Source organism: Aphelocoma coerulescens, chromosome 4 (genome assembly GCF_041296385.1).
Source record: "Aphelocoma coerulescens isolate FSJ_1873_10779 chromosome 4, UR_Acoe_1.0, whole genome shotgun sequence".
Taxonomy (NCBI): domain Eukaryota; kingdom Metazoa; phylum Chordata; class Aves; order Passeriformes; family Corvidae; genus Aphelocoma; species Aphelocoma coerulescens.
Genome location: NC_091017.1, coordinates 48089560 through 48161648, shown reverse-complemented (window position 1 = coordinate 48161648; position 72089 = coordinate 48089560).

The following is a 72089-nucleotide window of genomic DNA, read 5'->3' as shown; positions in this document are numbered from 1 at the left end:
TACAGCCAGTGTCACCAGCCTGAAATATCATTTCATCTTTGATATTCAGTGAAGGATTGTCATTTATAGTCCATGACTAATTTTTTTCTGTCCCTTCAGGTTTTTGGTTTGTTTTGTTGTTGTTTTTTTTTTTTTGTTGTTGTTGTTGTTGTTGTTTTTTGGCTTCAGAAGCAAGTCTTTGTTTTAAGGGAGGTTGAGAAAACATCTTAAGTGTACTAGAATGTGTGCAGCCATCTATAAGACTTCTGATATTTCCCCATCTCAACTGAGAAGGGCTCACATGAAGTATTATGAGAGGCACCTGCACTCTTCAGAGTCTTGATGTGTTACAGTCTCATAATCCCTTGTTGGTTAATATACAGAAAATTCCTCCTTCTCTCCTAGTCAGTGAACTCAAAGTCAATACTAAGCTGGAGTTGCTAATAGAGACGAGCTCATCTATTACTGTCAGCTCAGACCTTGAATTTGATATGATTATTTTAATCTTATTTCTATTTCCTTACTCCTTAGTTACCCTCATCTTCCTGTCAAGTATTCTAACTCTTCAGTTCTAATGACATCTTCCAACTTTGTGTCAACGGTAAAATTAGTTAACATATTTTTCCTGCTTTTATGAACTTTGCTAATGAATTTGTTCAATAGCAATCAACCTACACCAGATCATTAAGAAAATGGTATGTTAATTTCTCTTGACACCTTATCAGCTTTCAATACAACCAGCTGACTTGTCTCCTCTTTTCAAAGTCTCAGCTGAACCTCATTATCGCCAACCTAATTTCCAAACTTCCCAGTATGCAGTACTTGAGATTCAGATAAAATACAGTTTTAGACAAAAAAAATGCAACAAATTAGATTTTTCCAGAAAAAGAAATTATCAGGATGCTAGTCTACTATGAAATATCCATGGTGAATGCTTTATATTTCTATCATGTGTCTTGTGTATCTCCAAAATAAAATCAGTTTTTGCATGACACCACTATCATTTGAATAGCAGTATTTAAAATATTCACTAGTGAAACCATGACTTTATTGTCAGTTCATTAAGTAGTGTGGCATAGTAAACAGCTGTCTCAGACCCATTCCTTCTCCTCCTCTTCCAGTTTAAGCCAAAAGAAATCACTTGACAAACTCTGAAAAAACTTTAACAAGGATTTACCACACTGACTTTTGTGCAGATATGCTAGAAACCAATAACGACTTTTAATCTTTTTATCTGTCTTCCTTTCATCCAGTCCTGGACATTGACTTCCAATATCTTCTATCTTCCTTTCAATGAATTTGTTTCCTCACTTTCTTCCTTCTGCATGTTTTTTTAAATTCTCATTTATTCTACTCTTGCACTATCAAATAGTCTGAAGTGACAACTGAAAAAGAATCACAGCACTCTTTATAAGTGCAAGTAGAGACACTGAAAGCAAAATTTTCTCTTTTCAGATTTGAAATATAATTCCAAAAAACTTATTAGTATACTTGAAAATTCCTAAGGACAAGGAAAATGTGTTCCTGTTCAGATACAGCTTAAATTTGACTATACTTTTTCAGTCTATATTTTTCCACTATCTGGTTATTTGCCATCTGTAGGGATTTTTTTTTCTTTAAAAAGAAAAATAAATTAAAAGGTATCTTTTCTGCTTTCTCTTTTTTTTTTTGCCTCCCATCTTTTCCACATAATCTCATGCTCTTATTCATCTTAAATATTCCAGTTTGAAAGGCTTCCTTATATAAATAATGAAGAATGTTAAAGATCCTATGTGCATATTGCATATTGATTTGTTTTCCCAGGTTCCCATTAGAAAGTCTTGTCATAAGAAACATTGTAACAATGTAGGACTCCAAAGTTTGAACCCATTTAACACAGCTGAATGCAATGATTGGAATAAGACAAACACATGACAAGTCTGATGGATATATTTTTCTCCAAATATAAGGGAATGCAATCTGCTGAGGAAAGGTTAGTGGCAATATCACCATCACTTTTAACTAGAGAATTAAGAAGAATTCATTTACCAAAATGTACCTGAGAATTTATTCAGAAAAGTCAGAAAAAAGTATTTAAAGTAGCAGCTAAAATTGCTTGCACCAGTACACTGTTTCTAATCATATTCCCTTATCTGGAATTACTGAGATAGTAAGATAATTTAGAACCACATGTAAAAATAAGATACTCTGCTCTAGACCAATATAGTGAGAAGGGTCTATCTCATCTCCTATTGATCTAGGAAGATAATTCAGTCCTATCTCATATATCCCCACTGAATACATATTAATCTACTGATTTATCACCTCTGAAATAATCTTCATATCATCCAGTGAATTAATCAGGAGATGAGTTAAATATTTTAATAGCATATGTCTAGTACAGGTAGAATGATTTCCCCTTCTAATTATAATATTTAATTTTCTTCTTACTATTCTTCAGCAGCTGTAGTGTTGGTCATGTTGAGTATTTTAAATTTAATTTTCTTTCTTATATGTAACCTCTTCACCTTAAAATGATCTTTTATCTCTCATAAAAACAGATGACAAGACTATTTTTCAGTTCAGAACTTTTTCATAATTACATTTTTGGCCTCAAGGGAAAAACTGTATACATTATCAAATCCCTTGACTTTGCAACTGAGTAGGTTTAACAGCCTTGCACACTGCCAGCAGCTATTCTAATTTATTTTGAATATTAGAAAATCCTCAAATTATAAGTTCTAACAAGGTATAGTCCTGTTCAAATTGAAACTCATTATGCTTCTTAGTGCCTTGTAAACTGGTCCTGTTGATTCCTTACAATTGTTTATTTCTCTTACAGTCCTTGCAGTAACCACTAACCATTAACGCTGCAGTGGATCTAACAGCTTTTATTTATCAATATAAAATCCACTGGCCATTTACCACTTACGTCTACAGAAGCATTGCAGTGCAGTTCAGGAATGTTCCTGAGCAGTGCAGCATTGATTGTGGAAGTGTGAAATGCTTCCTAAAACTAAGCTCAACCTCTGTAAAAGAACCATAGAATTGGTAATACTGGAAGGGATCACAGTGGGTCATCTGGTCCAATCTTCCTGCTCAAGCAGGGTGATCCTAGAGCACAGGGCACAGGATTGTGTCCAGACAGTTCCTGAGTATCTCCAGTGACGGAGACTCCACAACCTCTCTGGGCAATCAGTGCTCAGTCACCCACACAGTGAAGAACTTCCTCATATTCACCTGGAACTTCCTGGTCATCAGTTTCTGCCCATTGCTTCTTGTCCTATTGCTCAGCACCACCAAGAGCCTGGTTCCATCCTCTGGTACCTTCCATTCAAATACTTATAGACATTAATGAGATCCCCTCTCGGTTTTCTTGAGGCTGAACAGACCCAGCTTCCTCAGCCTGTCCTTGTAAGAGAGATACTCCAGCCGCCTAACCATATTTGTTGAGCTCCACATCTCTTTAGTCCTGAGGAACTCAGAGCTGGACACAGTATTCCAGATGTGCCTCACCAGAGTTGAGTAGAGGGGCAGGATCACCTCCCTCAGCCTGCTGGCAGTGCCCTTCCTAATGCACCCCAGGATACCATTGGCCTTCTGGGCCACAAGGGCACTGCTGGCTCATGGACAGCTTTTTGTCCACCAGGACCCTCAGGTCTTTCTGTATAGAGCTGCTTTCCAGCAGGTCAATCCCCAGCCTGTGCTGCTTCATGAGGTTATTCCTCCCCAGGTGCAGGACCCTACATTCACCTTTGTCGAATTTCAGACAGTTTTTCTCTACCCTACTAGAAAATACTTGTGAAGTAGAAACATACCAGTTGGTTATAGATTTTTTTGGAGTTAAGCACCAAGTAGAATTATAAAGCCTGACGAGTCATCGTATAATTTATCCATTTGTTAAGAATTTTAGGTCAACCAGAACATAGCCCATCCTCTTCTGGTTAAGTGACCACAGCCATGAGGGAGTCCAGGGCTCCCTCAAAGCCTCTGGGTTTTAACGGGCTTCACAGAAACTTGTCTGAACATCAGAGTTCTAGAAAAAGGAAAGGAGCTCTGGATCTATAGTCAGGATATGACTGAAAATATGGTCTTCCCAAATACCTTATTTACAGTTCCCAAATAGAGATACAAAGTATAACTCCTGTAAATTGAAAACAATGCACTAATCAGCAGAGAAATTTCTGCTTAGATCTTTGTAGAAGTTAGTTCAGTACTTACAAAATTCATATTTAAATTGTTCTTTATAATGGCTAAGGTGACAAGATCAGCTGTTTACATACCAGATTCTGTATCTTCCTGTTTCAAAGTTATACTATTAATAATTAGCACTTAGCTTTCAACTAACATCCTTAGGAATACAGATTTTTTTTTCTAGTAAAAGAAAAATTAGTTTTCCCCTGAGGTCTCTTAGGACACCCATTCATACCTAGAGGACTAAAAGTATTTTTGAATGCTTCAGGTTTAACTTGACTGTACAGGTCCATCTCTATCACGTGCCCAGACAGAAGGTAATTATGCACTATAGTAATTGAAATAAAAATCTCAGTAACAGTTGCCTAATTTTTATAATTCTACCTTCACATCTTTTTTCTGACATGGAAAGGAGACCCTGGTTCTTGTTTCAAGTCAGCCTCTTTTATAAGCGTTACCAATGAATGCAGAGAAATAAACCTCTGTCAGCCCTCACAACCATTATGAGATCTTTACCCACATATGTGCTCACTTATTTCATCAAGTCCTCCTTCCTTGATAAAGGGGCTCCTAAATCTGCATCTGGCATTATAATTCTGGAAGTTTCTTACTGAGGTCCTTCCCTGATTGGCTTGATCTGCTTGAAAGGCTTTGATTAGTTAATTAGCACCTGGTATCTAAATAGCAGTGAATTGTGTATTAGCTCTGAGAACTTGTAAATTTTTTCTATGGATTTTTAGGTATTAGGATAGTCACTCACATATGCAAATGTTTCATTCTGATTTTTCTTTCTTTTTTAATTCTAATTAAAATAAACTCAGAAATTAGATTGAGATCGCAGTTGCAATCCTAAAGTTTTAGTCTGGGTGCTTGATTTGAGAATGGCTGTACATCACAATAAGGTCTGTCCTTGCCAGGCTGTGCTAGCTTAGAGCTTTTCTATTTTTTTTTTTTTAATTTTATATCTTGCTGCAATATTAAGAAACAGTTAATGGAACTGAGAGCTATGAACTGAGCTCTTTTTGAATTTGAAGGCATTGAAGGAACCCTGTTTGGGTTGTCCTATCAGTTGCAGTTACACTGGAGACTGGAAGATTGATTACATTGAGTCTAACATTTTCTAACTGCTTATGTTGATCCATCTGTGCTTTCTCTATGACACATGGAGCAGAATTTTTCACTAAAGTTCTTTGAAAATATTAGAAAGAAACGCATATAAACTGAGACAGGATAGTGAAACTATTGAGATAAATGTATGAATAACAATTTATTTTTTGAGATGCTTTCTTTCTGCTTGTGGAAGTCCAAAAAACATGTTAGAGTAGATAAAGTAGCCTATTTTTGCACATATACCAAAAAACCCTGGAATACTTACCCCATGTATTATTATTATAAGCAGTATTTCTTTGACTTTGTCCGAGCCGTGGGTTATTTCTACTTCATACAAAATAGCTTTCTTTGGGTAGTTTTAAGTTTGATTGGTACTTCGTGCAATTTTAAATACATCTACAAAAAACTATTACAGTAAAACTGAGTAAGGTTTATTGAGGTTTTGCTATACCCTTGCTTCATAAATAAGAAGTACATCATAAACCCTTGAAACGGAGTAGAATCCTACTTACTAGTAAAATACAGTGTTTATTTCGGTATAATGTGGAGTGGTTCACATTCTAACTGTGTATCTTTTCCTTGGCAGCCCAGGGAAATCACTGTATATGTTTCCAAGAAATATAGAAAACAGGCCTACATTTTCCAGTGTCTCATCTGTCCCAGGGACTTCTGTCATGTGGTAAGAAGACGAGATTGTAAATCTCTTACATTTTCTTTCATTTCTCATCAATTCATTGCTGTGGAACTGAAAACTAAACACATTTTATGCTTCTTTTGCTGCCCAATATTTTGACTAAATATTTTGGTGATACTGGCCAGAGAAGAGTCCCGAACAGAAGACTAAAAGTTCAGAATATACATATCCACTAGCAATCTATGTATTGGGAGGATGATATATTGCAAATCCAGCATGCTCCTGAATACCATTCCAAAGATAAATGAAGAGTTTTAAAGTAAATAAATGTGAAAGAGTCTCACAGAAGCAAGTTGAAAAAGGAAATATAGTGGCTAAAAGACACAAAAGAAAATAAACTTCTGTTGAAATGATTTTATATAATGGTAGGGTTTCTTTATGGTTTTCATAATAACAAAAAATAATTTAGGAAAGTCTACACTTGCTTCCCAATCTAAACATGTACCTGTGACAGTAATGACAGCCACAAGCCACTGCATCTGTGGTTCTTGCTGAGCAAAAGTTCTGCATGAAAATAACTGCATTTAAATGGAAGTGGCTAGAAAACTTTCTTTATTCTTTGATAGAAGCAATAAACTGAAGCTGGAGTACAGAACTAAGAGTGAGAAAGGTGCTCAAGTGTGTAAATTTCCTTATTCTCCAGGGAGTTAGAAAAATGAAAGCAAAAAGGGAAAGAAGGCATGGGGATTTACTCAATGTGAAAGTACACAAGAGGGAAAAGTGTGACTCGGGGGAATTTTCACATGCTGGTATATAGATAAGAAGGTAGATGTTTCAAAGCTTTCTGGAGAAACACACATAAATGCAGACATTCATTTTTGCACCTAGCCAGCTGCTTTCAGTGAAATCAATGAGGTCTGAGTTATGGTGTTTGAAACTCTAATGAGTTCACAAAAGTTACGATTTTCTCTCTGTAGAGTGCCAAAATAATAGCTAAATGTTATATGGGGCTCAGTTTAGTCCTGATTTGAGCCTTTTCAAGTGTTATTTGAGCTTTTTTAGATCTTCCCATTAGATTCACTTCATGCTTCATCTCTGAGTGTAAATGAAACAAGTCTGGTTTTGTAGCTATCCTAGGATTTTACAGTGACAATATTTTCTTAAATGTTTGGTCTTGTTAGTTCCTGAATGTTTTGAAGAAATAAATGCATTTCTGTGAAAAGATTTTTAAGTACCAACATATGTTCAAAAAAGACTGAGCACATTAGGTGTTCTAACTAAAATTTATGAAAAATAATAGCGAAAATGGCTCTTACTGCCTTTTAGAAGCAAATATATTCTAATCCACCTGGTTTTCAAAAAGGTATTTTTGTGCACAGTTGCTGTTCTTCAGTCGGCAGGCTGTACTACTATAACAAGCTCCTATTGCATGTGAGCACTGTTTTAAGTTGTTTCACACAGAGAAATATTCCTGCCTTGTTTCTTAAATGTAGTCTAAAAGTAGAGGTATTAATATTGTAGCACTTCTAATATTTGTTTTTCATTTCAGTGCAAAACACATACTTGAAGCCTCCTAATAATCATGGCAGTAAATGAATAAATAGAATTTCATTTAAGACTATTATAGATTTCTGTAGTTTTAGGGGTTATCTGTATTTTATTACCTTTATTTTAGGAAAGAAGCAGCTTCACCCAGGATTTCTGAGGTAAAATTCTGAGGCATTATATAAAAATATATTTCTCTCTCAAAATAATATAAGGTTTCACTGAAACAAAAGAGTGATTTCTTAAAAAATATATTAAGAAGATTCCACTTGGTCCTTCCCCCATCCTGCAGAGCCTAGCAGTACTGCAGCAATCTGAGATTTCTGGAAGAGCAGTCAATAATCCCTGCACTCCAGAGATTACATGTAATTATTTCAGGGGAACTTGTCTTCCAAAACAAGTTTTCAATTCCTTCCACTGCATCCACTTTTAAATGCATTTAAATTACCTATTTCTTACCATTTTATGCGCATTAGATACTAGGTACGTAAAAGAAGCATTGACTTGTACAGTGACAATTTGACAGAAGTATCACAGAAATGCAGTAGGGGATTGAAAGAACAAAAGTCAAATCTAATTCCCTGTTATGCTTACCAGTACCCACAGCACTTTCTACAGTAACATGACTTAAATCTGGACATTCTACCTGCTGGAGGCAAACATGGCCAGTGTAATGATGCACAGAGCCAGAATAACCCAGTATTGCTTTCAGAAATAATTAGACCTTGATTTCTAATTCCTTCAGAGAATGGATATTGCAATTAGAGAAAGAATTCAGCAGAGTTTGGAAAACAGAGGCATGATGGAACACAAAAACCTCTTTTCATCTTTGACCTGATTGCATCTCTGAATTCCTGTGACGAAAAATCCGGTAGCCAGATTTATCTTCATGGATGTATGAAAGAAGTAATCTGCAACAGGGTTTTCAGAGTTAGATGCAAAAACCTCTTAGTGAAATTACACCTACTGAATATTATAGGACTCCTATAGATGAGTCATGTAATTAATTCATACATAAATGCTTACCACTGTGCGATCTCAATTAACCTAATGATTTTTCTCCCTACTGTTTTAAACTGTGGATTCGTAATAATGGGGACTTTAGTCCTATGTTGCAGTATTCTACATTAGGTGTCTTACTTATCTGAAATTTCCCATTCTAGGCTTTATCTATGTAGTACAAATGTAAAATTAAAACATTGCACTTAAAGAAAAATGTTCAAAACCATTTTCATGTTAATCCTATATAACTATATTATCATGTAGCTTAAAATATCCTCTCTAAAATTAACTGACACATTGCAGAAAATTGTCCTCTGTGTTGGCAGAAATGAATTCTATTAAAGCTAATGAAAATTGCACATCTGTGGCATAAGACCATATGTCCAGAAGAGAAGCAGTGTGTGGAATAACTTTCTGTCAAATTTAAACCCAATCACTAAAGTTTTTCCATCAGGGAGTCGAGCTCACCAGACTTATAAGAGCTCTGAAAAAGTCTGTATTCTGAAAAATTTCGAATCAGTAGTCTACATAAAGTAGTGATCAAATCAAATTAGCTAAAGTACTAGATTATTTTAACATATATGGAGTCTGCCACGTCCTTCACACATATATATTTAATTTAAAATAATCTGAAAAAATATAACACATACACATGAAATTATAACGTGTAATTGTAAAAAGGGATAAGGAACCCTTTAGTACTATTAAGATCTGTGCTTTGATTAAGAAAGTGTAGTATTGGTACAACAGAATATTGATTTACGAGTGGAGCTGAGCCAAACATCTGCATTTCACTGCATTACTTGGTTTTGTTCCCTTTTTCAAATTGGAAAAACAGGAACTAGTAGAACTGGGTGATGAACATCAAACTTCTCCAGTCAAATATGGCTAGCTAGTTTTTTTCTTATGATTTTTTTCTTGTCAAGGAAAAAAAAAAATCAGTGATGTCTATAGTATAACCACTACTTTTGCGATGCTTTTTTTTTTAATACAAAAGTTTTCTTGTCATTCTCTGGGAAATGTTCCTGGAAAGCCTAATTATCTTACAAAAAAATGCCTCTCCCTACCCTACATACTCATTATATGTACATATATATATTATAACCCCTCTTTGTTCTCCTATACTTTAAGGTTAACTCAGAAGGCTTTGAAACAGCTGAAGCATTGTTTTAGCCATATAAAGGAAAAAATTTAGACCCTATGACTGGACATTTAATTAACTTCTGGATTTATGAAGAAATTTACAACCCTTGGAGATGAATTTTGGTCTAAGATGACTTGTAACATTAATGAAAAATGGTATATGTTTTCACAGTTATAAATAAATGTTCCTCTTTAAGCATCAACAAATAGAGAGCTTATGACAAATGGCACAAAAATACTCTTCCTGACAGTACCTAGTAACAGCATTCTGAATATGGGATTTCTTTATTACTGTTTCTTCTCTATATATTCATGATTACCCCATCTGTAATTTTCCTAGTTTGCTATCCTCTTAGGAACAAATGCACTAATTTTGGTAGAGGCCAAAAGTGAGAGTAAACACTGAATATTCCTCCTTAAAGATTTCCTTTGCCAAGGTTGCCCACACAAAGTATTTTCAGCAAAAATTGTATAGCACCTTTCCTTAAATAAAAGAAGTGAACGACTTGAAAGACATTTATTTTTCCTTCTGTCACTTAGATTTTTCATCCCATGCATGTAAGACTGTGGTGATTTGACCTGGGCAGGATGCCAGATCTGCACCAAAGGTGCTCTACCACTCTCCCAGAGGAGAGAAAATAGAATGAAAGTCTCGTGGGTTGAGACAAGGGCAGGGAGAGACCACTTACCAGTTATCATCACAGGCAAAACAGATTCAGCTTGGGTAAATCAACTGAATTTATGGCAAATCAAATCAGAAAAGAATAATGAGTAGTAAAATCAACTCTTAAAAAACACCTTTCTCCCATGCCTCCCCACTTCCCAGGCTTAATTTTATTCCCAAATCTCTACCTACTTCACCCTTTCCCCAGCAACACATTCTGATGGGGAATGGGGGCTGTTCATCACACATCCCTGCCACTCCTTCCTCCTTAGAAAGAGGATTCATAGTCTCCTGCTGCTCCAGAATGGGGCCCCTCCCATGGGAGACAATTCTTCACAAATTTCTTCCCACAGGCTGCAGTTCTTTTTTAAAATTATTTTATTTTTTTTCCCTTAAATTTGTTATCCTCAAGGTGCTGCCACCATCACTGAAGGAATTTTCTTTGACCACCAGTGGGTCTGTCTTAAGAGGAACCAGCTGGCATCAGCCATAAAGGAGGCTTCTGGCAGCTTCTCAGAGAGGCCACCACTGTAGCACACCCACTACCAAAACCTTGCTACACAAACCCAACACAAAGACCTGCATAATTAAGTGCAAAAAAAGTGTTTGAGGACAATCTTCAGGTCACTTGTTTTTACTGTGTTAGCAATCACATCTGGCACCCTAATATGACTAACTAGTTGCAAAAAATTGCAATTACCTATATGTCTTCAAATCACTTCAGCATAATTTGCATGAAAATATTCGTACTGGCTTTGACTGGGGTAGAGTTAATGTTCTTCACAGTAGCTGGTATGGGGCTGTTTTTCTGGATTTGTTCTGGAAACCGTGTTGATAACACGGGTATGCTTCTGTTATCGCCAAGCAGCCCTTACACTGAGTCAAGGACTTTTCTACTCCTCACCCCATGCCCCCTGCCAAGAGGCTGGGATGCATGAGAGGTTGGGAGAGGACAGACCCAGGACAGGTGACTGCCCCACTGATCTAGGAGCTATTCTAGGCCATGTGGCATCATGTTCAGTATATAAAGTGGGAGAAAGAAGGATGGAGGGGGATGTCTTGAGTAACGGCATTTGTTTTCCCAGGTCACCTTTACATGTGGTGCAGCCCTGCTTTCCTGGAGATGGCTGAAAATCTGCTTGCCCATGGGAAGTGGTGAATTAATTTCGTGTTTTGCTGTGCTTGCTGGTGTGGCTTTTGCTTTCCTGATTAAGCTGTCTTTATCTCAGTTCATGAGCTTTTTCACTTTAACTCTTCTGATTCTCCCCCCATTCCATTTACAGGGGAGTTATCCAGGGGCTGCAATGGGGCTCGGTTGCCAGCTGGGGTTAAACCAGAACAATAGCAAATATTCTGTTTTTTAAAAAGAAGACTGAAATACAATGAAATTAGATGCAAAACATACGGAACTTTTTTTTTTCCATAGTAGTCCTTTATCTTGCTTTTCTCCTATGACTTTTCTGTTCATATAAAGAGGCAACTTTGATGAGATTGTATTTGTTTCCATAGTCAGTCACTTAGGGACTATTTTTTAATTGTGGGAAAACAGGAACAAGAAGTATAACTGCCATGACAAGCATGGTAGGATTTTTTGTTACTTGTGTGGTGTTATTCAATTCTGAGAAATTTGGTAGAATTTTTAAGAGCAACATGAAGTTAGTCTTAATTTTGTTAAAATTAAACTGGATTCAAGCTTTACATTTTCAAATCACTTTTAAAACTAGAACTGAGACTCCAAAGTCCTGGAAATACTTTGTGTATTTTACTTCTTGTCTCTTCTGCAATATTAAACAATATGAACCAAAAGAATTCAATACTGCATTCATTAGCAATCTAGCTAAAATTATTTCAGATATTTAAAAAAAAGTCCATTAATTTTTCTAATTACATTTTAACTTAAATCAGAATAATGGTTAAGCAAGTATATGGGCTTTCTGAAAATTTACTGTATTAAATATGAAAGCAAATATCCCTAATTCTCAATGTTCGTGATAGTTTGAGGACTGCTTTGTCATCATAATGTCCTTAAGGTATGGGAAAAATAGATAAAATAAGATGTGTCTCCAAAGGAAACACACGGTGTGGAATTAAATCTTGGATGCTGAATGCTTCATTAAATCAGCTCTGACTATCGTATTGTCCTGAATAATACCACTGTCTATATTTTTCAATAATCTTGTGCTTTACCACATGAACTCAGGAAACTATAGGGATGTACTTTATGATATAATGTACAAAAATGTATAACGTATAATAAATCATAAATATTCAATATAGATTATGAAGTAGTATATAATTATATTTTATAATACATAGGGTACAGTATGGCTATATAGTATAAAATATGTATAGTTTAGGATTTATATGTTATGTAAAATACACGTGGATTTTATATAAGTATCCGTTAATATTTTTATATAGCTACATTTAATATATATGGTATAATATGTGACATTCAGACCCATCCCTTAAGAATACATTTAAGTTCATAGTTTCACATCAGGCTCACAGGTAAATATAGACATTACACAGTCTGATATTTTACTAGGCATGATAGACATCATTTAGTGAAGAAAATTTAGTTACACTAGAATCTTTGGCAACTATTTTTTCACCTTTTAATTTGGTTTTAACTCCAGGAATTTCAGTGTAGGAACTGGGTATCACTACAAAAAATCTGGTTTTCACTGAAAAACATTGACCTGATTACATCAATTTTATATTGCTCTTTTTAGTGTCTTGAGCTCAAGCAGGAGAATAGAAATTGTCTGGAGGAAAGTTATGGCTCTAGCTTTCAGATTTGTGTAACATACCATGGCTGTTCTCTGGCTGACTAAAGAACATGGTAGTACCAATAAAATTGAAATCTCAGCAAAATAGACAAGTTGGTTTTAGTGTTCTTTTCATCATGTGTTTTCACCACCATAGTATTACATAATAAAGACTTCCGAATGTGTACCTTTACTAAAGACTACATAGGTGTAATATGTTTTTTTTCACAAAGTATCTACAGTGATGTAGGGATACAAATCTGTGGTTTTGAATAGAGAACAAAGTGCATGTATTTTAAATGCTCAACTAAGTGAAAAAAGAATATACAGAAACCCTGTCTCTAAATATGCACAATTTTTCATAAGTTCTCACTTGGGTATGCAAGTGAAATCTCTGAGAGTTCAAACAAGAGAGTAGTAGTATACTTATTTATCCTTTACTCACTCCCATAAGTTTGTTGCTGTTGGTGTTCTTCTTGCTGTATCTGTCCTTCACAAAATACTGTTATGGAACCCTTCGGAGGTTTTAATTATGTTCTTTATTCTTGGCTATGAAATTAGATGAAAGGGAAAAAAATGTTACCTTATAATTTCTCATTTTATAGCAGTGAATTTTTTACTGCTGTGAAAAATACCTGATTAATACTGAAAATACTTAAAAACCCCAAACCTTGAATCATGAGCTCTCATCTTGTTTTATATGAGTTTTTTCCACCATGTCAAATATACGGACATTATTATTATGGGTGAAATATTATATCTGCTAAAACTATTTTTAATAGGTGCAAAGAATCTGTGTTTTTAGCTGTAATAGACTCTTGGCAACAATATTGAATTGACTAAAATTTATCTCGTGGGGTTTTCCAAAGCTATAATCTGTGGGGATTTTTTTTTTGTGTAGAAAAATTGTATTTTGGAATGGTTTGTTAATATCAACAATTTGTATTTATCACTTGCCATTAAAAAAAAAAAAAAAGACTGTGTCTGTAGAAATCAATACAAGTTTAGCTATTGCTTTCAAAAGGAGAAGGATAATGGCTTCAATGGTCCAGTTTCTGTTCTCAGTGGCTTGATATAAATCAAAGGTAACCTGAAGCCAATTTCCTGTAATTAGAACATGCATATGGTGCTGTGTGCTTAAACATCTTTGATGCTGAAGACTCTCTTCCAAACCTCTTGCTGAGCTATGATTTTGTAGTTTGTGGGGGTTCTGATTGTTTTTATACCTACTGTGATAAAATAACATTGGAACAGCTAAATATTTTTTAGATGGGTTTAAGCAGGCTGACACTTATAAGAAATAAATCTGATGCTAAGTACCGTCCTCTGGTTTTTATGAGGGGTTTACTAACTTTCCAGAGATTTGTCTGAAACTTGTCACTTATAGGCATTTCTGGGGTTTAGGGGGTACAGAACAACCTAAGCCACTTAAAGAAACTCTTTGGCTTTACTGCCCCTAACCTTCCCCTCTCTGCAAGTTGTGAGTGGTGCAGATGGACTAGCAGATGCAGTCAGTATTCAGAGAAGAAAAAGGCGCTTCAACACTACTCAGCATCAGGAGTCTGAAGTTTTAAGAGGCCTCTATTCAAAGTGTTTGAACTTTTTTTAAAATAGAGAAAAAGGAACAGAAAAGTGTCTGTATTCTAGAATTTGGCAGCTCATCAGAAGCTGATGGTCCTATGCAATGTAAGTTCCATAAGAATATTTTGGAGTATTTCTTGTGTACTCCTATTTATACAACAAAGCTGTGTCACAGACTTTAAAATATTCTTGCTATCATTTGTTTTCCTTTAGTGTTCATTTTGTTGTCTTTTGCTTATTCTTAAACTTTCTAAATCCCACTACTTCTTAGGTTCTGATATCATTCAATGAAAGAGAACCCTTGCACACTGTTCAGTGCCTTCATGGTAAGTAAAAGGCACCCAAAGCCACAAAAAAGCTCATACTTATTGTCAAAGGCCATTAGGGAAGGTTTCTTTGCATTATTTTTAAAATAGTGGCATTGCTGAGTTCTTGCCTTCCAAATCAAGTTAAAACATTATCAACTTGTAAAAAAAAAAAGTGTGCTATCCTATTTCATCTGGGACAAAGTTAGTTTTCTTCTTGTCATTGCCCAAATACATGGGTGCTTTTGGTAGATAATGATGAAGGATGGGGAAATCTGGTGTGTGCTTCAAGGGGATTTGATTTTTGGTGATGTGATAATAACCAGTGGATAAAATTGCACAATACTGCTTGCTCTATAACATTGGGTAATGTCACTTCTATGGCCTGACACCACACTGAGTGCCTCAGTGTCTTGTCTTTGCCTCTCTGGATCCAAGGATCAGAACCAGACTGCCCATCTATTGCCACATCACTGAAGAATCAACTTTGATGAAACCAAAGAAGTGAAGACTTGACTGAGAGGGGACCTCATCAATGTCTGTAAGTATTGGAAGGTAAGGTGCCAGGAGAATGGAGCCAGGCTCTTTTCAGTGTTACCAAGCAATAGGACAACACACAGACAGAAATTTATGCACAGGAAGTTCTACCTGAATATGAGAAGGAACTTCTTTACTGTAGGTGTCCTGAGCACTGGAACAGATTGTCTAGAGAGGTTGTAGAGTCTGGAGGTATTCAAGAACCATCTGGATGCAATCCTGACCAATGTGCTCTAGAATGACCCTGCTTGAGCAGAGGTGGGACCAGATGACCCACTCTGATCCCTTCCAACCTGGCCCATTCTGTGATTCTGCAACTCGGTAAAAGGTCGTGGGGTATTAGGAAGTATGGAATCTGGCATGATGTAAATGGTATGGAATAAGGAGTGGGCACTGTGTTAGTTTTGGCTGGGACTGAGTTTCTTTTCTTCTTAGTAGCTGGTACAGTTTTGCATTCAGTTGATAACCCACTGGTGTTTGGTTGTTGCTAAGCAGTGCTTACCCCAAGTCAAGGACTTCTCAGTGTCCCAGGCTCTGCTGGTGAGGAAGTGAGCAAGAAACTGTGAGGGAGCATGGCCAGGACAGCTGACCTGAACTGACCAAAGAGATATTCTATGCCATGGAATGTCATGCTCAGGATATAAAATGAGGGGAAGTTGGCTGAGAGACATACATGAGCAGTGAGGGGGAGTGAGTGAGCTGCTGCGTGGTATTTAGTTGGCAGCTTGGGGGTAAACTACAACACATGGGAATGGGAAGAAGAGAGAGATACAGGCTTTGCTGACAGTAGTGATGAACATTAACTTACTTAAAAAGTAATATGGGCTTTACCTGAAGCACAGCACAAGAGTATGTATATCTGGTCCTAAATATTTTTTGCAAACTTCTTCCAAATGTAGGGGGTTTTTTTCCTGTCAAAGGATATTTTCTTTTATTTTCATTATATCTGTTTCTGCTTTTGATCCTTATACCTTCTCCTCTTATTTTTAGCTCAGGATTTTTCCCTCATTTTTCCAAGGTTTTGACATGTCCACTAGAAAATGCTGGGGGAAAAGCTGCTCTTAAAAACACCTTTTTATATTACTCTGAATTTTCATAACTTGTCAAGCAATTTAGTTCACTTTTTGCTGATAGTGTACAAATGACTGCCAAAAACATTCTTCATGGGTTGGGCAACGATAAATTTGGATTCCAGTGTTTCAAACTCATGCTAAAAATAATCAGAGTGAACATCTGTGACAAGCAGGTAATTTTTAATAATATCAGACAGTTCCTTTCTGTGGAGAATTACTACTCTCTCATCTCTAATCAACCTCTGCTGTAACAGCAGCTGCCAATTAGGGATGTTGTCTCTTGACAGAGTGCTCAACCCAGGTTTAATTTATTTTAAATGTGTTGTGTTTTTCCACGGAAGGTGAGGGGTGTTTTTCCAGTATTTTATGCCATCAGAGGCTCATGTCATATTATACAAAGTGCTGAGATGCTCTCAGATCACAGTGGAGCACCTACAGATTCAAGCAGATTCTCAGGGGACGAATCCTCTCATCTAAGTTCCTGACAGTGTTAAAGAAGGAGGAATACTTAATTTTCCTTTTTTTGTATATGTAGCAAAACCCACATTCCTCTCTGTTGAGAGACCCTGACTGATTTCCATGAGAATTTTCTCTTTGATATTATTAAACATATTGATCTAAAATTTAGCTAGTTGTGGTAGCTACCTACTATATTAAAAAAAAGAAAGGAAATCCTGTGGAGAGTCGCCCTAATTTAGACTACAGGGTTTGAAGGAATGAATCTATTAATTTAAATACACCTTATGTTATTGTTGCTAAATTTTAGCTTTATATTTTAGACTATAAAAATGGAATTCTCATAATATTTAGATCATATTTTATTGACTGTCTTCCCTTTGCCTACATCTTTCTCTTTCCATATTCAAACATATATATACAGATTCATCATAATAAGTTTCAAGTAACCATTGAAGCTTTGGTGATTTGATTCAAATATCAGTAAATATTGCTGGAGGCAATTTTAAGGCCTTATCTTATGTTGATCAGATATTAAAATTACTGCAAAGAAGGAAACTCACCACTTTACTTGTCATTCTTCTTCATTCAGTTACTCTTTTATTTCTAAAGGACAGCTAATGCATATTGAATAACTTTGTAACCAGACAGGCAGAGACTGGCAAAGATTTTCGTTTTTTTGTGAAACAAGTTCCTAGTTTCCTTTAGTGGTGTGAGAAACTGAATAGTTAAATAACAACTCTTGCTACTTGCAAAACAGGCCTCTAAAATTGGCCTGTAAATCAGGCAGTGTGCTCCTAATCTCCAAAGTATAAGCTTGAAAAGACCATCAACCAATACTTAGAGAGACTGTACAGTTCTCATGCTATTTTGATTCTAGACTTTTGTTTGGCTTAAAAACCACATTCATGGCTGCAAGAATGTCTGGATAATTAAGAGACTTGGAAAAAATCTCATCTCCTGGGATTTTAAACAGTATTTAGCTTGTCTTATTTTGTCGATGAGCAAGGCATTTTTCTCAAAAGAACAAAATAAAAAGACCCATGACCAGAATAGTATAAAATTGATATATTTAAACACTCACAAAATTAATTAATGGCTTGAACTTCAATTTAGAAAACAAAGAGTTTGCCATTTTGTTGTTTTGTTGCGTTTTTTTAAATAAAGTTAAGTCTGATTTATTCTAGTTCTAACTGATGGATTACTAGATTTGCTGCACAATGTGAGGAATCAGCAGCATTCAAACCATACACTAAAAACATTTTTTAGGTTTAAATGATTATATATAAGCATGTGCAAACATACCTGCATACATGAAGCCTAGTTAAATTTCCCTTTCCCTAAAAAAAATGAAATAAAACTGAAACTCTACAGAAGCTTTCTAGAGTTTTTTATAAAGCTTTATAGTATTTGTGCAGTATTCTCATTCCAGTCCGTATCAGACAATTCACTGTGTGTGAAGTTTATTAAATTGGTAATGTCTGTGCTTTGCACAACATATTCTAAAGAGAAACAAGTAGAACAGAAAAGAGAAAGAGAAATAATGAGAAAAGCTGAATGTGAAGAAACAAAATAAAGAGGAAACAGAGGGAAAAAAATCAGAAGGGAAAGCTGAAAAAAAAGTAGATGAAAATTTTGTCTTTTAAGAAAATGATGGATAAGTGTTAAACTTGTTTCTCTTTAAGCTGTATTGCTTTCTGGAAATACCACAAGGCATAGGCATAGTTATCAAGATGATAGATCTTTTCTTCCCTTAGGCTTGAAGGAAGAACATTTTATTTCACAGGACAGAGCAAACCTTCGGAATTTCACTGTGGCTGTTGATACTTCCTTTTCTATTTACTAAAGACTTACATTTTATCAAGCAGTCTTGCTCCTTGAAAACATTTTCCTCTATTGGTTCATTATTCGTATCATAGTAGTGAGATTCTTGCTAAGTGAAATTCTTGCTTAATTCTTTCAAGAACAATAAACATTGCAAACTGGATACTTCTGAAAAATTCTATACTTCAGAACTCCTTTAAAACAAGATCTCTGGAAAATCTTTGACTTCCTGTGGAACACATCTTCATGATGACTTCTTGTTATTTTGTTGACTTATTGTTGTTATTTTACTATTTCACTCCACGCCTCAGCCTTTCCCAACTATACCAATTCTTTTGTCTTGAGCATAGAGCTTGTTTACCTTGTTTGGCATACCTGGACTTTTCCTCAGTTGATAATCATCAAAATGCCTCTAATAACTTTTGCCACATACAATTAACTGGCTTTTGCCAGGCTATAGTTTTAGTATTACTATAGTATTAAGGGACATGAGGAGTTCAAAATTTTGTTTCACCAAATAATTCCTGTTTAACATAGTATTGAAAGAAAGTGTCCCTCTGAAACAAAAGAGTGGATCAGAAGGAGTGCTTTTTGGGGGTCATGTGTCCAAAATCTGGTCAGGTTCAACACCAAGAAGCTCTCATAAGTACACATATCTCCACTGGCTATATACAGCATCTGAAACCACCCTCCTGGCCCTAAAGTGTTCGCTTTCCTCTGCCAGTAGCTCTGCCTCTTCATATTGCCCTATTCTTCCTTGTGTTGGATGCATGGCTCTGTGTTGCAGAGGTCACATGGTCTCGTTGAAATGCCTATATGATAGAAACAGATATTTCCCTCCCAGCTCCCAGTTTCCTTCTTTGTCCTTTCTTTTCTTAAGTGTTGTACCTTTTGTGCACCGGTCTCACAAAAATTGTAGTGACCTGTAGCTTCTGTGTAATTGTATTCTCTTTGTGCTTTTGCAGGAATATTATTAAATAGAAATACAGTTCAGTAACTAGTGATGGTTCTAGCAGATTTCTCCTTAAGAGTATTTGAGATAAAACCAAAAATTTCCAAAAATGAGAAATATTTTTCCAGAAATGCTCTTTTTGTTTTGGGCTCATTATGTAACTGAAATTTCCAAGGTGTCAACTAGTCCACTTCAACAGTCCAATTGTGCTCTTCGAGAGATTAGAGCAGAAAATAGATTATCAATAGAAACAGGATTTTATTGTTGTTTTTAATGTATCTACATTCTTCACTCGTTTAAATGCTGCACATGTTCAGAAAGATAATTTTTGATGGGAAAAAACCGTTGCAACCATATTTTTAGAAGTAAGGCAAAGCTTTGATATAGCAATAGAGATGAGATGAACCCATAGGAATTCTGCTTCATGCAAACAGGCTTGAGATTTTTTGCTGAAATGTACCAGCTGTAAAGTCTGTGGCCCCACACAGCATCTGCACACTTAAAGGTAAACTTTCATTTGGTATTATGCAGGTTCCATAATCCAGACTTATCTGGGAGGGAGGGTACCCCTACTCATTTGAAAAAAGTATTCAGTATAATAACAATAGCTCCTCTGAGTTCACCAAAGTACCTGTCTGTCCTCATAATCCCTTTTTTTCTCTGATAATTGTTATAATTTTTTGGAATTTAGCTGCAAAAAATTGTTGAATAATTTTTATAAACCAAGAGTCTTTCAGAGTCACAGAGCAAAACCCTTGTAAAGACGATGTGCCACGTTCATTCCACATGATAATGACAGACTGGGCAATGGATTAGACCCAGTGCATTAACAGGACCATCTCCATTTTCCAAATCCAAGTTCTTATCCAATTAATAATTTCCAGTTTTCTATAATGAAAAATGAAAATTTTATTTTATGGATGCTGGATTGCAGTTAATTGATTTTTTTTCTGAAAATTTTCAGTACTCGAAATGATTGATCTCAATTTTTTCACCCAACTCCAAATTCAGTAAATAAACAAGAAAAAAAAAAGTAAAAGAAAAATATTTACCAAGATTAGATGTTTGTGGCACTTTATTTCACATTTCGGTTACCAGGCAACCCCTTACTTCAGATACTGGGGATTAGAACTTGCAGTTTGGCACCAAAACATAGGCTGCTAACCAGAAGGGGAAACATCTGTCTCCATAAGACAGACTAATCAAGAAAACTGCTCTGTGTGAGGTAGTCTGACATGGGTATACTAAAGTAAAGGGTAGCGGTCCACATTCATCCATCATATAAAAGTCAACCTACATGAGGCAGGCTCAGTGATTGAGAAAGGATCTTTTTTTATGCCTCACAAAGTTTTCATTTAGACTTTATAGCTTTTACTTCTCACCTTTTCTGTATGAACTTATCATCTCTTTCATGGCAGGTAAATCATTGAAGAATAATAGATGTGTAGTTGCCCATGGACACACGGCATTTTGTGACTTATATCCAGTGAAATATCCTGCATACAATTAGATTAAAATAACTCCCTAGATTTTCTGCAATTTTTAACGACATTTAAAAATTCATACATACTATCTTTAGTTTCCCTGAGATGTGTTTAAGGCCTGCGAAAGCAGATGCCACCTCCTCTTCCACCACAAGTTAGAAAGGTTACTGGAAGTCCTGCAAATAGGAGTGAATTACTGGAAGTGGTCAGCTCACAACAGAAAAAACGCTGTGCAAACTGATTGGATTTTGTATTTTTTAATGTTGCCAGGAACAATTGGAAAACTTTTTGAGTACTTCTGAAAGCTTGCTTTAGAAAGTTTCTCAGTTTTATTAGGGGTGATACCACTGTAACTTAGCAGGCCTAAACTGCAAATTTTGTTATATCTGTTATGTATGACTGTGGTACAAGGGAATTTATGAATCAGGAGTTCAAAAAGTATCTGCCTCCTATCTTTGTGAGCCAAAAGGCTTAAAAGGCATTTTGATTAATTGCTTACTTATGAAGTAAATAGCAAGATGTCCAGTGGAGGTGTGCTGGTATCAGTATCAGAGTTGTTCCTGTAAGGGGCAAACAGTTCAAGTCTTGGCAGGGTTTTCTGGTCAGGTTACTCCTTAGTGGCTCAACTTGTTTAACTGTGTGAACCAAAGGCACAAGTCCCTTTTTCCACTCAGAACATCTCTGTTCTGTCTCTTTAAGTGCAGCTGAGATGAATAATAAAGGTGCCTTTGGTCCAGTAGGGCCAGTGTTTATTTCAACAGTGCAGTAGCATGTTCAACAAAGGCCCATACTGCTATACTATAGGGTTGTGTGTACTGGTCCCAGAGAATAATGTTTTTAATTCCTGTATTAGGTTTCTTACTGCCTCTTCATGCTCTGGGTTTCATTTCCATGGTTTTCCATTTCACAAAAGTGAGTACAGCAGGTGAGAAATAATAGAATGTCTAGGCACAAGTTTTCTCCAATATCTTAAAGTTCCCATTAACTGTTGTAATCCTATCCCACATGGGGTCATCTGCAGTTCGATTTTTCTTAAGATATTTGGAGGATTCACCATGTGGTCTGCTATACATCAAGTATCCAAAAACATTATGTCTTTACTTGGCCACTGATGTTTCTCAGGTGGGATCTCAACTTCTGTTTCATGGAGTGCTTGCCACACTGCTATTGCTGCTTCCCCTACCTTTTCCAGGGGATCTCCTTGAATTATTTAACCTATTTATCATATTGACAAAATTTCACATCTTGAGGGAGTGAGACTGTAAAAATTCAGCAAGCTCAGCATGAGCAGTCACAGGTGAGTGTTTATACCCCTGTGGGAGTCTGGTAAATGTATATGGTATACCTTCACAAGGCACAGCAAATTTCTTTTTATCTTTATCTTGTAAGGGGACCATAAAGAACATATATTTTACATCTAGCATTGCCATCAATGGGTGTGCAAGTGCTTGTAGTGTGGCTGTTACGTTTGCAATATTGGATGTTGCAGCTGTTAGTGGGGCTCTGTTGGCACTTAAGCATTGGTAATCATTGTTAGTTGCCACCTTCTGTCTAGCTTTTGGACTGGCCAAACCAGTGAATATGGAGAATGGGTTCTGGAGTGGATTTCATATCCACATATTTTTATGCAAATTCTGCAGTGTGAGCTTCCACTGCATAGTCAAAACTCAAGCTGTATGAGCAGCTGCCTGTCTCCTTGCAGTGTTCTGTTCCCTGACCAAATCATCAAATCTTTACAATGAAGAGGAAATGCATGTGAAGGAAAGAGATTGCTAAATCCTTCAGGGAATAAAGTAGAATACTTAGAAGGGAATTACGCAATACGAGTGACAATAAATATATACTCATTTAGGGCACTTCAAGTATTTTCAGTTCCTCTGTACTATGTGGTTGCCTGCACATTTAGGCCTTAGGGATAAATTCTGAGGTCCGTTAACAGGGTTTATTGACAAACTTGAAATTTTACCTTCTCTTTTTCTTATATCTGATTTCTGTTGGCAAAATGTAGTTACTTAGAACTGAAGTTATGAGGGGAACAGGTGGTGTTTGAGAAATTCTAGCAGGATTTACTCCTCCGTGTCTGTTTGGCACATGAATACACACACTCTGCAGGAGAAAAAAGCAAAGCTGTCCCATAAACTGTTTGTGTTAATGTACATACATCGAAGATTATAGAGAAATAAGGAGAGTGCATGTGTGAATACCACTGCATTATGATTTTCATGTAAGTTATTTAGGATAAGAGTAAATCCACAATTAAATAATACACAGTTGCATAAGTAGAAAACTTTAAACAGAGGAGCCTTGTCCTCCACACTGAAAGGGAAATTTAAATTCACAATCTCTCACTTAAAGATGCTTGCCTCTTACTTCTTAGATATGCAAATCTTTACATCAAGCACCTCTACTGAGTGAATTGCAAAGGGAGAAGTAGTTCAGGCAATGCTATACAGATTAGCATTTAAACATGTTCTTAACCCAGAGCAAGCCTATGGCAATTCTGTCCTTGTGAAAGCAATCCTTTTATGTCCCTTTTAAGTGTCTTTTCACTCACAACATCCTCATCTATTCAGGGATTGTAAATACTGGAGGGAAGGTTCTAATATGTGCTTTTAGATGCTAGAAGTGACATCAGTACATGATTCGGTTGTGATGTTGTAAAATAATGTGCAGTTATACAGAAATGCCTTATTACCTGAGGAAGTACTTTGTGTGAGAGGAATGCACTATCTCAACACAGAAACATATTGATGTTTCTTTCCTGCTCTGCACTTCAACAGGATTTGCTGGAGAGTGGTTCTTTTCAGCTGTCATGCCTTTCTTGGAAGTTATATCATTACATAGTTTCAGACATTTAAAAAAAAGCCCACAGCACCGATTACAATTCAGTCAGTGGTATTTCATGAACATTAAAAATGCCAAATCAAACGCATAATGAGACCTCAATTGAAGCGCCCTTATCTTTGTTTTGTCTCTGATTTTTACAACCTGGAGTGAAGACTGGCCTTTCAAATACCCTTTCTGTATGCATCCTGTGAAACAGCACTGCCCAGATTTAGTGAAGTGCAGTCTGATAAATTGCAGTAAATGACTGAAATTTCACTTCAGTGATTTTTTTTCTTTCTAGAGAGCATTTTAGTGTTGATTACCCTGTTGTGCTACCCACTCAGAAATAATGAAGGTGGATTCTTTCACATAGTCCCATCACTGTCCCACTTCTTTAATTCCTAAACTGCAAGAAGGGTCCTTAGGAAGAGAGATTCCTAGACCACTGCTGCTGTATTTTTTTCCAACAGAGCTTCATTCCACCCAGACATGAAAGCAAAACACTGACCCAAGTCAAAATCTTAGTTCAACCTCAAATTGGAGATGAGGCTGAATTTTAACCTCTAACATGTTCTGTCCTTTTTGTATACTGGTGTTGTCAGATTGGCTGCACAACTTAGGTTGTGAGCAGCAGTAGCAGAAGAGCATGTTCCACCCTGCAAAGAAAATCGTACCCCAGAAACTATGAGAGGGACATTGGCTCATTAGAGATAAGCTGATAGGGAGGAATAAGAAAAAGGGATGGAATGGCAGCCAGGGCCACCACCCAAGTGAGTTATTTTTTGTGGTAAAATGTTATAAGATTAGAAATAAGGATCACATTTTACAGCAAAACATGGGTCTCATTACTATAATCTAATGCTTGACTTTACTGCATTACCCTCAATATTTTCCTCTCCTGGTCATTTAATCACTTTTTTCCCCTGTTCAAATATTTTTGCTGGCTGGCTCTAGCTTTTCACAATGCTATAAAGCTCCTGGGACTTGTGTACGGCTTAGTACAACTTCATGCTCTGTACAAATCCAAATGCATATTTTCTCCATCTCTTCTCCATCTCTTCTCTTCTTCTCTCCTTTGTAGAGATGACTTGATATAGCTGCTAATAATTTATTTGACTATTCAGAAGACTTTAACATAAAAGACATGAACATAATTGATCAGATAGAGAGGGAAAAGTTATTGATCAATGCAAAAGAGGGTGAAGAATTATCTAAATTGATTAAAGAGACTAACATACGGGTATCTCTTCACTACTCCAGCTCTCTGCTCAGCTCTGCCTTTTTTTTGTTGTTGTTTTGGTTGTTTTTAATTCATTAACAAACACTATGATAATCCTGATGTGCAGAATGATTGTCAGCAATGTATTTGCTACCTTTCTGCTTAAAGCTTGCTACTTCTGCAAAAAATCATCAGCAACTCCACAGGATAATCTCTGCAAGGTAAATTCACTTGCAGGGAACTTTATGGCTAAACTGTGACCATTACAAAATGAGAGTAATTTACATCTAGATTAAGTCTCTTAAAGTTACTGCGCAGTCACTGAGATTTTGTCACATCCCTGTTTTTCTCAGTGGGAAACAAAATCCTGAAAGGCCTATCTGTCCCTTTTATTTCTTGGTGACCCTTATGAGCCAGACTTTTTCTACATCCTTAGATCTTTTGTTTTACTCTTGCACAACCAGCCCAGTTGTTTCAGTTTCACAGAATATTTCACTGTGGATCAAAACATACATCTTATGCTGTTGAATTGCTAAAACATAACTGATACCAAGAAAATACAAAAAAAAAGGATGTAGACAAGGATGGCACTCAGGAAGAAGCAGTTAGTGGGGATCCCCAGATTATGTAAATCAGAATAGCTCTGCTGTTGTCAACAGTTACTCTGCTTTACACCAGCTGAGGTGATGGTTAGCTCTCTTTCAGCTTTATCAGCCTTTGCACTACTCCACTGAGGTCCTTGACCTTCCTTCTTAGTTTCATGTTTTTATACTCTGCATACTGTCTGCTGTTTATGGAAGGATTAATTGATGACATCTTTCTGCATGCAAGAGCAGGAAGCCTTTTCTCAAAAGCATAAACACCACATTTTCTGTGTGTCAAGCCTGCTCTGCAGAGCCCTCTACTATTGTGATAGTCCATTCTAATTTACAGAAATATTGTCTCCACCCACCCTACCCCAATCTGCTGTGAAGTGGCACTGGAGCTGAACTGATTACTCTGGTGTTTACAATACTCCAGAGTTATAATTTTTATTATAAGTCAAAAAGAGAGCAGTTATCTTAGCCTGCTCCAGAGTTCATGTGAAAATTGTGGCCTCTTTGCTGAATATGAAAATGTCAGTAATTTTATGCAGACGTATTTCTAATTATCCAGTGGTATCTTTACAAAAATAAAATTAAATCTTTCATTTTTTCATTTTAACTCTCAAAGTGAAACCTCAAAAAAAAAAAAAAAAAAAAAAAAAAAAAAAAGAATGTGTTTGCTATGATAAAATATGATAAAATTGAAAGACAGAATTACATAGAAGCCAAGAATATATCAGGATATCAGGTGAGATTTTGCCAGTAGCAAATGTTTGCTTGCAAATAATAAACCCTGCACCAAGGAAATATGTAATGAATTTGCTGGAAAAGTCCCTATTTCCATGGCCATGTCTTAAGTGCTTTTGTGAAATATGATCAGTTCCTTAACAAATTAAGGTGCAGAAATGAAAGGCTAATTTACTGAAAAAAAAAAAATGTGTTTGGGTCTTTGTCAAAATTAAATGTTTAAGGAAAATGGAAGCTGCATTTAATATATTATATACCAGCACTAGCAATTAGAAAAAAATTAGCAGTGTGTTACAAAATTTGACAGTGTTTCAGAATTTGTGGTTGTTACATACCATGCATTTACAGTGACCAGGAAGAGTAATAGCTTCCTCATACAACAGAGTCTATTGGGAAATTGGGATAAACCAGGCAGAACAACTAAATTCTGTCCTGGGAAAGTCAGTATCTTGATTCCAATAAAAATGATGTGCAATAACTATTAACTTTATGGTTAGAAAAGCTGCAACTTAATGAAACTGTCCTACTGTTTTTTTGAGACAGCAGTAAATTGCATAAAATGAAATGGACTACAATTTTTTTTTTACTGCCTGATTATAAGATTTGAGAGTCATGTAATTGTGTGTGTTTGTATAATCCCTATGAGAACATGTCTTCACTAGTGACTGTGGCTTCTGGACAGTCTTTTGTTAAATGTATAATACTAATAATAGTACTTAGACATATCAGGAGAGAAAACTACATTATCAAGGAAATTGAGATACCTCCTACTGATTTAAAAGGGTCTATGAAGCTTAAACTCATCCTAGAAATATTGTGCAATGTTGTAGAAAAAAAGGAGCCTGCTAAGGCTATTTAGACATGGACATATCTTAACTCCCCATTGCTATTTTCATTATCATGATTTTAAAGGGAAAATGCCTTATATACAGCAATGTTTTGATAGTCTGGAAGTCTTAACTATTTCTTTAGAAATGGTGAGAAGTAAGGCAAGTTCCTTAATAGAAGGGAAATAAGAAAGCTGTGCTGCCAGTAGCAGTTTGAAAATGTTCCTACAAATCTTTAAGATAAACGTACAAATGACATCCCATTTGTTTTATGCACCAGTTGACATTATAGGGCAAATCTTTCCCTGTCCATAAAATATGGCTCAATGCAATAAGGTAGGAATAATTTGTGGCAAGATTTTAACTTTCCTGAAGAAAATGGATGAAAGAGTAAATGAGAAGGAGAAGCATGTGGTGCTGAACAACAGAACATAGAGACAAAGGAAGCTAAGAAAATTTTCGAACCAGAAAAGTAAATTGCATGCCAGGTAAAATAGTAAGCGCCTACTCACAAGTTTGAGAATGTTACGTTCTGTTTATTTGTCAATGACTTTCCTTCTGAGAGATATATAAATAGATGGTTAGTTACTCTGTTGAAAAATACTGTATTAAAACTAATATACCTAAACTCAAGGTAAGTGGCGAGGGCATCAGTCATATAATTTTTCTTCATTGAATTACTGACTTTGAAAGAAAAATACAGTTTGAGCAGAAAGAGGCAGACACAGAATTTATGTTTGTTTGGTACTTTCACTGTAGAATCAAAGAGTATTAGTGCTCTGCTTATATTCCAGAGGGTATTATTATTTTTCAGGGTAAATTTCCCTAACTGAAAGGCCATAATGCAAAAACACAGCATCCGTTTTGTTCAATCTATTTTACTGGCAGAGAGTATAATTCAACTAACTTCCTCCTATGAATTAGAATTTCCAGTCAGCCCGTTGCCAGTTCAGAGTGAACCTCAGCAAATCTATAGATGATAACCAGAGCTTAATGATATTTGGCAGTTTCATGGAGCTGTATATTTTTTTTTTTTTTAGCTTGTGGTATCTCAAGTAGAAATGGACTAGAAACTTAACATTAAGTACAATTCAAACACTGGCCACAAACTGTCTTGAAGGAAAATTTTAAATTAATCTGGTAAAAAGCCAAAGCAGATTTTCTTGTGCAGCACTATTTTGGCTGTCTAACTTTTGAATAGAAACTTGCTGTGTTTGATTATTTATAGCATCTCATTTTCATATGTAATCCAGCTAATTCTGTGTGGAAATGCCTTTCAGAATGTGTTTTTGCAAATGTGCATTTCTTCAAGACCCATGGATATAAGCATTTACTAAAATAGTATCTGTTCTCCACTCCTGCAATGCTTGCAGTCAGACTTCTATAACAGTCACATTGTCAGAATATTTTTCTAAGTAATTATGGAAAGAAAAATGGAAAGTTCCAACTCTTTAACAGAATTAAAATTGGAATAAAAAGACCCAATAGGGATTAGGTAAAAAACTATTAAAATATTCTACATTGCTAGTTTGCTTCTATAAATGAGACCTTTAGTGAAACTTAAAGGCCTAGAATTTGCCAGCAATAAAAAAATTCACTGAAAGGTAGAGCAATCTGTTGCTATTTTTGTCATTAGCATTTCTTAAGACTAATTATAAAATTCCTGAGGTTAACCTTGTCTGAACAACAAAGATATGAGTAAGGCATGCTTTGAAAGTAGATTTAGTGAAAGGATTTATCTGTGCTGAAGTCATACATATAACTTGCAGGGTAAGTAATTTCTCTGCTGCTGTACCTGGGCTATTGTTCAGAGCTAAGCCTGACTCAATGAGGCCCAGCTTTAGCATCTCTATAGCACACTTCCATTTATTGCTGTGACTACACACATGTTGTCAGTAGTGCAGTTCAGATATTTTTTTTCAAGATAAGATCAGAAATCCATCTAACCTCCATCACTTTCCTGTATCTTTGTAGACTGATGCCTGGAGCCTTCTGTTCTGCAGGTTTTAAAACCTGTCCTTTGAGCCTGTCCATAGCCCAAGGTGAAAGCCAGTAAGATGATATGCTTGGAAATGATCTTACACATATGCACTTTAGGGCTGATCAAGCTATATAAAAATACCACATTAAATTGCTGGCAATTTGGGGAATTATCTAACAACAGGTACCACCATTCTGTGTGAGAACAGATGAAACCTCTTCCAGCTTGTACAAGGATAAAAATAATTACATGAACATGAAGGTAGAAAAGGTAAAGTCTTTTTTTTGTTTAATTTAGTCATTTCCACTTGTGACATAATCTTAGGCAGAAACTATTAGCACTGGCTAAGAGGTATATATAGCCATAGTCTCCTTAGACTGACTTGATGTACACCAGTGCCTCTCCTTGTGGAGATCTTGCTGTGTGATGTGATGTAGAAAACCTATGTCTTGCACGGTCCTGCAAATGGTGCAGCTGTATGTATTCCTGGTATCACTAACAAGTGCATTAAGCATCTCATGAGCATATCAGTGGACTGTTGTAAAGACAAAAAATAGTACAATTCATTTTAGGAGTTAAATAAACCTTTTTGTTTGTTTGTTTTTACACAATACCTTAACCAAAATAGTTTGGAATTAAACTGAAAAGAAAACATGGTTTCTGATTTAGTAACAAAAGCAGTGCTTCAGCTCACTCTCTGGTCACAATATAGTTCTTCACAGAGCTCCATTTTCCAGCACAAAGAATGGTTTTGGCTAAAAAACACACAGTTCTGGAACTGAATGGTGTATTGAGTGGGTGGCTTTTCTTTTTTCTTCAGGGAAGTTCAGTCTCTTTGTTTTATCTGGCAAAAGGAAATTGATATCTGGAAACAGTATCACAATATGACATAATGTCTTGAATGCAAAAATTCCAGGAGATATTTACACGCACTGAAGGAGTATAAATTTTACTAAGAAGGGGCTAAATCTGTGCTGCTAAGCAACAAGAATCACTTTCAAGTGTCATTGGCCCAGACAGATTCCTGTATATCACAACTAGAACATCTTGAACTCCACAGCGAAAGTCTTATTAAAAAGTTTTTTTGGTTCAATATTTCTGCATAGATGTATGTTTTTATATACAGGTACAGACACTGGCCTGCTGTGTTTAAAATTAGTAATTGGTTATCAAATACATTATGAAAGTCATAGCCCAGACTTGCATCATACATAGTAAAATTTAATGACCTATTCATCATTAATTTATTCCCTTGACTCTCTCCCAGCAACTGCATTTGTCACAGTGTTTCTATGAAGTTTGGGATGTGAAGGAGATGAAGGGCTTGAAGGCTGAAAATTTTTTTACAAATTACATGACTGACAGTAGGTAGACCCAGGAAATTATGTATATTAAGAGACTCTACATAAAAGCAATCCTTTTGCTTTTTAAAAACTCTTTACTTATTCAAATATATTCCCATAGTCTTTGTTTCAGCTTCCCATGCTTTAATAGAGTTAATGCTTCTCTCAAGCAAAGTATTTCAATAATTCAATTCATGTGTTTAAAATTTATTAAAAGCCTTTTGAAAGCATTTAAAAACAAGACCAAACAGAAGGTAATTACCTATGGTCACTGCTTCTAGTACAGTCTTGTTCTTTCATGTTGACATTGTCTTGATTTATCTGTCTTTTGCCTATTTGTTCACATGTTTATATGGGAAGTAGCTCATATTTATTCATGAGTAGTTTTCCGGGGGTCAATGAAAATGCTACAGATGTATGTGTAGTATAAATTAGATGCATTAGAAACAAATAGAATTTTTCCCTGCTCTATGTACTATCATTGCTACACTATCTGTGTACTATCATTTTTATTTACGAAACAAGCAAGGAAAATGGTGCAGAGTCGAGAGTATTTGTGAATTCCTTTGCAGACCATGATTCAATACCCTAATTAGACCTTTGGGAAAGAAAAAAAAATTGATAACACACCTTTCCCAGTAAAAACTAGATGTCTTCACATCTAGATAAACCTGACAAAATATTCCTGTTTTTTCTATTGTATGTAATGTATACATATACATTAAAGTTAGCATAAACAGTTTAAATTACTTTCCTGAATAATGTAACACATCTGAACATTGTTTCTGGAAATTAACCTGAAAGACCAACACGCAAGATCCAAAACTTGTATGTAATTTGTTAGCATGACAAAGAAAATAATTCAAAAGTTTAATGTAAACCAAAGGATGAGATAAGAATTACTCAGTGTTCCACAAAACAGATCCCATGAATTTAAAATATCAGAATTCTAGTGAGCAATTCTACTTCAGTACAAAGAGGTTTACTGTATTTTTCTTATCTAATAACTTTGAGGTTAACATTTGATTGGCCATTGATTATTTTTCAGTTTCTTCGATGTTCCTTACACTCCTAGACATGGTTAGATTCTAATTAGATATGTATTAAACTGTATATATTTTTTAGTATGGGAAACACCCAATTTTGTAAAAAGTTTGAAGTTTGAAAAAAGCAAAAAACAATTTCAAATTTTGGACAAATTTAGGAGATGCAGAAAGAGACTGTAGACAGTCAATATTTATTCCTGTCTTTCATTTAATATTCTGGTATGGACTTTTCTGAATTACTAGTTTGGCATCATGACACTTTATGCTGTGGTTTTGTTGGGGTTTTTTTTAGAGATAGTAAATACTTATACTTTCATTAACTTTAGACGACAGTTGTTAATGTACATTTTATATAGATGCTATGAATCCCATATTGCAAAATGTGAATCAGTTAATATATTTATTTATAAATAGATGATTTATCAAATGAAAATATTACCCTAATTTTGAGCTATTTAATTTAGGTAACAGAAAGATCTTTTATAATCCTGCTACAATAGTTCGAAAAAAACCCAGGAACTTCTACTATGTGTACTTCAAATTGTATTATAGAATCCCTGGTACTAATAAGCTTTTATTTTTTTTTTAAATTAGACCAGTCCAGTGCTGAGAGTGTCTTAAAAGTTACCTGAAGGAGGACTGTTTCCAGAGTCACGGCGTAAGTGTACCATCCCTCGAATAAATTTATCTCTATAAAACATCTGCATTCTTTTATGTATATATTAATTTTCATATATTTTTGGCAAAAACAAACCTCCATAAAGTTGCACTTTTTGATAAGGCCTAGAGGTAAGTATTTACAGCTTGAAATCTTGTTCATGAACTACTGTTCTGTAATTAGCTCCTTTTATTAGTTTATATATAAAAAAATTTTTGGCTATATTACAGGTTATTCTGTTCTGGTTTGGCTCCATAACCTAGCACACAGTTCATAGAGAAAATGTGCATTGTTTGCTACCTTCTTCATAAATTAAACTGACTTTTGAAAATATTTTGAAGATGCACAAGAAAATGATATAATTTTTGAAACAAAATTTTATGATCCATTTATCAACATTTTGCGGAATAAAGAAAAACCAAATAAGATGTGAAAATTAGTAGTAGTAGTAGTAGTAGTAGTAGTAGAAGTAGTACTTCCATATACTTCTATTTGCTGTCATTACTCATCAGACAATGCATCAAACCAACTCATTAACACGGAGTAAAGACCAAAAAGGTCATGTATAAGCAGTTCACCGTGCAGTACTCCTTAGACAAAGTTACTCATACATTTTTTCTACTGTAGGAATGGATTTAAGAAATAAAGGACAAATCCTAATTCAGCTGAGTCAAGGAGCATGCTGTCGTTCTAGGACCAAAATAGAATAATTGCTTTTAAACACAAAGACAGAACATGTTGGAATCTAATCAGGATAGCTTTCAGTGGTATGGCAACAAATACTGTGGAGGTACCCTGGCATCTGTTTGGAGAAGGGGTGGCACAGCAGCATCCCTGGGAATGGCAGCTCTCTCAGCATTGCTCTGTGCCTGTGAGCATCCCCTTAGAAATCTCTAGGAAACAAAGGAGGAAGCGGGTACAAGTCTGGGTCAAGAAGAAGCTACATAATTTTTAGGCAGCTATCACATTATTTAACCTTCTAAGTGGACAGGATAACAGGAACCTCTAATATTCCCTAAGAAAAAATTCAGAGGAAATTTCCATGTCTGTAAAATGTAATGCTTAACAGATGCAAGCTGGAGGAGGAGAAAGGAAGAGGACTGATTCCATCTTCTAACAAATCTGCAGAACTTTCTGCTTTACAGGAGTGAAATATTTCTTTATGTTTACAACTTATTCGGTAAGGATGGCTGGGTTTCTGCTTATCCTTTCAACATATTTTCTCCTGAAAAATGTTATTTCAGCTTGCTACTATTGGCCATACTCCTTCCCCTTTCCTCTCAGATATTCAGTGATGTTGAAGACTCAAGTGATTAATAGCTAGGTTTTTGTGGATGTTGTTGGCAGTGGAGTTCAATATAATAAGGTAAAGCTCAGATGGCAGTGATTCACAGTATGTTGCTTCTCTAATTTCCTTGTCTCCTGAGCTCCCAACAGCTCCAGCAAGGGCCAGTAGCAGTAGACAAGGTGGTGTAAATGCGTGTCTTCCACAGCTTCCCCTGGGACAATTTGGGTTTTCACTATAGAATGAAAGACATACTGAAAACTTCATTTTATTTCTTTCTGTATTTGAACTGGCTTGAACCAGTCCATAAGTAGATGTTTACAGTCCTCAAACAATAGAACAGCAGCAATAGCTTTGGAACGTGTTCTCACTGCTGTGTTTCCTCCACTGAATCTCAAACAATGGTTTAAACTTGATAAGCACAGAGAAGTGCCCGGTTCTGCCATTAAATCATTGTGAAGCTGACTGTACTTCTCTGTGGGACAGTAAGAAGGGATTAGTACCTAATCTAATAGATATTTAGACAAGAGACTGAAGTATTTTGAATTATCCATACTGCACTGGTGAGAAGATATGAACACTGATTCAAGAATAGATGTGGCTCCAATTCTTCTCTACTGTGTAACAGCAAAACAGAAATGTCTTTGAAGAGAAAGCAAACATTTTTAGTCTCAGAATCACATGACATCACATGGGATGTGTCTTGAACTAAACTGTCAAGTGTTGCTTCAGTCCACTGTGAGGGAAAAAAAAAAGTAAGAAAAATAAGAAAAGAAGAAAAAAAGAAAAACAGAGAGAAAAAATGAACCACCTTTTGTGAGACTGTTTTGCTCACACTTCACACAACTTGGAACTTTGTCTTACTCTGTAGTGTGTGGAAAACTGCAATAGAATGCTAAATAACAATTGCCATGAGCTGGAGATTAGAGACAAATTTTCAAGTATGGAAGCTGTAGATCAGTAACACTGTGAACTTAAACATGAATTTAAAAGTAACTATCTTCTGCAGAAAGAATATGTATAATGAAAGATTGGACAAAGGAATATGTACCTTCAACATGATGTCAAAATATATTAAAGGTGGAAATGTATGATATGTCACCTTCAAAAGTGGTACTTATCAGCTCACAAATCATCCAAAGATCTTTTAGATAGCCAAGCAACCTATCTCAACATAAATTTGATATGGGTTACTTTGTAAATAGCTCTCATTGGTTTTGGTTTTTTTTTTCCTTTAGCTCTATTAAAGATTTTTATTTGATTGCTAGTGTATAAAGATTCTTATGTACTGGCATACTAAGAACACTGCTTGCAAAAACCAGTCTTTATGGGGAGGAGGTTGGAAATCACCAGGCATACACAGAAGGTACCTTGATATATCAGACATAGAGGTACAGAAACTGCAAAAAAGTACCTTGATTTGTTGATGTCATGTTTCCAGAGCATAGAGAAATGTCAGATTATCCTTAGGTAAAGTTTTTGAGAAATAATGGAAGATAGAGGCAACAGCTCTCTGAAAGTACTTGCATCATCTCTGTGAGGACACAGAGCAGATGATGGTCCCTTTCTAGGACAATTTCTAGAGGATGGCTCATATTCAAAAACCATAAGCAATCTCCCCTGAAAATACAAAATCTTTTATTATCAAAACTGTTATTAAGCTATTGTCTTAAGATGCTCAAAATGAAAAGGTCTTTGGGGAAGAATCCTTCATACAAATGTAAATAATACTTATAAAATTAAACAAAAAACCAAGATAGAAAATATCAAAACTTTATACAGTGACACGGTGACTTTGGAAGATGCAAATTTTAAGTTCATCCATAAAAGAAAAAGATTAGGTAACTGAAAAACTTATCAGGTCTTCCCTGCTTTTTGTGGTTTTGTTTTCTTACCTTTCCCTTTCTTTTATAAAAGTTACTATGTTTTGGACGTCTCCAATAAATTTTCTCTGAAAACTGTCAGTAATAGATACACAGATTAGAGGTAGAAATATTTTGAATGATCAATTTCCTGCTACATCAGGTGAGCAATCATGGGATAGGAGCTCCAGAAGATGAAGACAGTATACAAATATCATATTCAATTGTCATTGGGTGGATTTTTCTCCATTAATTCATTTCTTATTGTAAATACACCTACTTTCATCTTCAAAATGCCCTGTACCAACAAGGTCATAATTTATTTAGAATTATTAAAAACAATCTCACCATTTAGAGAATTTTTCTTTGTGTTCAGTTTCTTTTCTTGATATTTGCATTCTATTTTCTTGACAGATGACCACTATTCAGAGAACTATTGTACTAAGCTAATTGCAAACCCTTTTGTCATATAAGTGCCTGATGAGCCCATCATTCTGGAGCACAGTGTTAAGCTCTGCTGAGCTGACTAGTTTGGCCTTGTGTAGTTTTAGAATAAAGCTACAGGATTCTCTTTCCTGTTAACTTTGGGGTTTAGATATCTGATGACCAAAGCAGCAGAGAGGACATACCACTCTGTTTTCCCTTTCTCGTAGGACTTTAAGACTCACACTTGATGGTCTCTGTTTCCTTTGCAGATTAAGATTTTCTTGTTTATTTCCTCCTCTCACTTTATTTTCTACCCAGCGTTTCCTGGGAATTCCTCTTTTTCACAGACTGTTACATTGCCTTCTTTGCTTTATGGGCTGAAACAATAGCTAACAAGTGTACAGCCCGTCATCAAAGGCTGTAATTAACAACTTCATACACTTACAGGAGTTACTACAGGTTTTGTTACATCCCCATAGTAAAAAAATATAAGGCTGAGAGTGGTATAGTGGCTTCAGTGAAGCTAATTGCAACCTTCCATAGATTTCAATTAGAGGGCAATTTATCCCTCTTTGTTTACCTGTGCACAATGATTTGCATAGTATCCAATACATAGTGTGCCTGGAAGGTGTTGAGTTAAGCACTTTAAAATTTGTATGCGTAGCAACACAGGAATTCTAGAAGATTTCTTTTGACCAGAGATCTAAATTTGTGGATGTTTCAACTCAGTCAGGTAGTTTAGAAAGCTATTTATTTATGCCTAACCTAAACAGAGCTGGGAGATCTTAGGCCTTTCCTATGTAGGTTGTATCAAGCTGTATCTCATTGTTCCATAATGCATAGACTCCAAAGATACACAAAAATACACAAAAGCAAAACCCAATAACCCAGAAGGCTTGGAGACTTAGAAAAAATTATAGGTAATAAGATAATTTGTTAGAATGCCTCTGGTCTCCATTTAATATTTTATATGTTCTTTTTAGGTAATTTTAAGTAAGAGGGGGAAATAGCAATAAATGTTAACAATCTAATTTAGTTTTACTAGAGAAAAACTGAATGCAATTAAATTTCTTAAAATAGTTTTAAACTGAAGCCTGTATAAATGTTCCTATTAAAAATATTCCTATTTGAAATCTGAATGAGTGCAATGTGCTTCTTACAGTGGCCAGGATTTGGGATAAATTTTATATAAGTGGCAACAACAACAAACCACAAATTTTTTAAGTTCAAAACTTCTACTGAATTGCTGCTATTAATGATCTCGATGGAGTTAAACAGCTCTCCCAGCATGTTTTTAGACTATGAAGGAAGTTAAGCAGGAACTTAGCTAAACTTCTCCAGAGCCAAAGCTCTGTTTCTTATACAGCTCTAGAATCTAAAACAAGTACTGGGACACATTCCCTACTAGGTAACGCTTGTCACATGAGATTTCAGTCTTTGTTCTTGCTGTTAAATATTTAATATCTGGTTATACCACTTTATGCCCTATAAGGGCACTATATCACTCCCTATATGTCAAGCTCTCATTTCAATGAAGTGGTGTGGTTGGGTGCTGTTTTGAAAACACTCTTAGTTCACCTCTGTAAGTGTCCATATGTTTCTGTAAATTACTCTAAATTTATTTTAAACATGTTAATGGGAGTGTCACTGAGTATGTTCTGGTAGAAATTAGGATTTGAAGTTATTCAGCTACAAGTAATATAGTAATAAATGTTTTTGATGTATGAAATTAGCTGATAAATGTAGGGTGCACCATCACTGCCTTTCCATCAGCAAAAGTCTCCAGAGGTCTTAATTTTCCAACCATTCAGATCATAGATGACCAAATGGGGTGCATCATTCCATTTTTGGTCTGCTCATATGATTTCATGGCATTTCTCCATGACATTGGTTAGCAGCAGAAAATTTTGCATTTGGTTGGTTGTTTTATGACATGAAACACATACTAAATAGGTAGAGTCACTGTTCTTTCTTATATTGAATTTCATTTGAAATTTTTACTCTTGTTTTGAGTTATTCTGGGAAAGTAAAATATTATCTGTTCTTGATTCCTTCTAACCACTATATGTTAATAAAAATCCTTTCATTCTGTCAATGCACAGACTTCATATATAGATAGATAATTAAAACATGCACAGCCCACAAACCTCTGTTTCTCTTTTCTCAGTTAAACATTTCCTTTTTTCTCACTGTGCACATTTCAGCTTACTTTTAAGTTCCTTATATGGCACTTGTCAACAAACTTTATTTACTATAGTGATAATTTTTGATATAACTCTTTGTAAGAGATTATCTCTTCAAAAATTTTAAATTATGCTTCCTTCATGCTTACTTCTAAAACTAGGAAAATTCTGTAAATTATAGTAATAATTTATGATTTGCATAAATGGAAATGTCTCTTCTTCAATAAAATCAATACAACAAAAAAAATTCTCTGTATTTTCTCTTTGTTTTATGTACACAGTTATGTTAAATACTACTGAGGTGTACTTCATTAATGTGCACTGCCCCAGGGCATATTGATCTAGAAGGTTATTGCTTAAAAAAAAGTGTGGATGTCTTGAATTTACTTGATCTGTTCTTATTCACATGTTCTGATTTTTTCACTTTTTTTTCTTTCCCAATGGCTACATTTCTATACTTTTCTGACAATTAAATTTTGAAGAGATAAGAAGAGGAAATAGAAAAATATTCCTTCAGCGAGTAAGGCCACTATTACCTCTTTGATAAATCATAATTCTCATGAAAGATAAACCACCTTGAGGCATAGCAGTCCCTACACACTGCCACTGTGTCCAGATTTTTGATATAAGTCTTCCTATACTGTCATCTGCATCAGAAACCTTCTGTATTTATTTTGAAATATGAAATTATGTGCTGGATAATATTCTGCAGCTTTTTCTTGGTTCCTGGTCCATCCACACTAAGGAAATTATTTGAAGCTATCTTGAATGTGGTGCTGTGCTGTACAAGTTATACTCGCAATATTTCGCTCCAGTTCCCTATTCATGCCTCCCAAACTGCCCCACATCTTAATGTCTTGGTTTTATCTCTTAAAAAAACCAATATATTTTCCTTCTAAAATGAAAGCCCTAAGATGTAGGCAAGAAATATATTAAGGTATCCAGACAAAGGATGAAAAACCCTTATGATAGTAGGTTGCACTGTTTATCTTTGGTACTAGATGATAACTATATTTCTGTCCTAGGGGTCAGACCTCCCCCTCCAAAGAAACCCCAAACCAAAAAGCCCCACAAAATTCCCACCCCCCCCCAAAAGAACCCATAAAGCAAGCAACCTCAACCCAAACTGAACAACTACTATAAAACCCAACAAAAACCAACAAACAACATGTTCTATTGGGCAGTTACCAAAACATGCAGAATAGAACAGATGAAATTTCTGCTAAAACAAAGAATTTAAACTCCAATATTTTCCTTAAAAATTAACTTTTCCCCAGATACACGAGCAATCCTGGCATACTGGTGGCCTTTCTTACCCCTTAATCTAAACTGCTAAGGCCTATTGTAGTTCTCTATTCCCAGCTAACAATGACCTACTTTAAGCTGCGGATTTCTGTTAAGTAAAAACCCATTAAAAGGAAAAAAAGTTCCCTCCAGGCCATCTGTTGTTTATTTTTCCTATTAGCAGCAAACTGTTCTCTTGGAGAACAAGGGTCAGTCAGCTCCACAAGAAATGGGAACATTTTGCCCTTTCATTTGCTGCTGTGTAAATAGTAGCAGGTATTTTCCCTCACAATTGTTTAAACAGGTAGAAGTGGGTAATGTGATAATGCAGTCTTTGCAACTATTTGTATTTGAATTCACTATAATACATCACCTGAATGTGCATTTATGAACTCCTACTCCATGCCATTTCTTTTGGAAAATGGTGCATTTTTCTGACTGAAAATTTTCTCTCATTGCATGTTTAAGCTTCTGACAAGATAATGACATGACGCATCCTACCAGCATTTCTAATATTTGTATTTTTTCTTTACTTTAACTGCATTTTGTTTAGCTAAGAATTTATTTTCTTGTAAAAATTAAAAATACCACAATTAAGGTAAAAATGAGCAGTTCAGGTATTGTTTTTCCTTCTGAAAACTCACAGCTATTAGCCAGCTGTAGAGAAAAGGGTGAGGAACCTTACCTCGTGCATTTTGTGTAGCATGAAGAAGAAAATAAATAGAAATATGCTGCTTTTGTGATGATAATTATATACACTGCAGGTATTAATAGATTTATTTTTTAACTAATTGAAATACAAATACGTACAAATCCAACTATTTTTACAAAATCATCTTTTGCAGCCTCTAAAGTTAAGGAAGGACAAAGCAGTAGGTGGTATTTGAAGATAAGGATAGTGAATCATATAGTTGCAGTGAGTAAAATGTTGAGCTTTTAATGAGACATATAAATAATTGCTAACACAGTCAATGAGATCTTTCCCCCTCATTTTAATTTTCTAAAATTGGAACTGTGTGATGAGCAGTGAATTTTTCTTTTCATTTATTGTCATGATTAATAGAAAATTATCTTTATAATGTTCCTCAATCTATTTAGAAGCTAAATATGAGTCATAATTCTTGAGGCAAGGAAGAAATATAGACCAAAAATGTATTATATATTTTGGGTTGCCCTCCTCACAATCGTGTTGATCCACTTTAAATTAACTTTCTTAAAAGTAAGCCCAAATTTCTTTAATTCACACTATGTAATTCAAGTTGAACAACACATAAGATGAAAAAGACTCTTCAGAAATAAAACAGGAGACTGACAGCAATCAACTGTAACTTTATTCATTTCTATAAGCATGTTGTGATGAGCATATATATATAAAAACTTGGGGAGGTTTGGGGATTTTGGTGGTTAATTGATTCTACCAGTCAGTCTGTGCTAGTACTGATTATAGAGAAGGTTGTCTCCTCTAAGGAATAGACATTATTTTGAAGGAATTATGGAACTGCTCTTAGTCAAGCTTTAGTGTTTTACTGTCTTTTTTAGTGCCAATACTAAATGATATACTATGTAAGTGAAGTATTCAAACAATCATTTCCATACACTGAATTACTGTCCCAGTAAGTATTTGCTTGTTCTGGTTATTTTTATCACATTTTGCTTTTGCAGGATAAGCTGGAACCATTAATGTGACAGTTTCAGATGATTATGCTACACCGATGCCAGCACAATTTATTTAAGCTACTTTTTTGCATCTGTTCTATAACACATGCTTCAAAATATTCATCATACTGAAATATGGAAAGCAGAAAGGTCATTGCTTGTGTTTTGATTTCCTCAGCTTCCCTGCTGAAATGTAAAGTCAAACCACATGGATTGTAGAGGATCATAAACCTATTTCATAAATTTTGATACAGGACTATAACCAGTGCTACAGTGAGCAAGTTTGAAATAAAGGAGCCCTGTTTTAGGAAAGATACATATATAAGTCAGAGAAAAACCATTCTGTTTGAACATGTGGTACAACTATTTTTTTTAAAAAATATAACTTTCTTGAATATAAACATTGTGAAAAGGTAGCCTAATAGTGTACAAAAATACCAGTCACCACCCTATATGTTTTCCTTCACCTTCCTCAGGTCTGACAAGCATCCTAGCCTGACATTGATGCACCACTTATGAGGCAAGGAGGAAAGACTCTCTCCTGGCAGAAACTTCTGCTCAGAGCCCACGATGAATGGAATCCTTCCTCTGTTGGAATCAGAAGATATGTTGGCAATGTTTTCACTGGAGCCAGGCTTGAACACAGTGCTATGGGTTAAAGTTTACAAACTATTTATAAAATAGCATGGTAATTTTTTTGTTATTATTCTGAAATAATAATGTGCTTTCTCTATTCATATTATGATCCTGTTGGCTTGGAACCATTGCATTTTAAGCATAGCTTTTTACTGAGCTTGCCTAAAATGGCACTCAAGTCACCTCTTTTCTTTTCACGTGAGTTAATATGTAAATTAATGAGAATCATCGAAGTAAGGAAAAAATGTGGTATTACAAAGGGAAGAAAGTCAGTGCAAGTAAGCAGAAGAAAAATATTTATGATTCTTCTTTACTCATAATATTGTAAACAACAAGAAATAATAATGGAATTTCTTTCTACCAAAATTGTATGTAAATGGACCAGTTCACTTTAGGATGTTTTAAAGACAAACTGAAGAACATCAACAGTTCATCTGTGACAGCACTTCAAATTATTATCTGTAAAAATAATTAGGACTTTTAAAACTCTGTTATAATTATGAGTATTCTCTTTCTCTTTTTTTATCAGAGAAAGTGAAAAAAAAAAGAGAATAAAATATTTTAAGATTTAGGATTATACGTCTCACAGCCATACCACAAAGCCTACCATTTTTCAATGGAAAATATCTCTAAGGCCAAAGATAGAAAATGGAATATTCAAGCAGACACTAGAAAACTGAAGACTGATTAATTTACATTGCTGATTGTTTGCCCCTTGCCTTCTGTTCCCTTCCTATCTGTCCTAGAGGTATGTCTAGCATGCACTTTTTTCATAACTCAAAGATCTACAAAAGATTTTGACTTTTGACTAAAACAGGAGATATTCTGTAATATCTCAGTAGGCATTTTGGGAAGACAGAATAGTTTTCAATTTTTTTGAAAGAGATGGTATAAAAATGTAGATTTTTTTATAACCTATGGTGTAAAAGACAAGAGAGTTGCATGACTAGAAGATCTTATTCACAGGTTGAAAATGATAATGATGTATCATTTTGGCAATTAATGACTGAAATCGCAACTTCTGTTTCTTTTTTAATTTAGCTAAAAGAAATAAAAAATTAAACAGTTTATGATTTCAGAATTAAGTAAAATTTTAAATCAGAGCTATAAGTGTTAGACACAAAAGTACAGTGAGAGAAAAATAGAAGAGAGCAGGGTTTATAAAATCCTGCTGTCACTGTCCTTCCAATATCACTAAACAGAGATTCGAAACCAACAAAGGGCTGCAGTTGCAGTACCTTTATGATTGCATTAGTATTCTATACTCAGATTCAGCATAAAGGTCAAATGCATTTCAATCAGTTGTATTCACATCTTTCATAGCAGGTAGCACATGAATGAATGTGTGTGACCTATTTTTTTTTACTTGAAACGCTGAAAAAAATGAGCTAAGATGGAATGCTGGATAATGTACAGCACTGTACAAATGGGGTAGGTGAGAAATTTATTTTGAACTTTCTGCCCTTGGACTTCATCACATTCATTAAAGGTATCAGATAAAACATTCCAGATACAAATCAAAATTTGTATTTACTGTTACATTACTTCTAAAAGTGATTTTAGACATCCTTCTCCCATAAGTACTCTCAGAACAGCTAGCTACTGCTTCAAATTTATGTAATTCTCCCTTGGAGAGTAGAAGCAACGTTCCAGGCTTTGCACAGGATGGTGTTGTCTGTACGTATCTTCAAAGGCTTGCAGTTTCCTTCTGAGTGAAACGCACAATTTCTGATACTGCTAGCTCCTGTTGTCAAAGCTAGCTTGAAGCAAAGCCATACATGCAGATGACCATATCACAACTTTTCAGTTCAAATGGTATTTGCTTTTTTTGCCTGGGAAATGTTAAATAATACCTAGATTGGTTCCCTGGATGCTTCTCATTTCCTGAGTATCTGGTATTTTGCTTAAAGGAATGTTTTCTTCCCTACTCATTCTTTGTCTTCTTTAGTGCTCTACCCATTTTAAGCATTTTAAATTATAATTTTAAGTATTTTTCTAACTTACAACACTCTCGAAATTGAGTCAATGACATTCAGTCTCCTTTCTTATCCTTCCTTTTCATAATATAATCCACCTGTCATAAAAAATGTCAAAACACTCCTGAAAACAAACATGAGAATGATTCCCATGGAACGAGGAAGATTTGTACTGACTTCAACTTATGAAAGACAATAAGACAGAATGAGAAGGGCTTTTACCATAAGGACTATCACAAAAAGCAGAGGGAAGCTGTTGATGCTGGGTAGACATTAGGGCTATTGAACAGCAGGGTTTTCTCTTTGTGGATGTCAGGTCTCTCCTAGGAAATCTTTTGTATCAGCTGAAGTGGCAAGAATTCAGTCATAAAGAACAACATGATATCAGAATTCAATCCATCAATTCAGAGAAAGCCTCAGTGGGGTTGTATTACCTTTAGTTCTATACCTGTTTTTCTTTTAGTTTAGAGATGATATTATTACAGATTTTTGTAATATGAAGTGGAGTGAGATTTCTCAGTTCTGATAATATTAATGTCTGTTTACATGGGAGGATAAACTTTTGTCAGAACAGACCCCCAGTGGGACAGAAGAATAAAAACCTTATGTTAAAAAAAAGCAAAAATTCATTTCTAAGCTCTGTGCAGGAGGTGACAGGATCATTGAAAAAAGTGTGGAAGTTATCCAGCCACTAAGTCCATCTCTCATGTTCAGCTGCACTGATGCCTCCACCTTGGTTCTCAATAGCCACTGTCCTGGCACAGGAAGAAGAAGTCTGCCATGCAGGACTGTTTGTGCCAAGTGCCCCAAATCCAGCCAATAGATATTCTGAGGGGTTTGTCTTGACCCAGTAACAGCTGATCCCATAGACTGAGAACCCATCAGCAATTGGAGAATATTAATTGGAAAATATGAAGCACACCTTCTTGTTTATTGCACTGCTAGAAACCTCGGGCCATGAGACATTTCCACCACGCAAATACATTGTGGTAAATGAGAATAAACAGGATCTGTTTCAAAATACACTCTTTATAAAAAGTAAAATCCTAATGCATATACATCCTGTGAGTCTCTTTATCTGTAAGTAACTTAATTTTTTTGCCTTATTTCAGAATTAAAAACAAAAAATCTAGATCACCTAATAACTGGAAGTATGTATTTCTTTCAGTAAGTTATTTGCTACTGGAGACTTGAAAAATAGTTCTGGAAATAGAAAATAGTTTTCACAAGAAGAAAACTTCTCTTTTACAAAATGTTGACCTATGCAATCATAGGTGATGGTTGTAAAATATGTCATTGAACATACACCATACATAAATAAAACATGCAGCCTGGAATTTCACCTTTTTCACTACATAAAAGTTGTAAAAAAACCCCTGAAACATATTGATTTACTGCCTGAATGCTTTATTTCACTAGTTGTCTAAAGCAAAGTGTTTACAAAAAACTTGCTTGCACAGTATAAAACACAAATTATTATAATGATCAATGTCACCCAACTTAAGTCACAAGTCTGTGATCCTTTTAATACTGTTTTGTAAAATCTATTCTTTGGATCTTGTAACAATCTATTCCTATCTAAAAAATACTTAGAGAAATTTGAGCTTTATATTTGAAATAATAGATATGCACTGAAGGTTCATTATCAGTGATGCAGTTTCTAAATTGAGTTCAGGTGCCATTGTTCCCTCAGTGATGGCATCGATTCCCTTGCGGAGGGAGTCATGTTGTTCCTGGAGATACCACTCACATTATAGTGATGCATCTAGCTGCTATACCCTGAGGGCGGGTGTTTTAATCTCCAAGGCATTTGTTGATTTGTCCAGGAGTAAAGAATCTTTGGTTTGTGAATTCAGCCCTACAGAACTGATTGCCACCTCTGTGCTGATACTATTGATTCCCCTGAACAGTTTACTGATGCAGTTCATCTGATGACCAGTGATTGCTCTTGTGAACATGAGCAAAAATCCTATTCCAAGCAATAGCACCTCTCACCCATGACGAGTTTTAATGCTTACGTGAATGTAGGGCAACCCAAAAGCATTTTTCCAAACATAGGCACCAGCCCAGGTACATATGGTGTAGCCACTGTTTGGCACAAGTTTGTGCTAGCAAAGCAACGTAAGTCATCAAATGCTGAGACAATCAACCTCTGACTTGTGATTAGTTTCATCTTCACTTTGTGCTTTAGTGCAGTGATGATCCCACAAAACCCTGTGTTCAGTAAAGGTAAGTAATCATTGGATAACTTAAGTTACAAACAGAGCAGTGTTAGCATCAGATTTCTGGAAAATTTTTGAAAGTCTTAGTGAATGAAACAAAGTGGAAGGGCATCCCTACACACAAATACATGTCCCATTGGCAGAATTCTCCTGCTGGTGGGATGGCTTCCCCAGCAACTGCTGCAGGTAGAGGGGCTCTCAGCTTCAGCCTCTGCCTTTTTGGACATATGAGAGAATTGGCAGAGGAGAGGGCAGATGCTTTTTGCTAAAAGCAATTGTGCTTCAAGTGTAAAGAATTATAAGGCTTGACACTGCAATCATTTTTGTATTAACAGACAATACTAAATGATTGGACAGATACGGACTATGCAGTTAAATAAAGGTCTCAGTTTTACATCTACAATGACATTGCAGCTTGCAGGATATGTATTTTAGCTTATCAAGTTCAACATTTAAGTGATGAAATAAATTAAACATGTAAATCATTTCTACTTAAATGAATGTAAGAAATATTTAATATTCCTTTTGTCAATATTAATAATTAAGTAGCTTAAAAATAGAACTCAAGATCTGATTTATCTGTGACAATTTGTTAAATGGAAAATGGTTCATAAAAAGAAAAGCATCTTCAAAAACCCTTAACAACTGAGTTCCTAATAATGAAGTCAGAAATATCCAGGGCAACTTCAAAATCCTTTTTTGAAGGTGCTTGGAAGACATAGGAACTTAATATTTTTTTAGCTAAAATTATTAAAATAATATTAATATAACTTAAAATATTTATTGTATGGTCTAATGTATTTACACCTATTTATGAATGTATATGTGTACATGTATAAGAAAGAATACACGTAAGACTCTAAAAGTCATCTTTGTAAATACTAAAGGGACTATTTGCTGAAACTAGAAGGAAACTAATTAAACCGGTATGTTAAAAAAACCCCATGGCATTCTATTTACATATCAAAAATATCATTTATTTCTATGCAACTGAAGGTCAGACAGAACAATTAAAATTACACCTTAATGGTAAAACAATTAGTGGGATCAGAATACCAGCCATTTAGACCAGAGTCTTGTGACTAACTGAAAAGATCTGATCTGATTTCTTTCAACTTAGAAATATGCAGAAATTTTAAATCTGTTTTGGGATTATTTACATGTGCTATAAAATTATAGATTAATTGCCTAAGGCATTTCTGGTGCAATAAGCTTTAAGTATTGCATACATCTAATGAATTTATGAACTGGAAATTAAAAAATGGAGAACTCATTCCAAGTCCTTCCATAAGCACCTAAGTTGTTTTGGGACAAGAAATAATCACAGTTCTTCTGTACATTTTGTGAGCAATGAGAACTAGACTTTCAGATCTTGTGCTGTCTAGATGTCAAAAGCCAAAATTGCAGCAAATTTCAATTTCCAAAGGTTAATTTAATTCATTAGAAGGAATCTACAGGAATAAGCATGCCAGTCTACTTGCTCTTTTACTCCTCTTTCCTGGGATAGCAACACATCAAGAAAAGATAAAGGAAGAAGGGAAATGTAGTTGAAGAGCACACAGACATTGCAATCCTATCTTCTAGGGAATACAAAGAAACTGTGCATATTTAAACTGACCTTTAGAGTCTTTGAAATTCAGTGACCTCTTAAGAACCACAGGGTTGGAACTGACATGGTTTTGGTCCTTTGAATCTTGACCATTAATGTTTACATATGTAAAAAAGAAACTGTGATTAATTTCCAACTATTTAAGGCCAAATGAGGTCAGTTTTTCTAGTCCTCTGAACCGTGAAATCAGAGTGCATTGTCCTCCTTAAAGCTGTAGGTAGACAAAACCATCTCAATCTTCAGGATGTTAAACTCTGTGTCTACAGAAGAAAAAGAACAAAATCTAAGTCCTGCCAGTGATCTTAGCTCATAGGAGTCTTAGGAAATTAATTTTTGAAGCAAACTCTAGTGGTCTTATTTTGTCAATTTTCATCATAATCTCCAAAGAGAAAAAAAATTACATAGACTCCCTCCTAGTATAACAAAGGAAAATATCTTCTGAAAATTTCATGAAATATGTTGATATTGCCATATGAAAAGTATCTAAGAAAGATTTAATTGATTTATATTTTTTATCAAAGCTTTTTCTGCTTGATATAGTATTCTCTGTCTATACACAAAAAAGTTGAGAAAAGGGAGGAGAATAGAAAATAAGAAAGAAAACTTTCAACCACCTTTGTTTCATAGGTAAAAACAACAAAAAAATTCTTGCAAACTTTTGGAAAGATAGTGTCCAAACACACCACGTTCGAGAGAAGCTAGTGCAGTACTTTCTCCATTCTGAGAGCAATGTAAGCAATTCCCCCTTTTACCTGTCCACCCAAAATAAAATTGCAGATGGGCTTTCTCTGGGTGGGGCCTAGACTTTACAGAACATATAATTCTACCTCATTCAGTAATAACAGTAATATTGGTCATCTTTTTTTCCTGAATCTGGGAAACCTCATAATTGCAAAGTATCCTGTGAAGTATGCCACTACGTGTTATCATGGTAAGAAAGTGTGTATACCACACCAGTACAAGTTTTTAAACTGCTTTTGCTGATAGATTATTTCTAGACTGCATTAGACTGAGTATAACAACCAAATACTACATTTTATATTTTCTTTGTAAATTTGGAAATAATTACCTTATTGGGTAGCTTTATATATCCATGCAGTAAATTATAGTGGTTTTCAAATTTATCAAACTTTTCCAACTCCAATTTGATACACCGAATTACTTGAAATGAATAAGTGCTTATTTTTTCTTCCTTTAATGCTTTGTGTGATACCTTTGAGGTCTTTCCAGCATGCAGATATCTTTTGTGAAATGTGATCCTCAAACCTGGAGTATTTTCATAGCAATGCTCACAGCACTACCAGTAGGCGCAGGATAGTTTTCCTATTTCAAATGGATGTTCTCCATTTTATTTAACCAAGAAGTGCATCAAGCAGACCTTTTTACTGGGACACTGCATACATAGGACATGGAGAGGTGATTATTCAGGATGACCTCCTAACTCTTTCTGAATCACTGCTCCACCATCTGGTACGTGCTCCAGATGTATGTCCTTGTGTGTGGCTTTAGTAACTTTGGATTATTAATTATTATGATTTGCTGAACATTTTGAGTATTTTTAAATTCTAAAAAAGAAATATTGAATGCATTCTGCAGTTTATTCTACTGGACAGTAAATTATTAAATGTACTCAATATGCTAAAAATTTAAACTTTATAAATTGTAGACATTTCCTTTTTTAGCAAATTAGTGTATTTTTCTTTTTTTTTTAAATATGATCTGCATCAGATGGCAACAAGTCAGTGTAGTGGTATTAGTAAATTCATTGCTTTCTAAGAAATTTGACTGTGAATATTGGAGATAATTCCACTGATGTTAATACAGTTAAATAGATTAAATAAAATCAAAGGAAAATAATATTATGCTATGGCTCACTTTTATGATCTTTCACTTGCATTTTCAATACTTGGATTTACAGGTTTCCCTTAATGTTCCCAAGACTTAGAAGTGTCCATCAATGGAAATTGGATTTCATATAGGCATGCATTTTCCTTCATATAATCACTGGGCAGCAGAGTAGCCCTGGAGGTCTTGAAAGGAGTATCAATCACTTACTTTAAACATGCTGACTATTTTCAGTAAATTGAAGGAAAAGCAGAAGTTAATGTTCTCTTCATCTTTTTTCTCTTGACACTTCACTTCTTTGGAGGAAGTGTGTAAATAAAGAATGCTAACAGTGTCTCTGCTGCTGTCCTTGAGTAATCTTTATCCTCATATACTTCTTCATCACGTTGGATTATAAAATAAGTCACATGGAGACTGGCATTTTTAATGCATGGACAAATAGGTAAATGTTAAGATGGCAAGAATTTTAGCTGTGCCAAGCTATGTTCTAGGTACCTCTGGAGTTCAGGGCCATGCTTATAATAAGCTTAGTAGTGAATATCTCCGAAATTAAAAATAGAACAGAAAGAAACATGCTCCTGAAAATATTGAAAACTTATATTTCAGTTGATATTCAGGAAAAGTCAAATGGTAGTCTATCACCTCAGTAGCTTGGGATGAATTTTCTTACCAAGAGCCAGTGATATGTGATAAGGCAAATCTAAAGCAAATAGCAGTACTAACCCTGAAGAGTAGAAAAGTGCTTGTGTTAGTACTCCAAAAACCGAATTACTAAGTAGGACAATAGGGAATAATGTCTTTTGAGTGTAGAGAGTAATTGCTGCTCTTAGTATGGAAAACAGTTTTGAATTACAAATAGGTAATTTTTCTCCTATCAGCTCCTAATGTTTTTTTCCTCTCTCTTTTTATATATTATTCTTTATAATCAATCTTCTCTGCTGAAAATATATTTTCTGAAACCCGTCCTTAGAATTTTTCAGACCAGTAGGCTCAAACACTTCCACAAAACAAATGTGAAACAAATAATCAAAAATTCTGAGTTCTGTCTCATCAGCTTTCTTTTTAAACCTATGTATTTGACATCTATATATATAGTGAATATATAATCATCTTGATGATTAAGGTTGTCTGTAGTGACTTCATGCCACTCAGTAAAAAACCACCCAAATACACTTTATATGAGCATGGATTTTGAATAATACAGAATGAAGAAATAAACACAGAAATATGAAAACCCAAAACACTTGTTTCTTTAATTTACATAGGCTGTAGTAAATTTGTGCACGTTATGCAAATTATGTGTAGGGATAGGAAGTAGTAACTCCACCTAATTTTATAAACACTTTCAAATATTTGCTTCAGGCTTTTTCAAAGCTCCCCAAAAGCTTCCCTCTCTCTGCTTCAATTGTTTCTTTGATAGTTCCTAGCACATCAGACATTTCAGTGGAAAACTGTATCACATACTATTTTCCCATTTAGTTTTCTGTTGTCAGACAGTAAAGAAATACAGCAAGTTGTGCAATTAAGTGAATTATTTTTTCCTCTTTTCCCTTTTCCTTTGTACAGGGGTATGAGCAAAGTACCATTAAAACTTTTTCTTCCCAGTTATGTAACCTTGGTATATAGCACTGGTATAACTTCATTGTAGAACACTGGCAAGTTTTTGCTAATCTACACAACTGAAATTACTTGTCACACTTCAGTACATTTCCTTTGATCATAACGATTTGCTGTTGTAAAGTATCACAGAGATAGACGTTAATATGTTTTGTAAGAGAAAAACCTGTACTTTTTGTTATGACAAATAAACTATTTTGGACTATGCTCTATGATTTTATATGGATTTTATATCAGGGAGAAAATTCAATGCATATTAAACTTTTCTTTGTTTCTCCTGCTTTTCTTTTTCTCTTGCAGTACAATGTATGCATTAAAATAGCAAACATATGTTCACAGAGCTGTGACCAAAACTTTGCTAAACCATTCAGTGAGTTTTATCTAAGTAATTTTTCCAGCACCTTGTGGAACCTCTCTAAACCTTGCTAAAGGTCTTGATAAAAACTTTTTGCATGGTAGTAGTGTGATGAAGTTGCAGGCATAGTTATATGGTTGGACTTAGGTATATGCTTCAGACTCTGCTCAAAGGTACATTTTAATTGTTATATCCGTTTCTGCAGCCTTATCTATTTTTGTATTTTAAGTAGTCATTCTTTTGGACCCATCTATTAAATTAAATCATGTGCCTTCAATCGTACTAGCTGGTTAATTATCTATCTACAGCTTATTATTTAAGTATTTTGACAGCTAAAAGTAATTGTGTGCATTTCATAAATTTATCACTGTTTTTCAGCAGGGTAAGTGCATTTCAAATAGCTTTCTTAAGAAGTGCTAAAATTCAAGTCCTTGTCAAAATAAAGGGAATGTTCTATCATTCCAGCTCATTCTGAGGTGATAAATTCATTGATTTGACTTAATACACATGTAAACCCAAGAGTATTTGCATACAAAATGCCACAGGGCCTATAGGACCTAATACAAATGGTTGTGTTACTATCATCTGGTAGCACAGAGCTTTCACACAACCACCTATGCGTTGTACAAGGGAGAAGGCTGGAATTCAACCATGTTTAAGCCCTGAAAAAAGGGTTTTTGGATTTTATCCATGCATTCAGCACTGCTGCCCAGTTGTTGATTCTCCACATCCTGAGATAACCAAGAGCAGCATGTCACTGACACTGTGGATGGCTTCCATTTAAATCCCTTCATTTGGATTTTATTAGAATGGTACTAAAATGGAAGAGCATTTTAGTTTTAGGAGCATTAATGCCTGGATTTTTAGCCACAGAACTGATATTAACTCTAATGGGAATAGTAAATCCCTTGCATTTTGTTACAAATACCCTTTAGTGATTTCCCATGACTGCTACTCATGTTTAATATCCATTCACTCTGTTTATTTTCAGGTTAGTGTGGTTTGGGGTCTGACATTGATATAGAGATAGTGAGCACACTGCAAACAGAGAACATGCTCTGTTTCATCAGAGCTCTGGTGTATGCCAGCCCTGCTCCCAGAGCTGGCCAAGTTGAGTCATGTACAGTGCTGTTCAGCACCTCCTGTATCTGATGACATGAGGGACAGACTTTGACGGGTTTTGGAAGTGCAGATCACTTGGCTGGTGCCATAATGAAGTCAAAGGGTCATGGAGGGGAAGGGAAAGATTGGACTGAAAATATGAGTGAGGGATACTAAACCCCTACTAGTGCTGTGCTGATACGAGCAGTGTCTACAGAAATGTTTCTGCTGATTATATTCAGCAGACATCTGGATTCTGTTTTTAGCACAAAGATGCATTTCTTGTGTGACCTGGAAAAGACATCTCATAAAATTGTTGCCATATTCAAGCTGACTGTAAACTGTCCATTCATTTCAATGAGTTATACTGTGAATAAGGAGTGCTCCAGCCTGCCTTGATAAGCTCATGGGCTGTACAGACATAATTCCAGTGGGCAAGACAGACTTAGTAGAGCACTAATGTAGCATTATAAATGTTGACAAATATAATAACTTTAGCTGGTGAACAGCAGTTCAGAGTGACTGTAATATTTTTTTGCACTTCATAATAGCTGACATTTCTCCAATACTTTTTCCTCAATAGCCCCTCTATGAATCCATTGTTACTACATTAAAATAATTGTCTGTAACTGAGGCCTTTTGGCACATGGAATAATGAAATCTGTATGTAAAATGCAGACTAATTAAATACCATTTTTACCTGTAAGTTTGCTGAGTGGCATTTCCATAGTGGATATCTTCATGTTGTTGCAATCACAAATGATTATCTCTGCAGCTCCAGGGAGAGACACATCTATCTGAGAAAGCACACATATTTTCATGGCAAAAAACCCCCAAACCCACAACTTGCCAGAATGCACAAAATTCTTGTTAGAGAGCAGGGAGGGGAACACCAAAGTGTATAGAAATTTGAAAGGGATGGATAATGCTAAAATAAATAAAAGCTTGGTGGTGTCAGTGAAAAGTTATGCCTTTACTGTAAGGATGTAGAAGAAGTAGCTGCCTCACAGCATCCCCACCGAGGGCCCTGGTGGTGTGTTCCTGAAGTCACACTTCCTGGTTTCCTTGTAGCTCATGCCAATTCAGGGAGCAAAAACACAAGGTCTTCCTTGGTGTGTTTGGGTAGGTAGATATAGACAAGTTTTAATGTTGAATAGTGCCCTTTAGAACAGTAAAAATAATATATTTTGCTTACTTTTCTTTGGAAAGAAGTCAAAAGAGCAAATACAGTATTCTGTATCAGACTTCCCTACTGAAAGCAGCCCTGTAGTCTGCTTGTCTGCTTTTCTGCATTAAGATCATAGCATCCTTTCTCTTTTTGTCTGCTTTGAAAAATTCATTCATTCTGTGAAAACCTGCTGGAGAAAGCACACTTTCATACAGTCAGAGTTGCTCAGACAGTCTGTGTTTTCTACAGATGCAACAGTGTTAGCTCAATAATAAAACAGTGCAATCTCCCAATCTGAGCAAGGTATTAATAGAAATACATGCACACACAGCCATCAACTAAAATTTTGAATCCCTGAAAATCAAACCATGAGATAATTTGTCTCAACCTTAATCCAGAGCTGGAGATTCAATCCCTTTCCTGTTTCCAAAACATACTTTCTGACCTTTTTGACAGTGGCAGTAAGTCTAGTCTCTTTTGCTTCTCTGAAACCTGCTGCTTTTCTCAAAGAGCACCATCTGAAAAAAACCCCAAACAAACCAGCTACAAAATCACCTCATTGAACAACTTTCTCAGACATGAAGTATTTCTTCTAGGTTGATATTTAGTGATAATTAATCAGCCTTTTCTTTTATTTGGCTGTTCCTACAAATAACTAAATCACATTTTCTTATAAAAAATAGAAGCATGCTAAAATTAAGTAGCAAACTTTAAACAAAAGAATGGGATTATCCTACCCATTAGACAGAACATCTGTGCACAGTTTCTTTGGAAGGTCAAATGCTGAGTTAAATACTGTGAAGGACTGTTTCTGTCATGCTAGCTAGACACATGCACATCTAAAAAAGCGGGAATAATCAAATTTCATACTTTAACAAGCAGAATGCATATGAACGTTAGGAAATAATTTTATTGGGGAAATACTTCAATTTGCTATAGTGGGTTCTAAATGAAATCAGCACAAGCAAACCATATGAAATTGGGTTTACTCCCTCAGTAAACCTGTTTTCAGATTCATAAGTTCACAGTCAATAGCCAGGTCAGTCTTAATATTTGTTTGAAATCACCAGCTACACGTTATTACTTCTACATGCACAGAAGGAAAATACTTTGCTTTAATTTAAAGACTACATTTTCCTTTCAGTCTCTCAGCAGTCCCCTGCTTGGACATCAAGTCGTAACATTCAAGGGGTATGGACATATGGGCAAAGAAGGTGTTCTCTGATGTGTTTACAGAAATTTTCTGAGATGGTGAATTAAAGGCACTTGAGGATGCATTGTTACATGCTGAACTACTGTGAGGAGACAGCAGTTTGTGCCAATGTCAGCTACCAACTGGGAGGGGCAGCAGCATCACAGGGAGGAGATCTCAGTGCCCTGCAGGGACCAGGGAACACGCCTCCAGGCTGGATGGAGCACACACAGCAGGCCACACCAGGTGGTGCTGTGAAGGGAAGAACTGACTGTCCACTGCAAGGGGATTCTCCTTCACAGAACTGCAGCTACAAAATACAACTGCCTCCACTGGTTGGAAGAGCAGCCTAAATGATAACAAAGTCTTCTGGGATTTTTTGGTGGTGGTGGTGACAGTGGTATTTTTTGTTGGGCTTTGGGGCTTGTTTGTTTGAGTTTGTTTTTTTTTAATTTTTTTCAATCTCATTGGTAGCTGTGGATATTTACTAGGAATTTTAGGAAAAAAAAGAGATCTTTTTAGGTGTTTTTTTTTTTTCTTTTTTAACTGACACATATCTTAAAAATTACCTACTAAAAATGAAAAAAAGGTATGAATCTGGAAGAAAACCCTTTTCCTAATTATTCTCACTCACAAGGATTTCCAACCCATCTTGTGTTTTTGTTATCATAGCGTAAATGGAACCTTAGTTTACTGAATCTTTAAAAAGAAGACAGTTTTAGATGCATGAAATGTTTCCTGATTATTGTAGTGATACTCACTGCATTTAAGAGACCCCTGTGCAATATTCAGTCAGGAAAGGTAGCTCCACCAGCCTGTCCATCTATACCCTCAAATAATTTCATCAAGAAACATGAAGTATGTGATGTGTGAATCTCTGTGCCTCAAGAGGGAAAAAGGGCAATGAGATATTTCAAGGTCTTGTGAAATGATTTTTCCCAGGAATCTTTGTGGAGCTACTTATTTAGAAAGTCTACATACAAGAACATTGACGATAAGAACCAACCAGATGTTCTCCATTCAGATGAATACGTTTCTTCTTTGTAGTTTATCAGTGTGAGATCCCACTGATGACATTATAAAACTTAAAATGACAACTTCATCTTCAAGAAATTGAAGACAAAATATTATGTGCTAGGATACAAGAATGTGCTTTGAGACATGTGTACAGTATAATAAATACAATACCGGTAATATACAATTATTTCTAAAAAATCTAACCACATAATTTATACTGTTTATTAATATATAATTTATGGAAATGTGCATCAAGTCATTATTTTGTTTGACTGTATATATACATACATCTATGTAATTCCACATCTAGAAAAAGTATGTGGTTGATGTAATTAGCATTTGCTACTGCTGCAATTGAAGCCAGTGATTTGCTTACTTGTCTGCCTATAATTCCTCCATCTATTGCTCATCTGACAGCATATTTCAGCTAATTTCAGTTTTATCTGCTCAACTTTGGCTGCTTGTTCCAATGTATTATATTTTCAATGACAGTTAAATGACTCTTTTCTCAAGATGCAGTTTAATATGCAGGATGATGATTTGGTAGTTAAATAGTACACTGTGATATGTAGCAGTCCTGATCAAAGTTTTAGTATGATTTGTGCTATGGAGTAAAAACTACCCTAATTACATATCCAAAAGCTGTGGAAAATACAATGTGAATGTTTAGATGTAGGGGTGGGGAGGTTTCAGCTTTAATTTTTTTGCCCAAAGGAATAAATATCGGCTATCCTTTTGTTTATTTATTTATTTATTTATCTCCTGTAAAGTACAGTTGACTTTTGCTCCAAGGGAAATAGGAGACAGTAGTGCATACATGGCTTTAAAAAAGTTATTACTTTATATGTTCATTAAATCATAAAATTAAAGTTAGAAAGAATAGCTTATTAAGGGCTGTGCTGCTCATCTTAAGTACGGCGTTCCCAAATCTTCCCCCAATTCTCTTTAAAGGTTTGCATTTCATTTCAGCTGTTCCCAGGCTGCTACTTGAATTCATTTTCTACACAGATCAGCTTCTACAAAAAGTACTCTTCTTCTAAATAAAACAGCAGATATTTTATATTTAAAACCTGCAGAACTGCATTATTTCTGAAGTGGATCAGGATTTCTCTTAATCCAATAAGCAGTCTTTAAAGACCAGTAGGCAGCCTGTGACTTATCATTGCTGTTTAAAGACTAATTTAGATGGTGGTTATTGCCACCATTTTTAGATGTCATCAAGACAATAGCAACCATCAAAATTTCAGAATGATAATTTATTGTGAAATTTATATTTCCATTTTCAGGTTACAAAACATTTCCAGAGCCTCAACTAATATTACTTTTCTTTTTAACTTCCTGGTTGCTTTCTTAGCCTCATTGTTTATTGTGATTTTTCTCTGTAGTTCAAATGTAGGTGCTAATTTTCTTTAATGTCCATTATAATTAAAAACATAATTTTCCTTATACAAATTATGTCTACTAAGAAAAGAATGGCTCTTTTGAAAATATGGTTCAAAATGGAATAAAAATAGAAACCTACAAAACATCACCATAAATCTGGTTTTCAATATAGATATTCACATGTACAAGTAAGCGTTTTTTTAAAGATATATTTCAAGTTTTCTTATCACCTTTAAGAATTAATATAATTTCAAAGAATAGCAAGTATAACTTAAAGCATATCCTGTCTGACAGTAATCTCCAGAAGTTATTTTTCTTTTAAGGGAGCAGTAAAAAAAACCAATCAGCTTTAACACCTGGAAATTTAATTTCATTTTTTTTTTTTTTTGAACATGTATAATTTGCTAATAAATAATGATTTTCAAAATATATACCAGACAGCTCAGAATCATCTCTCCAAACAGTGAACCTTTTCTACCATCCTGTCAAACATCCAACAATACTGTAGTATGCCATCTATTTGCAATTATTCTTTTACAGATGAAATGAAAAAAATCAGTTTAAACTGCTAACCTTTCTGAGATTCTCTTGGAATGAAACCAATACATGTAAAAAAGAAAAAGACTTTTCCTTCTCTATCCACCAATACACACTATTATATTTCTAAGATTGCAAAAGGCATTCTGAGAAAAAATGTCCATAAGCACAGCAATACAACTATCAGTAATGTCTCATAGAGTTACAAGTTGTTTCTTATGATGACTCATGACAGAGAGATTGACATACATACATATATACATATACATATACATATATGTAAACGTATACATATACATATATTTATATATGCCAAACAAACATTTGGCATAGGTTCAAAGTAAAAATGTGGATGGAAGAAGACAATGTTTAAACTTTACCACTGACAAAAATGGGAATGCAAATCAATTTTCAATATATTGACTCAATGTTCCTGCCATGCAGCTTTGGAGCTATGGGGCAAGGCAGTTTAGTGTCAGGATAAGGATGTAAAAAGTAGGAAACATGATGTGTTGGAAAATCAGAATTATTCCTGTGATGTTAAATTATCCAATCTTGAAACTGCTCTACAGGTTGAGTGATGAGATCCTAGGCTGATTTCAGCTAAATTGTTGAGGTTAAAACTCAATGTTTGTTTCCTTGGTTGCTTTTTTTTCCCTGTTGTTTTGTTTTATTTTATTTTGTTTTTAATGAATTTGTTTAGATAGACCTGTATTTATTCAAGTATTTTAAATGTGAACTCATAAGTTTGAAGCTGTTCCAGTTCCCTCAAATCTAGGTCTTCTACCTTTTGGTTCCTTAGCTCACCTTTAATTCTGCATTCAGCCCCAGCTTCAAGGTTGCCCATCTGTAGTCTGCCAGCCACAAGCATGGTGCAGAAAGAAGCATATCCCTCATACCTCTGTGGTCTGGTGAGCTAAGCCATAACATGGAGGTAGTATACATTAGTTGTCACATTATAAAGCTGAGCCAAAAAATGGTTAGGTAAAACAAAATAGATGACTTGCTTAGATCAGTTACATCACCTATAATCCTGCAGCTGCCAGATTCGGGAAACATTATTTTAATTTTTGCAATAACAGCAAGGTAGAATGGAATTAAAGTAGTAAATCTGCAACACCGTTACTTTAATTGTTGTGCCATTAACTGTAAAATGTTGTATAGCATACACAGGTGCAAAGGTGAATGAGGAATAATTTCTGCTCAAGACTGTTACTGAGCAGTAAATATATTGGTACATTGAATTGGTATTATGATCACAGTCGACGGTGGACAGAGATTATTTACAAGAGCATGTAGTGAAAGGACAAAGAGGAATGCCTTCAAACTGAAAGAGAGTAGATTTGTATAAAATATTAGTGAAAAATTTTTTACTCACAGGTCGAAAAAGATAGCAAAGATAAACTACTGTCAATAATGCTGAGCTCAGGATCAAGAACTTGGTCATCACTGTGATTCTACAGAAACTGGAATTAGTTTTCTATTATGCCAAGTGTAATCTGCCTTCATTTTTTTTATTTTGGTGCTAACACAGCAGAGGAATTAAAGACATCAAGTAAATAAAGCAATTAATGTAGTAGGGGAGAAAGATCAGCCTTTATCAGCAGAACAAACTAAGCTGATATTCAGAGGTGGGTGTTATGGGTGTTAGCTCTGATGCTCAGTCAGATAAACTTGACACCTTAATATATTTTTCCATTTTGATGCTGGGAAAACCTTAAGTATAGCTAATGATAAGGATAAACCAAACTTTTAAAAACTTACTGAGTACAGTTCTACAGATATATGCTAGAGAACTTTTACTTACTTAAAAACTGGATTGCTTACAAATATTCATAGTGGTATAGTAATTTTCAAGTAAAGATATATTTTGTTTAGATTTACATACCTCTCCATGCCAATGTCAGTTTTAATACAGAGAATAATCTAATATGTACATAGCAGACTATTACAAGCATTGTTACTAGCTATTTTCTAATGTTTAGATTGAGGACTACACTGAAGCATGAGGGAAAAATGGTGTGTTGTTGGAAGAAAAATTCTAATGCTCTAACTGAGGAGATTGCTGAACTTTGCCTTTTCATTGCTAAAACAGGCAAAACTCACCATGAGTTTGCAAATTGAAAGTTACTGAATAGCAGTCAGAATATTAACCATGGCCCTAGATGTCTACAGCAAGTCACAAACGTTAAGCTTATGCCACAAGCAAGAGTCTTGACTTCTCCTACAGCGAGTAAGCTTAATGTGCTGGTTGGAGCTGGAGCTTAGTAAGCAAGAATGGAAGTGTGCTCGCTCTTTTTATGAGTTTCCAAATTCCTGTTGCATTTACAGGTAATTTCAGCATAAATTCCCAGATGCTTATAAGTTTTCTCTTGGGATCTGCAACCAATTATCTTTCTCTGACCAGTGTCTTGAATAAAAAAAAATCTTTGGCCCGTTGCTTGCCATAATTCAAAGTTCAAATCACCTAGCTGTTACACTGTTGTGTTTTGTATCTGCCAGTATTAGCAGACATAAATGTGCTATGTGTATATATCCAAAAATAGCTGGTAGGGTTTTACATTTACACTGAGTTTCCTTAACTCCCTGGATGGAATTTTGAATGCAAGCTTTATCCTGCAAGAGACTGATCACTTTGCAAGGCAAAGCTGGTCTTTCATATGTATGTGTATGTGTACTGTTCATGTCTTAAGACATTCAACAGTCACAGTGTTTTTCCCTCCATTTTTGTGGAAAATGAGAAATGGTGTAAGTCTGGTCCAACGGTGTCACATATCTGGCTAGAAAGTTTGCATGCCTTCCTATTTTTGTATGAATACCATTAATCTCTGCAGATTGGTGCCAAATAACTGCTAAATTTAAAATAACAATGACCTTATTTGTAATGCAGCAGAGCAGACAATGGGAAGGCTGAGGGAGCCTGTCACCACTGGGTGACAAGGGTGCAAGTTTTCAAGCCATGGAAAAGGATATGATTCTGAGAATAGAATGAAGACTATGTGAATCAAAGTTGTAACAGCTTCGTGGATTTCGGTCCTGGAAAAAAACATGAGAGATAGACAGTGGTTCCTCCAGATGCACTGGAATGGATTAGTAAAAAAATTAACATGGAGTCTGGATGCAAAAGGACCATGGCCTAGAAAACACTGGATGAATAGTGCCAGCCTTATATTGTGTGGAAAAATGTCTGAGATCACATCTTATTAATAAGGCATCAGAAAAGGTTGGATTCCATTATGATAATAGGACCATTTTACACAGCAAAACCTGAAATTATGCAGAATTTTTCAGAATAAAACAGCACTTTGAGTAGATGAAAAATTACTGAAACTGAGAAATAAAGATAGTTTGACGGGTGACATGAAACACTGCGGCCATCTGGACTGGAGAAATGAAAATATGGATAAAACAATAAGCATAGGCATAATAAGGACACCTAAAGAGTGGTTACCTACAAGTGTGTAACAACTGTGAATGTGGGGAACTATCTCTTCATCCTTTCTGCCATTCTAAGAAGTTTGCATTAAGGTCTGTGTCTGTTGCAGCTGCAGGAGGACCTGCTTTGCACTTTTCCTCTGAAGTTTTTCAAACAATAGCTTTAATGTAATGGCCCAGACCAGTATAAAGTTTAAGATAAATTCTAATAAAGTGGCTGAGATTTCAAAATACTTAAGCAAATGCTATATATTATGTCATCAAAGTGCTTTTGGTTATGGCAGACTTTTTTCTTTTCTTTAAGTAGCATTAATTTTAAGGGGGGGGGGCTGTTTGGTTTTTGGTTGGTTGGTTGGTTTTGGTTTTTTTGTATATTTGTTTAGACTACTATATTCTCAGCAGTTAAGTTCAGACTTTCACCCTTATTTAGTTTTGATGTGTCTATGCTTAAGCACATATGAGTGATTATTTAGAGTTTCTAGTAAAGCCCAAACCTTTGGAGGCATGTTGTAAAGTGGGAAAATAACTAAAAATATCCCTTACGGCTGAACTTGGAAAATAGCTTTTGAATTTCAAAAAATCATTTCAAGCCTTGTAATTTTGCAGTATTTTTCCCCTCAGTAATGTGCTTTAATTGGTATAAAACAAAATTGTCCCAAGAAGACTTTTTGAGAATTAATGGTAAGAGTGAAATCAAAACAGCTTTGAACAATTTAGCCGTTCATTCACATAAAAAGGTAACCATAAGACACAGATTTTCCCATCTTGTGGTGCTTTGTTGATAAATTCAGCTTACAAAGAGCAACTGGCAAAAATAGGTAAAAGTCTTCCTTTTTTTTCTTTTTTTTGACAGTAACATTTACATTAATAAAGTGTGTGTGGATTTGTTATCAGTAACTTTCTTATTAAATTTAACTACTAAGACAAAAAGAAATCTTTATTTTTCATGCTGCTTGATTCTTTCTGACCTTTACAGCTTGTATAGTGAAAGGCAGACTGCTCTCCTCTTATTAATAATATTTATAGTGAGTTTATTTTACATTTTTTTGTATGTTCACTCAGTGCTATATTGTCTAAATTGCACATATTTGTGAATGTATGAAGTTTAATATTAAGAATGATTAAGGCACCAGTTCTCTCTTTTTTTTCCTAGAACTGAATTTTTAACAATTCCATATCTCACAAAATCATGCTGTTTGGTAATACTTAAATGTTTGTTATTTGCCCATATAATTTTTTTCTAACATCCAGTATTTGAAATTCTAAGAGACACCTTACAGCCAACTGAGCCTTTTGAAGATACCAAAATATTTTTCTGCAAGAATAATCTATACATATACAAGCAACATGATTTGAGTACCCAGATAAATTTAATTGATTTATACAAAAAATATGTTCATGAAATAGCATAATATCCATTAAGTCAAGGACTACCTGCTCCTTAAAATTATTAAAAAAAAAAAAAGAAAAACAGCAGAAGATGAGTTAAAACTTTTGTAACAGAATATTAGAGCACAAGTTTGTGTACATTCTTTACTAAACTAATGAAACCTTATAAAGACCCAAATCGCTACATGCAGGATGTGCATTCCAGTGTCTTTAAGAGTCTTAACATTTCACAGCAACTGCTGAGCATGTCTTGGTCTTTCCCCTGCCTCCTAGTGATTTTTGAATCAGGGTATCTTAAAGAAGTGATTGAAATAACTCTTGAAAAGGGCCATTTTCCACCTCTATCTTGTAACATCTGCCATCTGACCTCAGTATCTAAGGATAGGCAGAAATTACTGCCTTTAAATAAAACTGAGTTCTTGCATTGGGAATAAAGACACAGGACTGTATGTGGTAGTTTAGTAGCAGGATGAGGGTAGGTAAGTATTTAAAAACATTTTCCATTGAAAATATCTAAAGCAGATAGTCAATAACCTCTCCAGGAAAGCTGAAGGACTCCTTGGATCCTCTCATCCAACACTCTTTGTTCACAAAGAATGTGGAGACACATTAAGCACTGAGGTAAAGAGACTTGAAAAAATGTGCTTCTGGATTTAATACTGGATCATGCCCACTGGAATGCTCATGGTTTGCTGGAGAACAGTCAAGCATGTCTATTTTCCATTTAGCATCCCTGTCTGCCCTTACATGTCCTTCTGTGAGGATTTCCATGAAGTGGAGAGTCCAGAAGGCTGGAAGCACGGAATTGCAAAGAGCCACATTGCAAATTGCTCAGAGCAAAGGTCAGAAGGACAGACATCACCAGTGCTACAGGCAAGGCCACTGCAGGCAAGTTAATCCTTTTCATGTCAGCTTGGCTGTAAAATGCAGACATATTGAGTAGGCCACCTGGGAAGCAAAAATCAAATTTGGGAGAGTAAGTCACTTTTCAATGATTTAGGTTAATAGGTTGCAGAGCCAGAAAACACCACTGTGCTCACTGAATGAATCTGTTGCATAACCTGTTCCATGAAAAATATTGCTTTTAAATATATTTCTATTTGTAAGAAATGTATTTTAGCAAAATAATCAAGTCTTAATTTCCAAAATGTTTGTAATGGAAAACTCTACCACACCTCAAAAGTCTGCACTGAGATCAAGTTTAAATCCTTTGAACTTTTCCAAGAAAAGCAATAACAGATAAGCAATCACTTTCAAAATCAAATAGTTTGACAGGCAAAGCTCTTTAACCTGGACTATGGATATGAGGGACTCAAAATTGTTCAGTCAGCTGGGAAAAAACAGAAGTCTTTGTGCTTACATTCTTTGTCAGAACTGTAAGGTACATATAAATTTTTCCTGTAAATTATTACTTTGAAAATGAGCAATAGCCTTGATTAATTCCCTTTTTAAATATTGCAGGCATCCAGAAATTTCCATGGATGCAAGGATGAATACCAAATATTAGATATGTATGGTAAAAAATTAATCTGTTAAAAGTTAATATGTTCTGGTAATTAGCCATTCACCAGTCCTCATTGCTAAGGGAGATATTATTTTCCTTCTCTGATTAATGGGTTATATAAATATTTAAATATATCCTTTTTTTAGCAAGAATTGTACCTAATCTGCTAAGATAATGTCATTCCATGTGAATAAAATATGTAGTTCCTCTTTTGAAATATTTTATAATATTTCAGACTTCTCTGCTTTTTTTCTGGATTTCAATACATGAAATATTCTATATTGTATAGCTTTAGTACTTCAAAGGTCTTAGACAGTGTAAATTCAGTAAAATACAGTGAAAATTCATTGTAATCTTTAAAAAGGCTGGTATTTGATGACTGTTTTCTTGCTGCACCTCACCAGCATATCATTATTCAGTTGCTCAGATGTCAGGAGTCAGATGTCCTCCAGTTTTCTAATGACAACTTTAGTTTACTTGAACAGCAAGCATCACCAAATCTCAGCCAGAACAGCCTCCTTACCAAAATGTCAGTCATAAGTTTAACACTTCACAGCCGGCACACAAAGGCTGTTGATCCCAGAACTCTGCGCCTCACTTGGCACACAGTTTTCAGAACCTCTCAGGAAAACAAGGAGAAGCCTATTTTACTAGGTTACTAGAATATTATTTTGCAAGAAGGTAGTTTGGATGTTCAGAGGATTCAATCATGCTAGAACATATGCCAGTGACTTGTGACCCCACAGCACTGATGTTGGGCAAAGAAGGTCACCAGCAAAGCTCATCACTGGAAAAGCTGTTCTGCCTCAGGTGCTGACCAGATGGAATATCTCTTTTTAAATTGTTAGCACACAATAACGAATCATCTGGCTATATTTTTCTTTTAATTAATGTTTTCTAGGTAACCTCAAGCTCTCTTAATTCATAGAGGGTATAAATTTTGATATTTATTTGATACCATCACTGTGCAGTGAGGTGCATCCTGAAAGAAGTGGAAAATTGCCCTGCCTATAAAGGGTTTTTTTCTCTTCCACATCAGGTTGGAAAGCATAAACTTGGGGAAGACAGCTCAGAAAAACAGATGCATTTTGTTATGTATATCAGGGGCTTTCTATATGTCAGGCTTTCTTTGAGTAAAAATTTTAAGTAAAAATCCTTCACTTTAAAAAAATCACTTTTAAAATGAACTGAAGACTGTATGGAAATTTGAAATTAGCTACTACTTTTTCATCAAATCATGGTGTTTATGAAGTTATAGCTAAGTTCATCAGTTCATGCTAAACCATTTGCCATTCACATTATAATATAAATTTTTGTTTCAAGTAGGTAGAACAGCCTATAGTTATCATGTTGATTCGGTAAATATAGCCAAAGGGAATATTTTTTTCAAAACAAAGTCTGTTTTTGGCATTAGATTGTTCCTTTTAGCAGTATATTTAGCTGAAATGACATGATTTGGCACTGTCAATTCTTTTGAGTCATGATGTAGGATGAAGCATTTTGAAAATAGACTCCCCTGTCTAATATATTTAGGAAAAATCAAACATTATCTGAACCTCATTTTTAACTGCTAAAAACAGCACTGGCCCTTAGAGAAATTAGGCACTGTTAAACTGTATTTGCTGGTAACAAACTGCTGAACTTCATGTATTGTATGAAGGATAAGTAAAGTAGATCTGGAACACTTTTAACATGGCTTCTTGTGATCCACACAAGCCCATGAACTGCGTTATTTCTTTTGGCAAGGGCTACTAAAGTCACAATTCCTGATACAGCTGTGCTCATACTAGTGTCAGCATAAAAATGGGGGTGAGAATAAATAGACCTTGGTGAAACAGAGGAGGAGATTTCCTTTGCCACTGAATTCATGCAGAAGTGAAGTTGTCCAGGTTTCTATCTGGTCAATGTAAAAAATAACCTACAGTGAAATAAAGCAGCAGTCACAAAGCAAAATGTATATATTCCTATCACATCTTTTTTGATTCCCATTTTTCTAGGCCTTTCTATCACTCTGCTTTATAATATAAGATTTCTATCCCAGGCCTATAGAAGCAATTTGCTACCATTTGAAGTGATGAAATTAAGATACAATTCTTGAAAATATGAAGCTAGGAATAAATAAGGAAAAAATTTAAATACAAAAGGTGAAAATATTGTTAAAGGCAGCATTTTCTGAACTGAATTAGAAAACATTTTGCAGGCAGTGAACCAATCTTTTTGAATCACCGCCTCTGATGGCTCATCTGCCTTTAGGAAAAAGAGCTCCATGCTTTAGGAAAAAACAAAGCATTTTATAGCATAATAAATTTTTATGACTATTATAAGAGAAAATTTTGACATTTTGAGCACTTGAGAATATTAATCTCTGTGGACTACAAATTACTACCTTTGATCTTTTCACATTGTTTTTCTTAAAAATGTTACTGTACCTTGCCTGGCTTGTCAGAGAGTGTCAAGCAGAGCTCAGACTGCTCATCCACAAAGCTGGACTCATGTGCAAGCAAAGTAATGTAAATGTGACCCATCTTTAATCTTTCCTCAGACACCTAAATGAGAAAAAAATTGAGTGTGGTGCTTCAGCCAAAGGTCCCAAAGAACACCTTTGCACCAGCAGACATTCATATGTTCTTGTCTAAGTTCTTGAAAATGCAAAGCGATGTGAAGATACAAGTGTCCATCTGCATCATATGGTCTTTACTTTCATTATTGTTCTCCCTATAACTGAAAGTTGAGTCAAAGTGCTCTATTCTGGTTTGCAAAACTAGTTTATCTCTGCTTAAGTGTCAGATTTCCAGAGCAACAAAATGTCTATACAGCAAACACTTCAGCATAACCGACAAAAATTAACGACATATTACTCATGTGTAAATATTTGCACAATATTCAAATATACCATGCATGTGTAGTTCCAAATATCTGGCCCTGAAACTATCCATATTTCAAGGAAACGTCTCCCAAATGTTCTAATGTAATTTCCAGGCAATATAAATGCTCGTTATATTGGGCAGCTTTCCCAGCCCTGGAGAAGAAAGAAGTGTTTCTTCAGTGAGCCTTCATAATTCCATAATGCTGATTCCTTTTGCTTCTGGAGTACAGAATTCCCCTTTCTGCTCATCATAGTCTTTCTTTTGTCCAGTACAGATGTTGAAGGGGAAGCAGTTCAAAGAGGAGACATGTATTTCAGAAGCGACAGCATTTGCTTTTAACATACAGACTGAATTAGATATATTTATCTTTCCATGATTTCAGAAGCTCCTGCCTCCTTTAAGATGTAAACATATGATCCATACTGCTTTGTCCTTTCTTAGGACAGCTGTGTGAAAATACCTCAAAAGACAAGGGAAGATGGGAGGGAGAAGGGAAAGATGAATAGGAGTGAAGGATTTGGACCAAAAACCCATGTTTGAGTTCATATGGTTCAAATGCTAGTTGCAGCTATGCAGCTTTTCTTTGTCAAAGACTTTCTGTAATAGAAAAACATCTTTAGCCTCACCAGAATAGAGCAATTTAATAGAATTAGTGGATGTTAACATGACATCATGAATAATTTTTTTGTCTTATTTTTTCTTATGTCTTGCCAGCTGCTGGGTTCAACACAGATACTTGGGGTAACACAGTAAAGTCTACTTTGCAGTAAAAACTGTAAAGCATCCAAAGACCCATATAAACACAATTTACTGCTATTGTTATTGTTTGAACTGAAGTAGTGTCTAATGGCTGCTGTATTTATAGCATCTTTGTTTTATTCTTTGCTGCACAAATATTGTGTGTGTGATTTATATTCTATGTAATGATCACAGATGGCTACAAGAATAAAGATAAAATAAGCACAGAAAGAAAAGCAAATACAAGGTCACAAATGTTATCAAATATACATTTTGACTGTAAAATAAGGTTGTCCTTTTTGTCAGTGTTTCTTCCATTGTCATACCAGAGTAAGCAAACAGTTGTTCTGATGTGATAATTGGACTTTCTTCATTAATACAGCTGGTGGGAGAAAGAAAACTGCAATCCACTGTGGAGTCAAAAGAAAAGAGAAAGGGAACTGAGACTTAATAAAAAGTCTTATAAAGGAAACCAGATTGTTATATTAGCAGTTTAATTAATGTAAAAGTTCAAAAGTTTTCATCAGCAAAGCAGAAAATACAGTTTAAAAAGATGAAATTTCTTTTTTAAAATTTATACTTAATTAGGCTTCCCACTGATGTTTTCCTTTTTGTCCTAGATGTGTGTGAGAATTAACAAAATATGCTAGAAAACTTTAATCAAAAGGTAATATCAGAGATGCTGTTTACTGCCAAAAATTCCAGACATAGCTCTACCTTTTTCTATGTTCATGCTACAGAAAAGTATAAACAGATCTAGTAGATAACTAGCAATATTAATCCAAATATGTTTTGCTAAGCTTCATTTTCAGGATCCTTAGTCTTATTTAAATTTTTGAGAGATATTTTCTCTATGTGGGAAACCATAATTGTTTATGTGAAATAGCCTCTAACAGTTTTCACTAACATTGAAAACAAGAGTTTTTAAACTAGCTTCACATGCCTATTTTATTAGGCTTTAGGATGGTTTTAAAAATTATGTTAATGTGGCAGAATGAACTCTCTTTGACTTGGTGTGGTGCTTGCTCTAAAGATTTCCAACTTCAAAAGTTTTGTTCTCCATTAAAGCCATTGTATTTCCACTCTGCATTTAAAGCAGCATTGCTTTATAACCTACAGGTAATGGATACAGTTAAGTGATAAAAATCTAAAGCGATACAATAGAGATGATAGAAAGTCTATGGTCTGCTTTTACTGATCCTCGCTATCATTCAGGTCCAATTTTGCATTTTCCAAACCTGAGATGATATCCAAAGAGAACAGATTGACCTATAGACCCTACCCTGCAGCGTTTTGGGCCAGGTCGCTCTTCAACGTGTGCTCTTTCTGCCCCGTGTACCGTCCGAACAGGTGTTCCACTGAAGTTTGAACGATGGCCAGCTAGCTCAAAAACAACTAGGGAGTAGAGGTGAAAGGAATCAAGGGGCAGAAGGCAGAAATATGGATAGAAGAAAATGAAAAACAGAAAGGAAAAAATTACACTGGAGTAGATATGGGTGAATAGAGACAAGGTACAGAATATTGCAAGTAGAAAAGAAAGACACAGAAAGTGAGGAAATATGGCAATAAATAAATAAATAAATAAAAATTTTGAATGAGAGAAAAAGAAAAGCAAAAAAAGGATAAAAAAATGCAAAAACAAGAATAGGATTTTAACCTTTATATAAAGGTGGAAAAAGGATAATTAAATCATCTATTTATTATTGTCTGTAATAGAGATTCTTTGAGATTGAAGTGTATCCATTACTTATGTGGATAGGCATTATAACTGTGATTTTAATAAACTTAATCTATATAATCCCAATTTAAACCAATACAGGATTCAGATGCATGTTTCACTTAAGTAATTCAAGATAAAATCACACTCTCTATATAAAATATTAGCTCTGTCTTTATGCATATAAGAAAGATTCTACATTGAAAAAAGCTGCAAAGATGAAGCTATTGAGGTAACTGGAGCAAAAGACTGGACAGGGATAAAATAACAAATGTGAACAAGAAATTAAAAACTATTTTAAGTAAAACATATTGCAGTCATATTTATCCAAGCAGCTCGAGACATTTAAATCTAAATTGGCGCATTTTTTTGAAATGGTTGTACACCCTTTACATGCTCAATAAACAGAAAGTAAAGAGTGTTTTTAAGTAATTTACAGAAAACAGTACAGACTGAAGTTGTTAATCAATGTTTAAATCTAGAGAAAAGATAAATTAAGCTAACTTTACTCATTTTAAGACACAAGACTTTATCTAAATTATAGTTAGTTTCAGATTACGCTTGAAACATTTATGAATTGTATTATAAAACTCTGGGTGCATATAACTATGTGGCTGGATCTTAGGTTTAGTGGAACAATACAGTTCTGATTAGAAGGAAATACATTTCCTCTTCTAAAAGTTTTTTATGTCATTTCTGGTCCAAAATATAAAATAGTATTCAACAAGCTTTCACCAAATGAAGAAAACACAGGAAAGTACCGGACTCTGCCAGTAATTCACAGTGTCTGGATCTCACCTCTCGGGTAACAAGAGAATACTTACCTTAGGGAAGCTAATTTTCCCTTGTAAAATTGGACTATAATTGTGAAAGCCAAAAATGTAAAATAAGTGAGACAGTTCCCACTAACAGAAAGAAATAGAGGAAATCACATTGCCAGGATCAGTCAGACATGGAGGCAACAGGATTTTTCCCCCATCCCATTTTTATAGCTAGCAACTTAACTAAAATAGTACCATTATTCAGTGATCCTAAGTAATAGGGTTTTTTAAATGTATTCTGCTAGGATGAACATCTTGATAACGCGTCAGATTCTGTGATATAGTTGCACAGGAGGGACACCATGTGACTTGCCTTATACTACCCATAGAAAACTAGATTTCTTGTGTTCTCTTTGGACAGAGGGCTCATTCTGTTGTTAAATAGCCTTCCATAACTTTCTCCAATTCACAGGATAGTTTGTACAGATTCTTGGGTTCTTCCTTATAAGGCCATAAGACAGAGAGTTTCAATAGATAGGCTGGTGATTTCTGGTATCTTTTATAAAAAACCCAAACCCCTTAGAGTGAAATGGATAGGGTTTTATTGAAAGATTTTTAAGAATAGTGTTGGCTATTACATTACCATTATATATTGGGATTCCTAAATAATAATTAAAAAAAACCCATAATTGCATGGTCTCTAATTAGTTTCTCCATAAAAATAAAGCCTGCTTGATTTTTTTTTTTTTTTGCTTTTAATGTAACTTGCTCCCTTGCTCCAGGATACTTTCACCCTTCACCAAATATCTTATGAAAGGCACTGGTGTATAGAATAATTAAAATGTGATACTAAAAGGTCTGAAGTGACTGAAACTGGACAGAATATTAGTGCATATATATGCACACCTAGTTCAAGAAGATATTTGTAAAGCAATTTTTCTTTCGAGCAGGAACCAGACTGTATGATGCCAAGGATGTTACAACTTGCTATTTGCCCCAGGAAAGCTAAAACTTTTGGCTCTCTAAATATTAATTCTTTGATAAAGACAGAATCCCTTAAGAGGACTTGAGTTTGGGGAAGATAGGAATACAGCAGTAAATTCAAGTTCCTCTCTCAAAAGAAATCATATGACTTACAGTTGAAGTTACTAATAAATAAAAAAATTTTGTCTGTGTTTCAAAAGATGACTAGCAGTCCCATTATAGTTCCAAACTAGTATTTAAATACACATCATATATCCTCCTTCTGTGACAGGCATAATTTAAAACAAATTACAGAACTCTTCTTGCAAGGTATTGCTGTATGCTCTTAAAGCAGAAATCCGATTAATTTACTCTCAACTTAGGAGAAAACTGCAAAAACCTGTAAAAATATAAACCTTATGACTGGCATTTACACAGATCCCAGAATTAAAAATAACAGCCTTTCCATTTAATTACTTTGTCTATTAGCTTGTTAGACTTTCTGCACATTTCTAAAATATCAATATCATAGCTAGACAATATAGCTTGGAAGCCATGACGGCCAGATTTGGCAGTCAGTTCATCCATTCTGCTTTCCCTTATCATTTATCTAGTCCTGAGACTATCTTGGAAAAATAGACCAGTATTTCTAATGACTTTGTTGCTGACTCTGGTATGCAGATTTTATTGAGTAAATATGAGGAAAAAGTATAAATATTATAAAAGTATAAATATGTTTTATATTTTGTTTGAATCATATTATTAACAATTTAATTTAATGATTAATTTTCTTGAATTACAATATTTTGTGTAATTAAAAACATTCTGTTACAATATTCTAGCTACTTTTTGAGGTTTATATTATGGTCTTTGGTTTAAAGATGGAAAATATTCAAA